The 52,617-nt window shown below is 42.5% G+C and overlaps 3 protein-coding genes across 3 annotated transcripts; 2 read left to right on the forward strand and 1 right to left on the reverse strand.

Annotated features, from left to right (window-relative positions):
* Positions 1-1,574: 1,574 nt before the first annotated feature.
* Positions 1,575-15,315, reverse strand: LOC110494101 (protransforming growth factor alpha-like). Its single transcript, XM_021568822.2, has 6 exons — positions 14,660-15,315; positions 8,987-9,142; positions 5,919-6,033; positions 5,022-5,171; positions 4,634-4,743; positions 1,575-3,206 (listed from the first exon to the last, which is right to left on the reverse strand). Exons 1-6 carry the CDS (start codon positions 14,700-14,702, stop codon positions 3,199-3,201), a joined length of 582 nt encoding a protein of 193 aa, XP_021424497.2. The 5' UTR covers positions 14,703-15,315; the 3' UTR covers positions 1,575-3,198.
* Positions 15,316-18,071: 2,756 nt separating this feature from the next.
* slc2a11a (solute carrier family 2 member 11a) lies at positions 18,072-29,013 on the forward strand. The gene is made up of 12 exons (XM_036950146.1): positions 18,072-18,234; positions 18,684-18,782; positions 19,042-19,202; positions 20,249-20,373; positions 20,651-20,780; positions 20,985-21,133; positions 21,379-21,566; positions 24,630-24,740; positions 25,171-25,272; positions 26,863-26,938; positions 27,286-27,413; positions 28,251-29,013. Exons 1-12 carry the CDS (start codon positions 18,124-18,126, stop codon positions 28,467-28,469), a joined length of 1,599 nt encoding a protein of 532 aa, XP_036806041.1. The 5' UTR covers positions 18,072-18,123; the 3' UTR covers positions 28,470-29,013.
* Positions 29,014-30,412: 1,399 nt separating this feature from the next.
* Positions 30,413-51,373, forward strand: LOC110494103 (solute carrier family 2, facilitated glucose transporter member 11). Its single transcript, XM_021568824.2, has 12 exons — positions 30,413-31,229; positions 43,343-43,441; positions 43,663-43,823; positions 43,919-44,043; positions 44,174-44,303; positions 46,159-46,307; positions 46,522-46,709; positions 48,044-48,154; positions 48,479-48,580; positions 50,171-50,246; positions 50,391-50,518; positions 51,126-51,373. Exons 1-12 carry the CDS (start codon positions 31,206-31,208, stop codon positions 51,318-51,320), a joined length of 1,488 nt encoding a protein of 495 aa, XP_021424499.2. The 5' UTR covers positions 30,413-31,205; the 3' UTR covers positions 51,321-51,373.
* Positions 51,374-52,617: the final 1,244 nt, after the last annotated feature.

Here is a 52,617-nt window from a genome sequence, read left to right on the forward strand (position 1 = left end):
TGAGCAAGGTGAGCCGCACGCGCTCTACCAAAGACAAACTACTTACTAACTCAGGTTTGATTACTAGTTTCTCCTTTCATAGGTGGAGCTGCTTTCCTTTGCTAGTCTGAGCTATATATGAGCTGCTTAATTAGCCATATACAGTGCATTCATAAAGTATTCAAACTCCTTGACTTTTTCCACATTTTGTTACATTCCAGCCCTATTCTAAAATGTGTAAAAAAAAATATATAAAAATGTCTCAGTCTACACACAATATCCCATAATGACAAATCAAATACAGGTTCTTGGAAATAGCCATTTACATAAGTATTCAGACCCTTTTCTATGAGACTCAAAATTGTGCTCAGGTGCATCCTGTTTCCATTGATCATTCTTGAGGTGTTTCTACAACTTGGAGTCCACCTGTGGTAAATTCAATTGATTGGACATGATTTGGAAAGGTACACACCTGTCTATATGAGGTCCCACAGTTGACAGTGCATGTCAGAACAAAAACCAAGCCATGAGGTCGAAGGAATTGTCCTTGGAGCTCCTAGACAGGAGTGTGTCGAGGCACAGATCTGGGGAAGGGTGCCAAAACATTTCTGCAGCATTGAAGATCCCCAAAGAACACAGTGGCCTCCATAATTATTTAATGGAAGAAGCTTGGAACTACCAAGACTCTTCCTAGAGCTGGCTGCCCGGTCAAACTGAGCAATCAGGGGAGAAGGGCCTTGGTGAAGGAGGTGACCAAGAACCTGATGGTCACTCTGACTGAGCTCCAGAGTTCCTCTGTGGAGATGGGAGAATCTTGCAGAAGGACAACCATCTTTGCCTACTCCACCAATCAGGCCTTTATGGTAGAGTGGCCAGACGGAAGCCACTCCTCAGTAAAAAGGCACAACGGCCTGCTTGGAGTTTGCAAAAAGGCACCTAAAAGGACTCTCAGACCATTAGAAACAAGATTCTCTGGTCTGATGAAACCAAGATTGAACTCTTTGGCCTGAATGCCAAGCGTCACGTCTGAAGTAAACCTGGCGCCATCCCTACGGTAAATCATGGTGGTTGCAGCATCATGCTGTGGGGATGTTTTTCATTGGCAGGGACTGGGAGACTAGTCAGGATCAAGGGAAAGATGAACGAAGTATAGAAAGATTCTTGATGAAAACCTGCTGCAGAGAGCTCAGGACCTCAGACTGGGGGGGCGAAGATTCACCTTCCAACAGGAACGACCCTAAGCACACAGCCAAGACAACGCAGGTGTGGCTTCGGGAAAAGTCTCAATGTCCTTGAGTGGCCCAGCCAGAGCCCGGACTTGAACCCGATCTAACATCTCTGGAGAGACCTGAAAATAGCTGTGCAACGACGCTCCCCATCCATCCTGACAGTTCTTGAGAGGATCTGCAGAGAAGAATAGGAGAAACTCCCCAAATAAAGGTGTGCCAAGCTAGTACCCAACAAGACTTGAGGCTGTAATCGCTGCCAAAGGTGCTTCAACAAAGTACTAAGTAAAGGGTCTGAATACTTATGTAAATTTCATATTTCAGTTGTTTATTTGTAATAAATTATTGAACATTTCTTGAAGCCTGTTTTTGCTTTGTCATTATGGGGTATTGTGTGTAGAAAAACAATTTAATGAATTTTAGAATAAGGCTGTAACATAACAGAATTTAGAAAAAGTCAAGGGTTCTGAATACTCTCCGAATGCATTGTAAGCCAAATATCTGTACATATTTCCAATATTTTCATTCAAAATCTTTCTCTCAGGCTGCCAGTTTTGGTTATACACCACATGTCGGCTACACAGACCCATAGAGATGTATAGAGGGCACACTTGTCACTAGACGGAAGAGATCAATGGCAAAGACCAGATGTGCACCCTCTATACATTTCTATGGACAGCAGCTGTCATGATTTCTCGAAACAGACTTTCTCCGCCTGTTCGAGAACTAAATGAAGAAACGAGTCGAGATCGGATCATGGAAACACGCGCCCGATAGAGATGTTGATTCTGAAAGTAACGCACGAGTTTGACAAAATCATAATATTACCCAGTTTGAAAAAGTAACATTACTTAACTCCATTACTCATAAAATAATCGGATTACCTTGCATGTTACTTTTGTAACGCATTACCCCAACACTGCATGCATGTGCATAAAACAAGTTTTAGAACACAACAAAGTCTGTGCATCACTCACTTACAAACCTAAATGTAATGCAGGTTTTGTGCAGGAATGGACAGAAACAACAAACTACATCTGAGGTGCAATGGAATTGCAAGACTCGTGTCAGGAATACTAATTTATGGTGGTATATTACTTGATTTACAAGTTACTAAGGACTATAGGTTGGCAATGCTTTGGATGCGTCACAGTCCTCTTAAAATCTACTCTTTTGCATGTATTTAATCTAAACATAATCTCTCCCATTACTATGTCCAAGTCCCACCATTGGTCCTTAATCCACAGTGGGGTTGAAAAGATATTGCTACTGGGACTCTCCCATTTTTGTCAGGTGAGGCATGTCAATATCCCTTGTCGAAAAACAGAAACTCAAACACTCTTGCTCCACCTTAAAAATCTCTGTGTGCTTTAAATTTGGATAATTATATATTGTGTCTAGCTTGTGTAGATTTTTAAAAGTGAGAAAAAAAGAGAGAATTTTGAGTTCCTCTGATTTCAAGTGAATTAAACAAAGTTATCCCTCAAATCCAAATCTGAAATAAATAGTTGCTCTCCTGCTCCAAAATCCTCAGAGGACTGCAAGTATTTTGTCTAGTTATGTCCAGCATGGGCTGTATGTTCCCGACCATGCCCGTGGCATCATTATTATCATTATGTCACACTGAGGGGATCTCCTCACGTCAGGTTCCAAAGAGATCTTCCGGAGAGTTCCGTGTTTCTGAGAGGTCAGTTTCCCTCTCTTCTCTCCATGCATTTCAACAGTAGTGATATCACAGTATTCCAAGTGTGCTGAGGTTCTGTAAATCCTGGTCTGTAGAGAATATGACATCAAATATGACATTCAACTTCCCTTGGTCTGGTAAGAAAGATACCCCTTTCAGTTTTGTGAGGATGTTATTAGCCAGGGTGTCTGATGCCATCTTGTGTGTAGTCCATAGAAGTCCCAGCAGGCATTAGGGTTGAATGGACAGATGGGAAGAGAAGGCAGCCCATCGTGAAAATCCCTGCCGTTCCAAGCAGCGTTTTCTCTCTCAAACCACTGAGGGGAAATGATAAGATAAAAAAAAGGTTTCAGAAAATAAGGAAATGAAATCAACCCATTTTGTAGAAACTTCCATGATGACAATGTGGTATGGAGACTTGGAAGTCAAGCACAAAGTCACTCTACATTCTACTCAATGCACATAAGGTTTGGGGATGATTCCATGACAATTGTCTGATCCCTCTTTTTAAACGAGAGATCAGTTTCCAGCAATTGTATGTATAACCTCAGATCAGGACTACAAAAAACACACTATCCTACAAAACAGAGCCTATAGTCTAGACCATCTAAAATAGGATCGACAACAAAACACAGCCCCAGTGGTACCTTCTGAATAAGGGACGTGATCTGACAGAGGACAAAGTAGAAACAGAAAATGTCATTCAATTAAAATCAGAAAAGTACCTAATAATCTCAAATGTGTTTCAGAAGAAGTCCAAATTTCTACAAGATACATGAAACTTACACGAGGGGGCAGACGTTAAGGAAATACTGGTCCTGGGTTTGCATAAGCATCGGATAGACCCATAGCATGCAACTGCTGGTTAAGAGAGAACACTGTATTTATTTAGAGTCTTTCAAGCATCTAACCACCGTATCTATCGAGGAAAGTAGTTTATCATTTGATTAACATTGCGGTCTGGGTGTGATCATGTTATTAGTGTGTACTTCACAAAAAGCACGAGCCAAGAGCATTCAAAGTTAATTTAGGGTGAGGTCGAGTACAGTAGTAAGCATATCTTTGAAAATATTCACTGTAACTAATAGATCTATAGAGAATCCTGTTCTGATATGGTCAAGACTGTATTTTGCTCTCTTTATGATCTCAGTGTAGTGTTCTCATAACCCTTTAGAAGAGCTAGAGCGGCTCCCCAAGTGAGATCTACATGTCAACGGATGTTAAGGACAGGAAACATCAATTAGCGACAACAGTGTCAGCAACACCTCAATGGTTCCTATACATTAGGTCTGACAGCATGAGCCTCTAATAACGTCACGTTCAAACCAGATGGGTCCTAAATGCACAGCGAAAAGCTTCAGTATGCTTCAGCAGCTAGGACACAGTAGGCCATTAAACCTACCTTAAGGGCTCATAGCTACCTTCTCCTGTCGATTACAAAAATACCCCTTACCGATCATCATAATTAGAACCCCTGGGGTGTATCCTTTGTACCGTTTCTGTTGCAAAACGTTTTGCGACAGAAACAGTTTACTCCAAACAGAAAAAGTTTTGCAACAAAAATGAGAGTTTCTGTTGGACAAATTCAGGTAGGTCCCTACCATTTGGTTCCACTTGCTTCCTTTTGGTTTCCCTTGCAAGATGTAATGAATACAACCCTGTGGTTTCCAATTTCAAACTTGATGAGAGTTTGGAATGTGAAACATATACAAACTAGGCAAAAGTCAAAAAAGGAAGTCTGTACCACTTTCAGAGTGACAGCAGGGACGTCGGCCCTTCAGCCTACTGTCTTGTTTCTCTGGGGCACAGTGGAGTCTGTGCCTCCGCCCCAAACCGTCACGCCTCCACCAGCAACTGGGAGAGAGGACATGTTTCAATTACAGATGATTTCGGGTGAACACATTCATTAACCTTTATAAATACTATCAGTATAAGTGCAGGGTTTAATCTTACTTTATGAACAAAATCATGGTAGCGTGGGCAGTAGGATTGGGTAATCAACTATGTGATTGACGCTGATGTCTACACAATCAAGTTTGTAGGTTCAGTGAACGGGCAGTGTCATGGTGACATTTCTATTCACTTGTGTTCTTCCAATTGACCAGAATCAAGATATAACATGATGTACTTACTGTAAAAGTGTACAGAGTAGCATCGTCAAGACACAGCCAATCACACACAGCACTAGCGCCGTGGCAACTGTCTGTTGCCTGTGATTGGTGGCCACCACGGCTAGCAGGTCGGCGTGCTCGCATCGCATCCCTACAAAGCCTTGGTGACACCTGTCCAACATGGAGAGGAGAAAGGACATCAAACTTCATACAGCCACGTGGACTTGTTCCTTCAGGGGTGTTTGACAAATTCACAGACTCCATTTGCAATGCAAAAAAATAACAATCTATAAATATATCGTTGAAGTAGAATTAGTACACCTAAGTTTTAGGAATATTAGGTGGTAGTGAAGTTCAGTCTGCAAAACTATTTTGCATCAGATAAACAACCACACAATACCCTTCGTATTATGAACATGCCAAAAAAGGGTCTCGAGGATTCACTACTAAAAAGCTATTTAGTAAAGACCCTAATCCTGGAGGGGGTTCTCTACTCTGCTCAGTCAGATAGAAGTGGACTGCCGCTCTCTAATTCCAATTTGCATCATGCTTAGACCAGTTCTATGAACTGCAGCGAATCCGTGTACAAACAGAGCACTGGCAGAACAGATCCTAAACACATATTGTTCTGAGGAGCGTGAAAGAGCTGTTCAACCGTCAGTCACAGACATTAACACTGGGTGGGTTACCCAACAAATACTCTCGATAACTCAAAATATAATAATTAGGACATATGCTATGTTGTGGCTGCACACCAGCAAGGACAGGTCACAAGTTCATGACTATCAAATAACAATTTCCCATACAGACAGAGTAACACAATGATTCATTGGATATTGAAATAATGACGACTGTGTAACGAGAGCGAGAGAGAGATCCTTGTATTTTCTGCACCACAGGACAGGAAGTTGAACTTACACACATGCAGGGGTCTCCTCCAGAATCAGGAAACGACAGGTGCCATGGAAACAGAAGTGGCTGTGCGAGTCAGGACAGTCATCGAAGTGTGATCGAACAGCTGCTGCCACAAACTCTGAGTCAGAGACAGGAGATACAAATGGACATTTTTCAAGGCCCTGAGGCAGAGGAAACTTATAGTGCTTCAGAAAGTATTCACACCCTTGACTTTTTCCTAATTTTGTTGCCTTACAGCCTGAATTTAAAATGGATTACATTTGTCACTGGCCTACAGACAATACCCCATAATGTCAAAGTAGAATTATGTTATAGACAATAAATATTCAACCCCTTTGTTATGGCAAGCCTAAATAAGTTCAATAATAAGTTGCATGGACTCACTCTGTGTGCAATAATAGTGTTTAACATGATTTTTGAGTACCTCAGCCCTGTACCCCACACATACAATTATCTGTAAAGATTCCTCAGTCAAGCAGTGAATTTCAAACACAGATTCAACCACAAAGACCAGGGAGGTTCTTCCATTGCCTTGCAAAGGGTACCTATTGGTTGATGGGTAAAACTAAAAAGCCAACAATGACTATCCCTCTGAGCATGGTGAAGTTATTAATTATACTTTGGATGGTGTATTAAAACACCCAGTCACTACAAAAATGTAGGCGTCCTTCCTAACTCAGTTGCCGGAGGGGAAGGAAACCTCTCAGGGATTTCACCATGATGCCAATAGTGACTTTAAAACATTTACAGAGTTTAACGGCTGTAATAGAAGAAAACTGAAGATGGATCAAAAATGTTTGTAGTTACTCCACAATGCTAAATTGACAGAGTGAAAAGAAGGAAGTACAGAATAAAAAATATTCCAAAACATGCATCCAGTTTGGAACAAGGCACTAAAGTAATACAAAAATCGTTGACAAAGCAATTAACACTCTTTGTATTCAGGACAAAAAGTAATGTTTGAGGAAAATCCGATACAACACATTACTGAGTACCACTCTCCATATTTTCAAGCATAGTGGTGGCTGCATCATGTTATGGGTATGCTTGTAATTGTTAAAGACTGGGGAGATTTTCATGATAAAAAAATAAACTGAAAAGAGCTAAGGACAGGCAAAATCCTAGAGGAAAACCTGTTTCAGTCTGCTTTCTACCAGACACAGAGATGAATTCACCTTCCAGAGGACAATACCCTAAAACAAAAGGTCAAATCGACACTGGAAGTTGATTACCAAGACACTGAATGTTCCTGAGAGGCCAAGTTACAGTTTTGACTTAAATCTGCTTGAAAATCTATGGGAAGACTTGAAAATTGTTGTCTAGCAATGATCAACCAATTTGACAGAGCTTTAAGAATTTAAAAAAATAATAAATGGGCAAATATTGTACAATCCAGATGTGCAATACTCCTAGAGACTTACCCAGAAAGACTCAACTGTAATGCTGTCAAAGGTGATTCTAACATGTATTGACTCAGGGGTGTGAATACTTATACTTATGTAAATAAGTTATTTTGGTATTTCATTTTCAATAAATTATCAGCACTTTCTAAAAACCTATTTTCACTTTGTCATTATGGGGTAATGTGTGTAGATGGATTAAATAAATGTTTTTCTCACCCATTTTGAATTCAGGCTGTAACACAACAAACTATGGAATAAGTCAAGGGGAATGAATACTTTCTGAAGGCACTGTACTTCTTTTGTTACCTCTGAGTGACTTGGGTTTTGTCATGGCTTATGTTAGGGACAAGGCCCTCCAAGGGACAACCATGCATTAAGATGTGTCGCATGCAAATGGACAAGTTAAACCCCAATCAAATCCCCAGTGCCACGACACAGCAAACAACAAGTCTGTCCATCATCAAACCCATTAGAAGTCTGGAGAAAGCACATCCCTGAAGCCAAGGAGTAAAATCCTCACCCTTTTCTTTCCAGGGCTTTGTCTGAAAAGATACCCGTCAAATCCTTGCTTCCTCCTTTGATTTCTGAATGACTCTCAAAGTGCATTTGAGGAGAAGATCAAAAAGGTCCCTTCTTCAGACCTCTCCTTCATTGAGCTTTGAGAGGACTTCAGGAAATAAGGACAGAGGAGGCAAGGATTTGACAGCTAGTAACCTTTTCAGACACAGCCCCCCATCCCTCTACTGCCTCTTTCCTTCACATCCAATCAAACGTGATTTATTATGGCCAAACGATGCTGGAATAACAGAATGAATCTCCTGAAATAAATGAACATTGGAATGAGCTGAAGGGGTCAAGACTCAGGAGGAACACAGTAACCAAATTACAGAGTCTGGACGAATTTCTTACTCATCAACTGTACAATGAGTTCCAAATTCCAACTGGACTGGCCCAAACAAAAGTTTGAGTATCTTTTCTCAGGCAGCCAAAACAGATGCCACAATGTGGCATTCAGAGAAAGAGGGAGTGAGTAAGAGAGAGAGAGGGAGGATGAACAGAGAGATAGACGGTTGCATTACAGCCGACCGTCACACACTCCATTCCATTGGTAAATGGCCGGTTGGATTCCAGCCTACATGCATTGTCCCTTCTCCTCTCTCTCTTTCAGAGCCTGTAAAAAGCTATCTGTTCTCCCCTTAGGTATCTGCCCCAGCTACTCCTCAGCCCCTCTGGCAGCATCCCAAATGGCCCCCTATGGTCAAAATGCCATTAGGGCATTTCTGGATTTTGTGGTGACTCACAGATGATGACTGAAATGTGATCGGGGGTCACCTGGGAATTAAGCTACAGGATTTTTATTTTAGCGTTGTTTGACGACTGCCACACTGGCTACTTTCTATCCAAACAGAGGACTAGATTCATATAAAACAATTATACTAATTCATTCATGTGCAGCACAGTGTCTGTATGTGTCCACTTTTGTAAGGCATTTTATGTTGCCATCTGACTCTTCACTAGAGAAGCCTTGAATTAACTTTGGCACCAGTCAATGAGTCTGAAGAGGTGAAAGATTCTCTGGAGCACCCTGTAGAGAGGTTTTATAGGGGCATTCATATTTAGACTGTCAGTCACCTGAAAAGACACAAACACACACACACACACACTTACTTTTAACTGGAAGGTTGGTTGTAGTAATGGTGCTGGTAGTGGTAGAAAATAGCATAATGTTTACAGTGGTAGTAGTCATAGGAGGGCTGGTGGTCATAGTAGAATTAGTAGCAATAGTAGAATTATCCTGTCCGGTTCCATAGGTAAAGAGGGACCCTGTTAAAAGAAACAGATGAAATGCTTAGGTATACACATCGGTACTGATTTTAAATTAGGATCAGATAAAGAAACTGTTGGGACATTGAAGAAGATCCCACTAGGCCTGGGGTTCCTAAACATTTCCACTCAGGCACCCCCTTCCAGTATTGTATTGGGGAACATCCCCCCCTTCAATTCTATGAGTTTTGTCAATGTGCAGAGACAATATTGCAGTTTTAAAGCTATTTTCTTTGCGATTCTATACATTTTGCCATGTCTAATGCATAGGAGTTTGGTGGCACCTTAATTAGGGAGGACAAGCTTGTTGTAATGGCTGGAGTGGAATAGTATCAAATACATGGGTTCCATCTAAAACGACGTTGGAGGTGGCTTAGAGTAGAGAAATGAACATAAAATTATCTGGCAACACCTCTGGGGGACATTCCTGCAGTCAGCAAGCCAATTGCACACCCCCTCAAAACATCTGTGGCATTGTGCTGTGTGACAAAACACATTTTAGAGTGGCATTTTACTGTCCCCAGCACAAGGTGCACCTGTGTAATGATCATGCTGCTTAATCAGCTTCTTGATACACCTGTCAGATGAATGGATTATCTTGGCAAAGGAGAAATGCTCACTAAAAGGGATGTAAACCAATTTGTACACAACATATGATAGAAATAAGTTTTTTTGTGCATATGGAAAATGTATGCGAAGTTTTATTTCAGCTCATGAAACATGGGACCAACACTTTACATGTTGCATTTATATTTTTGTTCAGTATAATTATTACATTTTTGGGGGTACCTAACAGCTCTCATCCGAAGTGACTTAGTTGACAGAATCAGAGAAACAAGTCGTCTACAAATAACCTGTTGCTCTTAAAATAGAACTCATCTCCCAACTCACGGATCCCAGCAGAGCAAGGTGACATGAATTATGTCCCCACTGATCAACCAGAGTCCTATTCAGTAGAGAAAAGCTGACAGAAATTAAGGTACTACCTAAGAACACAGATTTTTGTTTTCCGTTGCCAAACCACTACATGTTAACATATCAGACTTACTTAACTTAAACCTCTTGGCCCCTTTGGGAGCATAGGGTGTCCATCTGACTCTTCTGTGTGAGGGCTTTTCACTCTTGCCAGGAGATCTTAACCAAATATTGCACTGAAATGGTGTTATATCTTATTTCTAGTTCTTGACCTTAATGAACCACTTTCCCTTTTTCTGTTGCATTGGTCCCATCGAGGGTTGAATCCTGAGGCATGTACAGTCCTCATAACTCTCACACAACTTTCCCATTTGTCATTATGTTTGGATTTCCTCTTACCAGCTTGTGTTGCGTATTTCAAGAATGACAATGGGATGAAAGGATGGACACACTACAATGGGTCTGTAATGGGACTAAGCTGGGATAGTCTTAATATAGACAGATCCCGGAGAGTGATCACACAATTAGAATTCTGTAAGGCAGCCAATGAGAGACGAGATTCAGTGATGTGTAGATATCAGACAATGAAAGTGCTGAGTATCAAATTAGAGCTTCATTCTCCGGTTCAATTCAAATAATGGTTGAAAACACACTGCTCACATAACACAGGTTAATCCATATCAGTTGGTTATGAAGGAGAGGAGAACCACTGAGCATTTCATCAGTCAGTCAATCGTGACGTCCCTGATGTTGCTAAGGACACTGAGTGTGACAAGGTACAAAGCCCAGAGAGAGAGACGGTGGATGAATGCTGTGTCAAGGCAGGCTGCGTCACAAATGGCACCCTATTCCGTGCATACTGCACTACTTTTGACAAGAGGGTAAAATCAATATGAATCAAATCACTTTTTGACAGCACCCCTTTTGATTTGAATAAAACCTTCCATACATATTTGCCCGTTCTAGAAGTGCTCAGAAAGTGACTTTTTCAACATGAATGCGGAAACATTCAAGGAGATGGGTGCTCAAAGTTTACCCATGTTGCATACCCCACCATACCCTGAGACATCCATGTCTTCATCACTGGAAAATATCAAATGGTTGGGATTGATATAATTTAAAAGCTTGCAAACAGGGTTGTCCATTTTTTTTTAGCATTTCTGTGAAAATGTTCTTTCATTTTAAAAAAAATATGTTTTTATCTAAAAACGCCTAAACTCAGATGTTTTTCATATTCACATATGTTGTAGCTTAGACCCTATTTTTCATAATCTAAGGTTTTTGTGTTGTGCTGGCTTTCGTTTGAGACACAACATGCTCTTGAATACAGGGTCAGTGTCATGTTATGGCTGATAAATGTACTAAAATGGGAATCAGATTGAAATGTCAACTTCCAAAGATATTTGGAGGTTCACCCATCAGAGAATATTGACTTGAATGGGAATATCTGTTGTTTTAAATTCAAACTTTCATGCCTCCATAGAAAACATATTGAAATCATAGAAATATAGATAGAATAGAGAAGACAAATTAAGTTGACATTTGACGGTGGGTGGACCGGCAGCCATCTTTGTGGTAGTAATTAGAAGTTATAATTTCAATTACATTTAAATGAAGTAGCCGCTAAATTGAAGTGATCTTTAGGGAAATACACTTCTTATGATTGAAATGACACCCACCCTGTGTTCAAGAGCATGTTGTGTCTCAACCGATGGCGGGCACAACTCAAAAACCTCAGATGTTGTGAAATAGGGTCTAAGCTGCGACATGTGTGAACTTTTTTTTTCTCAACAAATAATTAAATAGTTTGACAACACTGTTTGTAAGATTTTAAATGTAAGCTTTTGTAAGTTATCAAACTCAACCGTTAATCTTTCCCAGTGATGAAGGCATGGATGTCTCAGGGTATGGTGGGGTAGTCAACTTTGAACACCTTTATCTCTGGAATGTTTTGCCATTCAGGTCCAAAAAGTCACTTTCTGACCACGTCTTCCATGGGCAATCATGTATGGAAGGTTTTGCTTAAATCAAAAAGAATGCTGTCAAACAGTGTCTGAATTCAAATGGATTTACCCCAGAGACCTACGAGCCCTGGTCAAAAGATGTGTACAATGCAGGACAGGGTTTCTCAAACTCGGTCCTGGGTGCCTCCACCCGACAAAAACTACAGTCGAGGCCAAAAGTTTTGAGAATGACACAAATATTAATTTTCACAAAGTCTGCTTCCTCAGTGTCTTTAGATATTTTTGTCAGGTGTTACTATGGAATACTGAAGTATAATTACAAGCATTTCATAAGTGTCAAAGGCTTTTTATTGACAATTACATGAAGTTGATGCAAAGAGTCAATATTTGCAGTTTTGACCCTTCTTTTTCACGATCTCTGCAAACCGCCCTGGCATGCTGTCAATTAACTTCTGGGCCACATCCTGACTGATGGCAGCCCATTCTTGCATAATCAATGCTTGTAGTTTGTCAGAATTTGTGGGTTTTTGTTTGTCCACCCGCCTCTTGAGGATAGACCACAAGTTCTCAATGGGATTAAGGTTTGGGGAGTTTCCTGGCCATGGACCCAAAATATCAATGTTTTGTTCCCTGAGCCACTTAGTTATCACTTTTGCCTTATGGCAAGGTGCTCCATCATGCTGGAAAAGGCATTGTTCGTCACCAAACTGTTCCTGGATGGTTGGGTGCTCAGGATGCTTTACTGTTGGCATGACACAGGACTGATGGTAGCGCTCACCTTGTCTTCTCCGGACAAGCTTTTTCCGGATGCCCCAAACAATCGGAAACCGGATTCATCAGAGAAAATGACTATCCCAGTCCTCAGCAGTTCAATCCCTGTACCATTTGCAGAATATCAGTCTGTCCCTGATGTTTTTCCTTGAGAGAAGTGGTTTCTTTGCTGCCCTTCTTGACACCAGGCCATCCTCCAAAAGTCTTCGCCTCACTGTGCGTGCAGATGCACTCACACCTGCCTGCTGCCATTCCTGAGCAAGCTCTGTACTGGTGGTACCCCGATCCCACAGCTGAATCAACTTTAGGAGACGGTCCTGTCGCTTGCTGGAATTTCTTGGGCACCCTGAAGCCTTCTTCACAACATTTAAACCGCTCTCCTTGAAGTTCTTGATGATCTGATAAATGGTTGATTAGGTGCAATCTTAGTGGCAGCAGTATCCTTGCCTGTGAAGCCCTTTTTGTGCAAAGCAATGATGACGTCATGTGTTTCCTTGCAGGTAACCATGGTTGACACAGGAAGAACAATGATTCCAAGCACCACCCTCCTTTTGAAGCTTCCAGTCTGTTATTCAAACTCAATCAGCATGACAGACTGATCTCCAGCCTTGTCCTCATCAACACTCACACCTGTGTTAACAAGAGAATCACTGACATGATGTCAGCTGGTCCTTTTGTGGCAGGGCTGAAATGCAGTGGAAATGTTTTTTGGGGATTCAGTTAATTTGCATGGAAAAGAGGGACTTTGCAATTAATTGCATTTCATCTGATCACTCTTCATAACATTCTGGAGTATTTGCAAATTGCCAAACTGAGGCAGCAGACTTTGAAAATGTATATTTGTGTCATTCTCAAAACTTTTGGCCACGACTGTACACTTGACCTACACTTCCCGAGTTACGCTTACACACAGGTGTTTGCCGCATGCTAGATAGCACAGGCCTCTTGTCTTCCGTAAACAAACGCTGTGACATGGAGATAGGGTTAGTGTTTCCACACTGCCATATCAAGTTGTGTATCAATTTAACCTTTTTTAAATTATTATTATTTCTCGCTGATATGAAAGAAAAAGGTCCTCATGCTTCCATAATCATACTGTTGTTTTGATTAAGCGTCAGAGCTCTTAGCAAAACTCCCAATACAGAAGACCAATGACTTAGGCATAATGTAATGTAACTGTAAGTCGTGATCAAGGGAATAGGGTACCAGTTGGGACGTAGAAGAGTGACTGACCAGCCAATAACAGTAACAGGGTCAAGTATCCCCTGCTAAAAGGATGAGGCCATTAGAAACCTATGAATAGGTCTGCACTGGCAGCATATGCACGCCACATAAAACATCAATGATGGCTCATTGGTAGGTCTACCATCGTTGTTTCTCATAGAAATGTTGAAATATCACTGAGCCTGACAATGGTTATAATTCACAAACTGGAGTCAGATACAATCAAAACTGTAAACGGGACTTCCTGCTAAGAGTAGGGTAGGCTAGCCTATAGTCCTGGGGTTCTCAACTTTCCCCTTTCTGATGCTCACTAAAATAATGCTCTTCCTTAAAATGTGATAAATTGAGGTTACTGATTATATTTTAGAATTCAATTGTTCGTTTTCCCGCACTTTTTCAGGGAGACCTTACACTCACTGTGGCCCCCGTGGGTCCCCTGGTTGAGGCTTAATTTATAAGGAAAAGTTCACAGACGCAAACCCGTATTAGGAACCAATGACCTTTCCCCTTCTGGTATAGCACATTCCAATTCACTAACCCCCCCATTTAACATTTTACAATCATTCCCACTTTCTGCCACTTCGCTTGTAGTCTTTCAAATATTTTACAAACTGTGTTGTTTTTTCTTCTTCATAGAACTCACCAGTAATGAGAAAGATCACATCCCAGAATGCCCGATTCATCATGAAGGTTGTATGTTTGTCAATGTAATCCTCCGAAATGCTAGTGTTCTTTTCCCAAGTCCATAAACATTTGTATATACTCGCATAGGTCAGTCAGGAGAGAGAAATGTGTTTGTATAAAATTAAGTAAATCCTTCTTCCATTACAAAACCCCTTCCGCGTATCTTAGACTATATGCTACTGACAGTCTTCAGAAATGTCGCAAAAAAAATGCAAGTGCGTCGCTATTCGGCAACTTGATTAATTTCCAGTGCCATGTGCAAGCTGAGTTTCCTTGTCTGATATATCATTAATTTAACGTAACAACAAACAAGTCTTCAAATACTTTGTTTCGATTAATTTCTCTTCAATTTAAACGGATAAGTTTAGTCCAAGCGGTAAACAATTCCACTCTCCTCCACAGTCTAAATAAACGCTCTCACACATAATCCTTTCAATGGTTTCCCCTGAGGAGGGAGCGAGAGAGAAATCAATATTGCTCTCTCTGCCGGGCTCACTTCTAGTTGCCTAAAATAACTTGTTTTTGGGGAATGTTGTAGAAGTACTCTCATCACAAGAATCTCATTATGATAACTCAATCTTCAAGTTACCAGCTTTCATATTTCAATTTGTGGTAGCTTTTGTAGCATTTGTGGTAGCTTTCATATGAGCAGTGCCTGTATAGCCTAGGTCTAGTGCACCCATATGTGCCTTCCTAGGGCAAAAATGGTTTCACAAATCAGCATAAAATATAAAAGGATGATGAGCAATCACTCCCTTTATGTTGATCCAACAACACCCATGGATCTAATTCCAAAATCATGGGCAATTAGATGGAGTTGGTCCCCATTTGCTGCTATAACAGCCTCCTCTCTTCTGGGAAGGCATTCCACTACATGTTGGAAAATTGCTGTGGAAATGTGCTTCCATTCAGCCACAAGAGCATTAGAGTTTGTGCTCTGATGTTGGGCGATTAGGCCTGGCTTGCAGCCAGAGTTCCAATTCATCCCAAAGGTGTTTGATGGGGTTGAGGTCAGGGCTCTGTGCAGGCCAGTCAAGTTCTTCCACACCGATCTTGACAAAACGTTTCTGTATGGACTTTGCTTTGTGCCCGGGGCATTATCATGCTGAAACAGGAAAGGGCCTTCTCCAAACTGTTGCCACAAATTTGGAATCACAGAATCGTCTAGAATACCATTGTATGCTGTAGCATTAAGACTTCCCTTCACTGGAACTAAGTGGCCTAGCCCGTCCCATTATTCCACCAAACTGTACAGTTGGCACTATGCATTGGGGCAGGTAGCATTCTCCTGGCATCCACCAAACCCAGATTTGGACTGCCAGATGGTGAAGTGTGATTCATCACTCCAGAGAACGCGTTTTCACGGCTCCGGAGTACAATGGCGATGAGCTTTTCACCCCTGCAGCAGACGCTTGCATTGCGCATGGTGATCTTAGGCTTGTGTGCGGCTGCTCGCCCATGGAAACCCATTTCATGAATCTCCAGACAAATAATTATTGTGCTGGCGTTGCTTCCAGAGGTGGATTGGAACTTGGTAGTGAGTGTTGCAACCAAGGTCAGACCATTTTTATGCGCTACGTGCTTCAGCACTCGGTGGTCCCGTTCTGGGAGCTTGTGTGGCCTACCACTTCACGAATGAGCCATTGTTGCTCCTAGACATTTCCACTTCACAATAACAGCACTTATAGTTGACCAGGGCAGCTCTAATAGGGCAAAAATGTGATGAACTGACTTGTTGGAAAGGTGGCATCCTATGACAGTGCCACATTGAAAGTCACTGAGCTCTTCAGTAAGGCCATTCTACTTCCAGTGTTTGTCTATGGAGATTGCATGGCTGTGTGTGTAGACTGAAGAAGGCTGTAAAGCCAAAACAGTCTGTGTACACTATCCCTGATGCAGTAAAAAAAAATTATGCATTGAATAATGAAGTACATTTTAGGCAACATATTTTTGACAGCAAACCCATTTACAACTCTTCATTTTTCTAAATGTGTGGCTTTTATGCACGAGCCAAGCTTTTAGGAGAGCGCAATGGTTCTCTTTTGCTCGATTTTATGCACCTGTCAGCAATGGGTGCGGCTGGGGTGTCCACATACTTTTGTATATAAAGTGTACATTAATTTACCACCAGGAAGTTAATGAGAGAACATCTAAAAACCCATTCCGTCCATGATGGACTAATCAATTAAAAGTTGAATGTGTTCAAGGCAGGCAAGAATAAATTGTACACTATAGTGGCCAAGAGTGACAACAAACAATCATAGTGAAAATTAAACTTACAATTAGATTATGGGTTACATCTAACTATGACTAATTTCATACTAGATTTAAAGTTTTGTGCAACATGATCAATAGATAAACCTTGATTTAACACAGTTTAAGTGTTAATTCATGTAAGGGTATGTTGGTGAAACCCACCCTGGTATTTTAGAACTGTGTTGTGCTTTGGAAGTATTGTATTGAAGACTCATCCTATGCAGTAATTTATAGGCTTACAATGCAGCACCATCTGCTGGCTAGACAGCGACATTTGAAGAGGCTGATCATGGTAGCCAATGACGAATGATGATAGTATATGCCTCAATTCCATTTGGTGACGTACAGGCTACACAAACATCAACCATGTCATAAATTGATGTCAATTGGACATTTTCGCAAGGGCGTGCGTTTGAAGTAAAGATGCAGCCCCATAATGAGAGTATAGGCTATAGGTCTGGTTTGAGCATGACTCCAGACATGGTCCAGCATTTGTAAATCGACAGGAAGCATGACTTATCGGACGTTGGCGACTGGACTAGAGCAAGCTGCACGCACCTGTAATGTTCGTTGTCGCGACACCGCCTGAAAGTTGATTTCCAGAAAGACTGGGCAGATATTCTGCACATGCGTTGCATATAATAATAAACTGCTATACAAACATTTGGTAGGCTTATGATTCCGCAATGTTGTGAGAACGATATGAGACAAATTCCACAGTATAGGTAAATGACTCGAGCGAGGTGACCGGTGATTAGCCTAGTGCCATTACATATTTGATCTGAGGCAACAGCCCACTGGGCACACAATGGTTTATTCAACGTTGTTTCCACGTCAGTTGAACCAGCGTGGAGTACACGTTGAATTTACGTCTCTGCCCAGTGGGAGGCGATCCATATTCCATATCTGAGGTATTGTATAGAGAATAACAACGTATTGTATGAGACCTACAGTAGGATAACACCCACGTGAAGGTCAACGTTATATCTGACAGTTCATATAGTGGTTAAACATTGCCTTAACATAACAGGAGTTGGGTGTCACACGAAACGTGACACACACACGTGCAGGGGGAGTGGATACTGTACTTATACAGTATTTCAGAAGGTTGGGGTTGGGGAGTTCGGTGATGTCCACAGTCCTGCGCTCTGCGTCCTGGCAACCTGTATGATTCAAGGATTTTGCAAAGACTTGAATAGGTCTGCTGTTATATTTCTACTTAAAAATACAAAATATAATTTTCGATTCGCTATGTCGCATGTTGGAGTGGATAAAAAGGTACAGTAATTTTGTTTTTATTTCGTGATAGGCTATATATTTTTTTATGGACCGTGTAATGTAGTTTGGTGTCGCGTTAAACTTATTTTAGCAAAATGCACTTTTCCCCCCATGTGAAAATAATGATAGTCACAAAAATACATTAGAAAAATGTAATATGTGATGTGAACGTGTTTTTTGTTGTTGTTTATTGACATTTATCCATTTAGTCAGACTATTCTGACTTTTGGCATGTTCTTCTTTTCGTGCACTGTTCCCATTGCCTATTTTTCGAATAGTACCTGAAAACATAGGACTGGGGGCATAACACAGTGTTTCTCCTAATTATCTTATGTAAATCAATACTCTGTGGCTAAGTACTGTGCACTATTGTAAATCTCCAATATTTATTAAAGTGAACAACCTATCATTGTTGTTTCTTTTTTATTAATACTTGTTTGTACTGACAGGGCAATGATCTAAACTTGATGTTAATGGTGACGTCATGTGCCATTGGAGGCACTCTTCAGTATGGCTACAACCTTGCCATAATGAACGCACCCACCATAGTAAGGTTATTTTGACACACCTGTGTGTGTGTGTGTGTGTGTTTTTGGACCCCAAGAAGGGTACCTGCTGCTTCTTCTAAAGCTAATGGGTATCCAAATAAACAAATACAATCTGTGTGTGTGTGTGTGTAAGTGTGTGTGTGTGTGTGTGTGTGTGTGTATGTGTGTATGTGTATGTATGCGTGTGTGTATGTGTATGTATGTGTGTGTGCACATGCTCACTTGAGTGTATTTGACCACACTTGACCTTTCCTTTCAGTTCATTCAGAACTTTGTTAACGAGACATTTCGGGAGCGCTGGGACGTGCAGCTGAAGAACTACCAGGTCACTCTGGTCTGGACTTGCATTGTGTCCATCTACTCCCTGGGAGGGCTGGCCGGAGCTCTTATAGCTGGACCCATGAGCATAACCTTTGGAAGGTAATAATGTATTATTGTATATCTGGATCCATGATCATAACCTTTGGAAGGTAATGTCATCAATGTCAAGGCAATGTCAAGGCCCTCACTGAAAAGCTCACTTATGTGCTTTAGAATTCAATATTACCCGGGATCTATCAGTGATATAATGTCTCAAAGAGAAATGTTTAGTGACTGATGAGAAGATTTTCATCTGTTTATGGGTCAGATGTAGAAGGGGGTTGCATCAAAGAGAGCATAGACACAGTGTCTCTGAAGACAGCAAGGCAGTGGAGTCAGTTAATGAACAATGTGGTGGTGTTTATGTTTCTCAAGGCTGAAAGAGCACACTGAACCTTGCAGGCTGGCGCCAGGGCATATATGATATCTGGACAGATAGTAGTATTTGCATAAACGTAATTATAACATCATTACTACAGTATAAGTTAATTGATACTCAAGATTTACTTGGATCTACTCGTCTCCACTATATTCTACTCTACTAGTCTCCACTCTACTCTACTGTATTCATCTCCACTTTACTCTATTCTTCTCCACTGTATTCTACTCTACTAGTCTCCACTACTTTATTAATCTCCACTCTATTCTACTATACTCAATTCCACTCAACTCTACATGTCTCCACTCTATTCTATTATACTCTACACTACACTACTAAATTCTACTCTACACTACTCTATTAAATTGTACTATACTCTACACTGCTCTACTATATTCTACTTTACTCTACACTCCACTTCTCTACTAAATTCTACTCTACTCGTCTTCACTCTATTCTACTCGTCTCCACTCTATTCTACTCTACTTGTCTCTACTCTACTTTATTTTACTCTATAATACTCTACTAAATTCTACTCTACTCATCTCTACTCTATTCTACTTGTCTCTACTCTATTCTGCTCTACTGTACTCTACTCTACTAAATTCTACTCTACAATACTCTACTAAATCTACTCGTCTCCACTCTATTCTACTAAATTCGACTCTACTCTACACTACTCCACTATATTCTACTCTACTCTAAACCCCTTGTGTTGCTCCCACAGGAAGAAGACTATGCTGTTGAATAATATCTTCTTGATGCTGAGTTCACTCCTAGCGTTGACCAGCAGAGCTGCCAAGTCTTTTGAGATGATCATCATCTCCAGGGTCCTGGTTGGAATCAATGCTGGTATCTACTGTATATTCAACCAGAGGGTTCTCAAATGGGGGTTCTCATGTCATCAAACCATGCTCATTGTGCAACTGACTGCATTACTTGTACGTTGTGTATAGAGAAAAAAAGTGTAATACTGGTTGTATGTTTGTTGCTGTCTTAGGTCTTTAAATGTCAATGACATGTAAAGTGTAGATATAGATAAGACAAGCAGCTGTACAATTACAGTATTATGTTTGATGCAAGAAACTGAAACCACAGACAGTAGAGAAATGATCCACTCCTTTCACAGGGATCAGTATGAATGTGCAACCCATGTATTTTGGTGAGAGTGCTCCCAAGCACCTGCGAGGGGCTGCTTCCTTGTCGTCAGCCATCTTCACAGCGTTTGGAGTGGTGTTAGGACAGGTCGTGGGCCTCAGGTAGGCAACATACAACACACCGACACATAAGACAAACATCCAAGCAGAGCATTCAGAGGCTACCAAATAAGCCTGCAATTTAGTGTTACTTACACATAAATCTAGCACTACAATGGATTGTGTGATTTGTTTGGGGAAATAATTGCAGTTGTAAACTTTGTTTTAATTAAGTCAGTATTTCATTTGATGGTGTCATGTTTCCAGGGAGATCTTGGGCAGTGAGCCCTGTTGGCAATACCTACTGGCCAGTAATGCCATCCCAGGCCTCATCCAGCTCCTCACTCTCCCCTGGTTCCCAGAAAGCCCTCGATACCTCCTCATAGACCGGGGGGACAAGGAAGCCTGTATCAATGGTAGGTAGGGGGAGAGCCAAATCATGGTCCACGTTGTTCTGTTCCTCTTGTATGTGAGTTAGGGAGATATACAGTAAAAGCATGAGCAGGTTCTGTGGATGTTCATTGTGCCGCCTCTGCGTCAGCAGGGAGGGGTAGTCTTTAAATCTTATATGTGCATCTGTGTACTTTGCAATCATTTGAATTTCCGAAATCCATTTTGCCCGTCCACGTGTATGTGTCTGTGTGTGCCGTGCGTGTGTTAGCTCTGAGGCGTCTGCGTGGCTGTGAGGTCCAGAGATCAGAGCTGGATGAGATCCTCCAGGAGCAGGCTGAGGCTAAAGGCCTGAGGCCCAGCAGACCCTGGGAGCTGTTCGCTGACCGTAATGTGCGCTGGCAGGTGATCTCTATCATCACTCTCAGCAGCGCCATGCAACTCTGTGGCAACGACTCCGTGAGTTACTACAAAAACTTGTGAATTAGAACTAAAACGTAGAATTTTAAATAACTGTGTTTTTCAACAGGGAACTTAATTTCTAGTGGATTAAGTAGGCCACATGTGTCGCATAAAATCACAAATAATATCTGTGGTGAATGATGATGCAATGTCCTTTTATTATTAATTGACCCTCTTACAAATGATGTAACAAGCAGACTCCTGCCAGCAGACTTCTATTGTTATTGTAAGTATGGTTTCTCCCCACAGTTACTGGGTTTCTCAGATGTTTGGTTTTGAGTAAGCAGGGTTTTGGTTCTCTCTGGTCCTGGGGTTTCTGACTGAGAACTCTCTCTCTAGGATCAAAGTTACCTACCTCTAAAGAACACCATTGTTCTGACAGTAGAACATACCCAGCTCAGACACAATTTTGGCCACAGTGTTGCTGACCCCTCCTTCTCACAGCAAACTTGATTAGAAATGTGATATCAGCTATCAATATTTCATACTGTGCGTAGACGGGTTTACATTTCCTTGTTAAAAATGCATGCTGGTGATGATGACATGTGGTTGTACTTTACAGTTGTAATGCTGCGGGAGTTAGGGAGGAGTACATAACTTAAGGTTACTTTAGTAACGCCACGTCTCTGATAATAGAGTGGGGTGTCTCACATTGGGATTCGCTGGGATAAGGGGTGTGCCAGCGCGTCCACCCCTGGTGGTGCGTCTCCTGCCAGCGCAAAGAACAGAGGGCAGTGTGCGTCTTTTGTGCAACGGCAAGAGATCTACACTGGCTCCAACGTATCTCTCACAGATCTGGTTCTCCACTGAGAAGAGGTGTGCGCTGCTCCACATAATAATATTTGAAAAAGGAACCTGTACAGCTGCAGAGAGTGAGGGCCATACTGGCGTTTTGATGTATGCTAGCACAGTGGTATTGTCTGTCCTGACTAGGATGTAACAATTTGGAAAGAGAAGGCAGAAAGTGTTTCGGAGATAGGAACACTGTGTCATCAGTTTCAGGGTAGTTTATGTGAGCAGGGCGGAGCTGTGGGGACCACAACCTGTTTAACCACTCTTATCTTTGTGAACTGCGCCCACCCCCCCCACACCCTGTCCATCTGATAGTGTAGCCCGGAATGAGAGAGAATCCAGTCTGACACCCAGGTATCCTATTATATGTGTGGGCACCCCCCCCCCCCCCCCCCCCCCCAATAAGTACAGGCAGTAGCAGCCGAGTTGGCACTCTGCCGCCGTTATAGCTCTGATTGCCCATTTGCTCTATAGAGAGGAGACGTCCTGCTCTAGTATGCAAGCTGAGTCGCCACTTGCCAGAATTCCATTGAAAGCGAGTGGTTTCGTAGCAAACTGCAGTCTGTACCCCTCTGTAACTGTGGACATGACCCAGGGCTGGAATATGCATGCACGCCAGTTCTCTGCTCTTGTGACGAGTTGATGACTCACTCTCTGGCGGCGCAATGGGGAGTTGCCCTTTTATTGTATTTTTTAACTTACCAAGACGCTTGGATGCAACAGAGACTTTTATTACAAAGGGAAGTGTTGAGACACTGGGTGGGGATTGAAAATGTGTCTTCTTACCTCAGCTACTAGAACCCTAGGTCGGTCGCCCCTTCTTCCCCCCAAGGGAATCAGCGGGCGGGACTTTGTTGGGGCTGTGAGGAGCCCTGGAGAGGGGATGCTCTACATAGTTTTCGTCCTTGGCAACTCCTTACAATGCACGCACACAGGACTCGGGGTTAGTGAGCATGGACATAGGTTTTGCTGGACGAGAGGAGGAAGCTAGCAATTCTACCATTTGGGCAGGTATGAAGACCTAGTAGAGGTGAGCTGGATTTTCAGCGAGCTAACCAAGTAGCTTAGCTTTGCAGCGTGAGCTAACCAAGTCTCAGTAAGGAAAAGGAAAGGGGGATACCTAGTCAGTTGTACAACTGACATGTATCTTCCGCATTTAACCCAACCCCTCTGAATCAGAGAGGTGTGGGGGGCTGCCTTAATCGACATCCATGTCTTTGACACCCGAGGAACAGTGGGGGTGCGGGGGGCTGCCTTAATCGACATCCATGTCTTTGACACCCGGGGAACCTTACCTTGCTCATGGGCAGAAAGACAGATTTTTGCCTTGTCAGCTCGGGGATTTGATCCAGCAACCTTTCGGTTATTGGCCCAACGCTCTAACCAGTAGGCTACCTGCAGTAACTAGGCGTGTGACGCTAGCTACCACCGGATACTTGGAGCAAGTATTCTACTCAAAGCAAAAACTTAACTTTTGGACAGTACTCAAAACTAGAGACGAGAAGCTGAGGTCCTACGTTCGGCAGCGTAAAGCTCACGGTTCATTGGAGAACAGTTAAGCAGGGAGACAGGGATCAAGTCGTGCTGAGGAGAGCTTAGAGGGGGAGAATGACCAGAGGGCGGGTCCGTGGCAACTTATAATGAGTAGGGTCTCTCCTCATTCACTACGTGACCTGTCTCTCTGCGACAAACATCGTGAGATTGGACCTTCTGTAGTGATTTGCTTATCCAGCGAATCCCAATGTGAGACACCAAACGATTATTTGAAAGGGAGCGTGTTGTTTTGTATTTCAGATAGGGTTTAATGAAGCGGTGTAGTCAGTCCAAGGCCATGCCAAGTTAATAGTGCTGCGGCAGTCTCCTAGTTGCCTTCATGCTACATCTCACAGTCCCTAACTGACGACTGTGTAATTACAGTACCTTTCTTTCTTCAGGGGATTATTTAGACCAGGGGGCTGGCAGCTGGAAGCCTTAGGGAGAGAGCTGACTGGGTATTAGAGCAGTAATATGCTAAACGCTTTGCGGCTGAATCAGCTTATCAACAACACAATTTCAATTCGGTCATTCGATGTAATGATTTGAAATGCTCAGTCAGTCTGTCAGTACTCTGTCAGTACATGATCAGGACGGGACTCACTTTATGAAAAACGATAGAAAAAGCATCGTTTTATTCAAAAATCATCATAACTGAAACAGCAGCCACTGTACTCTGTCAGGATGCTTACTGTATGTACAGTGTATGTGATGTTCTCTTTTTCACTCCAACAGATCTACTTCTATGCATACTATGTGTTTAAAGAGTCCGGGATCTCTCCGGATATGATCCAGTATATCACCATATGCACGGGTACATGTGAATTCACAGCCTGTATAATATGTGTGAGTATTCCTGAGTAATAATGTGGCTGTTGTGTAACTATTGGTAACTAACTAACCACCCCAGAGGCAAGTAGGGATTGTTTTACCCCTGTCTCTCTCTCTCTCTCTCTCTCTCTCTCTCTCTTATTCTTGTTCTTGTTAAATCCTTAATCCAGACCTTTGAAAAAGTTGCTCTGTAAGAAAAGTTACATTTTAAAATTGTTCCTGCATTCTGAGAGCTGTTAAAGTGCTTTTCTAGGCATTCTGTTTGGATTATAAATTTTTTTTTAGAATGTATTTTCACACAAGGCAACAAAAAAAAAAATGCTCACCTCAGGGTAACCAGAGACGTAAAAGAAGATGAAACATCTCTCTTTTGCGTCTACTGCTAACCTCAGGGCTGAAAATGACATGATTTTAATATACATTGTAATGTTTGCATCCTCCTCAGAACCTGCTGATTGAGCGACAGGGCAGGAAGATTCTTTTGATGGGAGGCTACGTTTTAATGACGGTCTGGGCCATTGTCTTCACTATAGCTCTGTGTTTTGAGGTATTCTATCTTCTTATGTCATCCTCTTCCCCTGTCAATGTAAGAAGATAAAAGTGCGAGTGGAAATCAAAAGGTGATCTGAAACTAGATGATGGAGATACGTGGCTGAAATGCCATGTCCTAGTCATGTCCTAGTCTCTAATCTCATTGGTTTTATTAACCTTTGGGACTCTATAACTTCTGAAGTGCGAACGTACTCATCCTAATGGAAGGACAGCAGTCTGACATGGTGCATCTGCGTCGCAGTCACGCTTGGGTTGCTGTGTACCAGGCAGAAAAGTAAACATACCCTTTTGAACCCCCTGTTCCTCTTCATGTTGTGACAACACATCACTCTATCCACTAGGAGGGGTGATTCTACGTTGTGCTTTGCATGTGTCGGTGCAGTGGGTGGTTGGATAGGTGTAGTCAGGTACAGTTGTAGGATCTTAATTTGATCACTCTTCTGTTGCTGAGAATTTTTCTGCATGGCAGAAAATGCAAACTTGTAGTGTATTCAAAGGTTTAAAAAGGCTTCGAGAGTTTGTAATTTCCACGTTAAAAGGTCAGGCTTGATTTGCCCTAATGGAAAATGTATCAAATCCCTACAAAAAATGATAATCCACATCATAATTCACATTTCCTCTTGCTGCAGTATTATTTCCCTGCTGTAGCAAACTGGCTCAATTCAGATTCTAAATCTGTAAGGCGACAGGACACTCTTAAAAAGCCCACTCAATCAGTGGTATTATGTGGTGCTCATTTGAATTAATATCGATTTAGCTCAATTATTTTTGGTCCTCAGCCTTTGGTCTGCAAGAAAGTCAGATGTTTTCAATTTTACTGATATTGATTCAGCAAGATAGAACTGAGTTGTCAGGAAAATTACTTTATTTTTTATATATATATTTTAACTTGGCGTTAGCATCGAATAGCCCCCGTGATATGCAACCTTTCAGGGAAGTTAGGAACCAATATACACAGGCAGTTAGGAAAGCTAAGGCTAGCTTTTTCAAGCAGAAATTTGCATCCTGTAGCACAAAATCAAAAAGTTATGGGACACTGTAAAGTTCATGGAGAATCTGACCACCTCCTCCCAGCTGCCCACTGCACTGCTAGGAAACACTGTCACCACCGATAAATCCACTATAATTGAGAATTTCAATAAGTATTTTTCTACAGCTGGCCATGCTTTCCACCTGGCTACCCCTACTCCTATCTTGCTCCTTTGCACCCCAGTATCTCTACTTGCACATTCATCTTCTGCACATCTACCATTCCAGTGTTTAATTGCTATATTGTAATTACTTCACCACTATGGCCTATTTATTGCCTCACCTACCTTATCCCACCTCATTTGCACACACTGCATATATACTTTTTCTACTGTATTATTGACTGTATGTTTGTTTATTCCATGTGTAACTCTGTGTTGTTGTATGTGTCGAACTGCTTTGCTTTAATTTGGCCAGGTCGCAGTTGTAAATGAGAACTTGTTCTCAACTAACCTACCTGGTTAAATAAAGGTGAAATAAAAAATAAAATACAAATAAACTTGTTAAATCATCTATTTTTGACTTGATAACTAAGTTCTTTGTTTTACTGTAACAGCACAAGGTGGAGTGGATGCCCTACTTGAGTATGGCCTGTATCTTCACCTATATACTCAGCTTTGGCATGGGCCCAGGTGAGCCAGTCTCTTCCTTTCAATAGCTTTAATATTAATATTTAGCGTTAATATTATTAGACCAGTCAGTTAGAAATACTAGCTAATATTGAAGGGAATTACATTGGCATTTGAGTATTTTATCCTACACACTACAGAGTATCCAACAGAGCTGCAGCTGACAGTTTGTTGATAGTTTGAGCATCTGTAGATCATATATAAGGGTCTGTGCAAATAAACTGTGATTTCATTTCATTTCAATTATGGCTGTAAGGATGACAAATGTATTTTTCCTTGGGGATGAATAAAGTACACTCATCTCATTATTGATCGGTATTGGTAAGGTCTGTGTTTATCTTTGCCTACAGCTGGAGTGACAGGGGTCCTCCCTACAGAGATCTTTAGCCAGACTGCCCGTCCAGCAGCCTACATGATAGCTGGCTCAATGATGTGGATCAACCTTTTCATTATGGGGATGATCTTTCCGTTCCTGGTGGTGGGTGAAAAACACACACACACAAACGGCTCCCGAGTGGCGCAGCGGTCTAAGGCACTGCATCTCAGTGCTAGAGACGTCACTACAGACCCTGGTTCGATTCCAGGCTGTATCACAACCGGCCGTGATTGGGAGTTCCTTAGGGCGGCACACAATTGGCCCAGCGTCGTCCGGGTTAGGGTTTGGCTGGGGTAGGCCGTCATTGTAAATAAGAATTTGTTTTTAACTGACTTCACTGGTTAAATAAATAAAAACGCTCACACAAACACAGGGTCATTCTACTAAACGAGTGCCTTTTGCGTCACTTTGATAGAAGTAGAAATTGTGCAAAAATATTGCATTTTAAAAGCTTGTTATATCAAATAAGTGCCGTTTCAAATAGACCACATGGAAAAATCTATAAATTAACCCTGTTAACAATAAATACAATAGACAAGACAGAAATGTTTTAACAATAAAAACATTTGGGTGAAGCTTGCATTCAATTGCCCCTCTCTGTTGCACACAACAAGCTTCCATTCCCCCTGTCACAAGGGGATTTATGTATGATTTAAGATGAAGTCGTCAACCCTGTTACGGTCAACCCTGTTACGGTCAACCCTGTTACTTTAGTAGGCACTTACTATAGTCATTTTGTAACTGAATCTCTTGAGATGGGAAAACATGTTTTTATTAAGTTGAAAATTTTAACAAAATCCAATACTCAAAAGGCAAGTAATTGGCAGAACGACCCCCCCCCCCCCCCCCCCCCCCCCCCCGCCCTCCTCACACACACACACACACAAACGCATACAAACACACACACAGACTCATTTTTGTTGTTCTTTCTCTCTGCAGAGTGAGCTGGGTGAGTTCTGCTTCGTCCCATTTGCTGCTGTCTGTTTCCTGTCTGCTCTGTTCGTGGGCCTGGTTCTGCCTGAGACCAAAGGGAAGACCCTCTCAGCCATCGCCAACGAGTTCCACAAGCTCAACTACAGGGGCCAGGACAAGCAGGGTCTACCTGCCCCACAGGCACAGTATCAGCTGGGAGAGGTCTGCCACTCCACTGCCCTGTAGGCCTGCTCTCCTACCTATGACCTACGACTTCTACCATTGACCACAGTACTATTTATGGTTAATGAATTAACCTTAATTAACCGGGAGATCCAATTGAGGTCAGAATACCTTTTTCCCACAGGAAACCAGGTTTTCCGTCGTCTTGGGTTTGGAAAAAGCATGCAAAGATGGTGTATTCCATCAGTGTATATGGGTGAATCCCATATACACTGATCAGTGAAGTTATGTTTTTATTTTATTTTATTTTTTTAGGACCAATATTTACAAATCCCTGTGAGCCTGTTCATGCCGTATCAATCACATATTGCCTTGTGATGAAAATGAAGAAAGTCTATTCAAATCAAATTTGGATGATTTATTTATTTTTGCTGTCCAAGTCAAATGCAAAGTTCAACTGCTGTTACATGTGTCATAGGGTTATCATACAGATATGGTGGATGATATTGTAATAAGGTAAAGCCAAAGATATCTAAGCTACTGTATGTGGTGAGAGTATTATACTGTCTTTATAGATCATTTCATTTCAAATGATATTATCAAATAATCAACTTGTTTTGAACAGTATGTCATATATTTCATTGTTTGGAATAGATTGTGATCATAAACAAATAAGACCATGTATTGTATCTATGTGAAATACAGTGCCTTCGGAAAGTATTCAGACCCCTTGACTTTTTCCACATTTTGTTATGTTACAGCCTTATTCTAAAATGGATTAACAAAACAAATCAGCAATCTACACACAATACCCCCATAATGACATAGCGGGTTTTTCAAAATTTTTGCAAGTATATTAAAAATACTATATTTACGTAAGTATTCAGACCCTTTGCTATGAGACCCGAAATTGAGTTCAGGTGCATCCTGTTTCCATTGATCATCCTTGAGATGTTTCTACAACTTGATTGGAGTCCACCTGTGGTAAATTCAATTGATTGATCATGATTTGTAAAAGCACACACCTGTCTATATAAGGTCCCACAGTTGACAGTGCATGTCAAAGCAAAAACCAAGCCATGAGGTTGAAGGAATTGTCCCTAGAGCTCCGAGACAGGATTGTGTCGAGGCACAGATCTGGGGAAGGGTACCAAATAATTACTGCAGCATTGAAGGTCCCCAAGTACATAGTGGCCTCCATCATTTGTAAATGGAAGAAGTTTGGAACCACCAAGACTCTTCCTAGAGCTGGCAGCCTGGCCAAACTGAACAATCGGGGGAGAAGGGCCGTGGTCAGGGAGGTGGCCAAGAACTCGATGGTCACTCTGAATGAGCTCTAGAGTTCCTCTGTGGAGATGGGAGAAACTAGAAGGACAACCATCTCTGCAGCACTCCACTACTCAGGCCTTTATGGTAGAATGGCCAGACAGAAGCCACTCCTCAGTATAAGGCACATGACAGCCCACTTAGAGTTTGCCAAAAGGCACCTAAAGACTCCTAGACCATGAGCAACAAGATTCTCTGGTCTGATGAAACCAAGATTCAACTCTTTGGCCTGAATGCCAAGCGTCAAGTCTGGAGGAAACCTGGCACCATCCCTACGGTGAAGGATGGTGGTGGCAGCACCAAGCTGTGGGGGTGTTTTTCAGCAGCAGGGACAAGGAGACCCTAAACACACAGCCAAGACAACGCAGAAGTGGCTTCATCAGTTCTCTGAATGTCCTTGAGTGGCCAGCCAGAGCCCAGACCGGATTGAATATCTCTGGAGAGACCTGAAAATAGCTGTGCAGCAACGCTCTCCATCCAGCCTGACAGAGCTTGAGAGGATCTGCAGAGATAAATGGTAGAAACTCCCCAAATGCAAGTGCGCCAAGCTTGTAGCGTCATACCCAAGACGACTTGAGGCTGTAATTTCTGCCAAAGGTGTTTCAACAATGTACTGAGTAAAGGGTCTGAATTCTTATCTAAATGTGATATTTCTGTTTTTTCTTTTTAATAAATTAATAGAAATGTCTAAAAAACATTTTTTTCTATGTCATTATGGGGTATTGTGTGTAGATTGATGAGGGGAAAAACAATGTAATAATTTTTCAAATAAGCTTGTAACCTAACAAAATTAGGAAAAAGTCAAGGGGTCTGAATACTTTCCGAAGGCACTGTACGTTTGGGAAATAAGTATAGAAGGACCAGCAGAGAAACTGAGTTAGATATCAACTAACTTATTACACAATTGAGACCCATGTCTGTTACTTCACAACACTAACAGGAAGTTGCATATCTTTATTTTGGCAGGAAAATATACCATCCGTCAGACCAAGGGCAGATAGTTCCTTAATCACTGACTACGTTGTTGTCCCAAAGGTTTTTGTAAACGAATGTATACCCATGCCAACAAAAATGATATCCTGTGGAGCTATATAAAAACACATACATATACAAGTTGAAAACAGCAAAAAGATTTGTGTGGCCATACTAAACAATTACCAAATGCAATACCTACAAACAGCTCTCAGGTAGAACACCTTTCTGCCTGCCCTCTCACTCCTCTGTCACTCTCTCTATCTTATACTCACTCTCTCACCCTCTATCTCTCTGTCTCTTTCTCTGTCTCTCTCTCATTCCTACCTTCCCTCCAACCTCATTCTCCCATCTTACCTCCTCTCCACTATAAGGCTCAATGATCAACCCAGTTGGCGTAAATAGTAACTATTTCAGGGACAGGGGCGGGTTGGTCGTGGGGATAAATGACCGTCTGCTCTCCTGTTCCAGTCAGCATCCCAGGGAGCCTCAAACAGAGAGATGAGAGAAGCACTCAAAAACCTGGTAGGAGCGCAGAACATCACTCACAAACTAACTGATCATGAGGCACTTGTGACAACTGCTGATGTTAAAAGAGCTTTATGAATACATTTCATTAACTGATGAGGCACACCTTGAAATTACTAATCCTTTTGTTATGTGGCACTTAGCCTATGTCAATGTTACAAACAATGTAGGCATATGCATCCAATTTGACTGTTGACAGTAATATCAAACTTGAATCATGTCTGTGTACTGTATACCCTAATGTTGCCCTTTGTTTGGAGTGAACAGGGATTGACATTAAGGTCTGAAAGGCACTTCTCCATTGGACAAGTCAGCAGTATTTTGTTGGTCACTTCTCTCTTGCACGAAAATTTTATTTTCACACAACATTGTCAGAACCTGTTGGTCACTTAAGTAAACAACAGGGAGGAAGCAGAAACACATGTTTTACTGGCCTGCAGGGCTATGTCGAATGCACAACATTTGCATGAGTTCTGGTTATAAATGTATTTTCAAGATGTCGACACATTCTGCTCGCCCAGACCAAAAGTTATGCTTCCAGTGTTGCAGACTTTTAAAGCCAAAAGGTTCAAATAGTCTCACCACAAAAACAGGCTTTTGCTATTAAACCGTCCAAAACAAGTGTATTGGTGTCAATTACAAGCGATGTGGTCGCCTGTTATTCCTCTACACGAGTTGAAAACTTGTGTAGTGTCACAGGAAAAGTTTGGCTCGTAAATCAGGCCATATTAACGCTTGTTATTATTATTTTCCACTTCATTTTTTAAACTGTCAAATCTATTTTTTTAACTTGATCTTCTCACATGTCCGTTGTGCATTTCTAGGTAACTATATCGCCTGTTTCAATTACTCTTGTTGTAAACGCCTGTTATGTATTTTGATACTTGATCTTTACACCTGTCCATTGAGGATTTACAGGTGAATAGATCGCCTGTCTTCTGTACATGAAGATACATGTCCTTTCCTTTCCTAGCTCTCTTTCCTCCTTTCCTTTCCTAATTTTCTTTCCTAACAAATTATCTTCTTCCTATCATTTCCTGAGCTTTCTTTCCTCATTTTCTAGCTCCCTTTTAGGGATGGGCATGAGTAATCGAGTAAACGGATGTCAAAGATCGATCTTTAACCAGAGATTTTGTTTAATACTGTAAAACTATTTGGTGGAATGTGCTTTGTGACTGCTTGAACGGACAAGTGCAATTTTGTCTTGAAGATAACGTTAATTTGCTTTGACTCTAGGGTTCCATTTATACATGCACATTTGCAGACCCAGCAAAAATGAAACCAAGCCAGTTTAAATGGAAAATAGACGCAAAGCAATTATTCCACATTTGCAGCTCGTGTTGGAACACATATTTTCCTACTTCAATCAACCAGTCCATTTTTTATTTGTGATGAAGCTGTCGTCATTTGGCAAGGAATGTAGCTTGTGTATCCCATTAGTTAGATGGGATACATCTAACTGATGTATTTATAGGCATTTCTGTAGTCCTAACGGGAGCTTGTGTGCACACTCAGCATGCCTGTGTGGAGTGAGCAGTCGGAGCGCAATTGAGTGAATGGGACATGTAGGGAAAAGGGAATTTAGGGAGAAGAACGGTGTGATGCTTGGCTTGAAGCTCCTTTGCGAACTGCTGGTGCCTTTTAGAATGGGTTAGCCTAGGCTATAACCCCCCTAAACGTAAACAGGTTCCACACTGAAAATATGCAAAAACATTAGTTTGATAAAGACAAAGAGTGTGTTTTCATCAGAATCATTAAGCATATGCCTACTCGCCAAACGGATGTCCTGTTCGTAATTCATCTCCATGCAGTGTTCAATGCTGAATTCAAATTAAATATTATAGTTCACATAAACATATTTAGCAGATTATTGCTGGTGTAGTGAAATGCTTCTTCCTAGCTCCAACAGTGCAGTAATATCTAGAAATACACAAGTCTAAAAGTAAAATAATGCAATTCCAAAATATAGAATATATGTAAATATATGGATGGGATGTATAAACATTATGGACAGTATGTGGATAGAATATGTAGTATATCTGAAGAATAAGTGTGACACGAGCCTAGGGTCCTGAGATCCTCAAAAGGTTCTACACCTGCAACATGAGAGCATCCTGACCGGTTGCATCACTGCCTGGTACGGCATTTGCTCGGCCTCCGACCGCAAGGCACTTCGGAGGGTAGTGCGTACAGCCCAGTACATCACTGGGGCAAATCTGCCTGCCATCCAGGACCTCTACACCAGGCGGTGTCAGAGGAAGGCCCTACAAATTGTCAAAGACCCCAACCACCCCAGTCATAGACTGTTCTCTCTACTACCACATGGCAAGCGGTACCGGAGGGCCAAGTCTAGGACAAAAAGGCTTCTCAACAGTTTTTACCCACAAGCCATAAGACACCTGAACAGGTAACCAAATGGTTACCCGGACTATTTGCATTGTGTGCCCCACCTCCCCCCAACCCCTCTTTTACGCTGCTGCTACTCTCTGTTTATCATATATGCATAGTCACTTTAACTATACATTCATGTACATACTACCTCAATTGGCCCGACCAACCAGTGCTCCCGCACGTTGGCTAACCGGGCTATCTGCATTGTGTCCCACCACCCGCCAACCCCTCTTTTTACTCTACTGCTACTCTCTGTTCATCATATACAGTGGGTCAAAAAAGTACTGTATTTAGTCAGCCACCAATTGTGCAAGTTCTCCCACTTAAAAAGATGATAGAGGCCTGTAATTTTCATCATAGGTACACTTCAACTATGACAGACAAAATTAAGAAAAAAAATCCAGAAAATCACATTGTAGGATTTTTAATGAATTTATTTGCATATTATGGTGGAAAATAAGTATTTGGTCACCTACAAACAAGCAAGATTTCTGGCTCTCACAGACCTGTAACTTCTGTCCTTTGACAGGTCTTTGGTCTTGGCCATAGTGGAGTTTGGAGTGTGACTGTTTGAGGTTGTGGACAGGTGTCTTTTATACTGATGACAAGTTCAAACAGGTGCCATTAATACAGGTGACGAGTGGAGGACAGAGGAGCCTCTTAAAGAAGAAGTTACAGGTCTGTGAGAGCCAGAAATCTTGCTTGTTTGTAGGTGACCAAATACTTATTTCCCACCATAATTTGCAAATAAATTCATAAAAAATCCTACAATGTGATTTTCTGGATTTATTTCTTCTCGTTTTGTCTGTCATAGTTGAAGTGTACCTATGATGAAAATTACAGGCCTCTCTCATCTTTTTAAGTTCTAGAACTTGCACAATTGGTGACTGACTAAATACTTTTTTGCCCCACTGTATGCATAGTCACTTTAACCATACCTACATGTGCATACTACCTCAATAAGCCTGTCTAACCGGTGTCTGTCTGTATATCGCCTTGCTACTGTTATTTTCAAATGTATTTTTAGTGTTGTTTTATTTCTTTACTTACCTACATACACACACACACACACACAAACATACCTTTTTTTTTGCACTAGAGCCTGTAAGTAAGCATTTCACTGTTATATTCGGTGCACGTGACAAATAAACTTTGATTTGATTTGAATACGTAGGACAGAATAGTATATATACAGCAAAAGTTGAATAGGATGGACCATAAGTAAACATTATTCCATTTTTATTTTGGAAAAATGTTTGATCCTATTTTAAACTGATATATCATTGGTTTTTTTTTACTATAAATTAGATGTGTCTTGACTGTGACAACGGCTCGGGTAATAAGAGCGTCTTGTCTTCTAAATTAACAAAGCAAGGCTATTACACAGCCACAAGCTTCTACAAGCAAGCGCCACTGCTGAGGTTACTGCCTTTTTTAACATGGTGTTCTGAGATATAATATCGACATTATGGTTTCAATGAATTCATCTTAAACGCCACTTGCTTTTTTATTGACTGAATATATATGGGGCAATTTAGCAATTAGGATTTGTTGTCTGTAATGGTTATGATACATGTTGCATTGTTGCAACCTGTTGGCATATACTGTAGATAAATCCGCAAATATGTTTTTTCCATTTGAGTATTCCAGCACTCTAAAAAAAAAAAATGTGAGTAGTTAGCAGTCAAAAAAATCCCTACTCCCTTTCCTCCTTTCCTTTCCACCTTTCTTATCTCCATTTCCTCCTTTCCTTTCCTAGCTCTTTTGGGTAGTTTTGCTTCCTTGCTCCTTTCCTTCTTTCCTTTTCTTTCTAAGCTTTCTGAGCTTCCTTGACTTGCTCCCTTTTTTTGTCTTCTAGATTCCTTTCCTTCTTTCCTATCCCCTTTCCTCCCCTCCTTTCCTAGCTCTTTTTCATCCTTTCCTTTTGTAGCTTAATTTCCTCCTTTCCTAGCTCACTTTCCTTATTTCCTTTCCTATCTCCTTTTCCTCTTCTCCTTTCCTACCTCAATTTCCTCATTTCCTATTCTTCCTCCTTTCCTTTCCTTCTAACCATTCTATGCTTCCTTTACAAGCCCCATTTCCTCCTTTCCTAGTTTGTTTTCCACATTTCCTAGCTCCCTTTCTTTGATCCTTTCCTCCCCTCCTTTGCTTTGCTAGCTTTGTTTCCTGCTATCCTTTCCTAACTAATTTTCCTTCCCTTGCTTCCTTTCCTTTCCTCCTTTTCCTAGCCCCCTTTCTGTTCCTCCTTACCTAGCTTCATTTCCTTGCTCTTGTTCTTTCCTCCCATCCTATCCTTTTCTAGCTCCCTTTCCTCCTATCCTGTCCTAGCTCCCTTTCCTAATTTTCTTTCCTCATTTCCTAGAATGGATTAAAGTGAGCTAGAAAAGGAGGTAAAGGAAGCTAGGAAAGGATAGGAGGAAGGAAAGGGAACTAGGAAAGGAGGAGAGGAAAGGAAGTAAATGGAAAAGCTAGGGAAGAAAAGGGAGCAAGGAAAGTATAGGAGGAAAGGAAAGTAGCTATGAGAGGAAATTAGATAATGAATAATAATGATAATAATAATGATAGATAATGAAGGAAGCTAGGAAAAGGAAGGAGGAAAGGAAGCTGGGAAAGTAAAGGGAAGAAATTGAGCTAGAAAAAGAAATAAGGAAAGAGAGCTAAAAAAGGAAGGAAAGAAAGAGAGCTAAGAAAGGATGGGTGGAAATGCCGCTAGGAAAGGAAGTTAGGAAAGGAAAGGCAGAAAGATTGATAGGAAAGGACAGGAAATGAATCTCAGCATGGATAGGAGAAAAGGAAAGGAATCCCATACAAGTCATGGTATCGATATTAGCATTTTTTGCATTATGCTCTAATTAACCAATAAAGCACGAGGGAGTGTGGTATATGACCAATATACCACTAAGGCCTGTTCTTTGAGCGACACAACGCGGAGTGCCTGGATGCAGCCCTTAGCCGTGGTATATTGGCTATATACCACAAAGCCCAGAGGTGCCTTATTGCTATTATAAACTGGTTACCAACCTTATTAGAGCAGTAAAAATAAATGCTTTGTCATACCTGTTGTATATGGTCTAATATACCACAACTGTCAGCCAATCAGCATTCAGGGCTCGAACCATCCAGTTTGTAATCATCTATAAGTGACTTTGTCAGCTTTACACTCAATTTTAGAGCTTGGTGCTTCACAATCAATTTTAGATCGTTTTGGATGATTTGGACATCATGCACGAAATATGTCATGTACTGTCATGTTGTGTCTTGTTTCTGTCCTTTCCCTTCACCCTGTCTCCCTCTGCTGGTCGTTATTAGGTTACCTTTTCTCCCCCTCTTTCCCCCAGCTGTTCCTTGTCTCCTCCTAACTACCTCGTCACCCCTTTTCCCACCTGTTCCCTTTTTCCCTCTGATTAGTCCTCTATATCTCTCTCTGTTTTTCCTCCTGTCTTTGTCGGATTCTTGTTTGTGTTATTCATGCCTGAACCAGACTATCGTCATGTTTGCTGCAACCTTGTCCTGTCCTGTCGGAATCTGCCGGTCCATCTGAGCCTACCTATGTTTTGTCATTAAAGAAGCTCTGTTTACGTTAATTCGCTTTTGGGTCCTCATTCACGCACCTTAACAGAAGAATCCGACCAAGAATGAACCCAGCGACTTCGGATCCTCTCCACTCAGCCGTCGAGATCCAGGGAGCGATGCTAGGCAGACACGAGCAGGAATTGTCTGCTGCTCGACATGCCGTTGAGACCCTGGCCACCCAAGTCTCCAACCTCACAGAACAGGTTCACCATCTCCGCCTCGATCCACCGGCCACTTCCAGGGCTTTCGAATCTCCGGAGCCCAGAATCAATAACCCGCCGTGTTACTCTGGGGAGCCCACTGAATGCCGCTCGTTCCTCACCCAGTGTGATATTGTGTTTTCTCTCCAGCCCAACACTTACTCCAGGAGCACTGCTCGTGTCGCCTACGTCATATCTCTCCTTACTGGACGGGCTCGTGAGTGGGGCACGGCAATCTGGGAGGCAAGGGCTGAGTGTACTAACCAGTATCAGGACTTTAAGGAGGAGATGATACGGGTTTTTGATCGATCTGTTTTTGGGGAGGAGGCTTCCAGGGCCCTGTCTTCCCTATGTCAAGGTAATCGATCCATAACAGACTACTCTATTGAGTTTCGCACTCTTGCTGCCTCCAGTGGCTGGAACGAGCCGGCTTTGCTCGCTCGTTTTCTGGAGGGTCTCCGCGCAGAGGTAAAGGATGAGATTCTCTCCCGGGAGGTTCCTTCCAGCGTGGATTCCTTGATTGAACTCGCTATTCGCATTGAGCGACGGGTTGATCTTCGTCACCGAGCTCGTGGAAAGGAGCTCGCGTTCTCCGTTGCCCCCCTCTCCGCATCACTACCATCTTCCTCTGCCGGCTCGGGTGCTGAGCCTATGCAGCTGGGAGGTATCCGCATCTCGACTAAGGAGAGGGAACGGAGAATCACCAACCGCCTCTGTCTCTATTGCGGTTCTGCTGGTCATTTTGTCACTTCATGTCCAGTAAAAGCCAGAGCTCATCAGTAAGCGGAGGGCTACTGGTGAGCGCTACTACTCCTGTCTCTCCTTCAAGATCCTGCACTACCTTGTCGGTCCATCTACGCTGGACCGGTTCGTCAGCTTCCTGCAGTGCCTTAATAGACTCTGGGGCGGAGGGCTGTTTTATGGACGAGACCTGGGCTCGGGAACATGACATTCCTCTCAGACAGTTAAGGGAGTCCACGGCCTTGTTCGCCCTGGATGGTAGTCCTCTCCCCAGGATTCAGCGTGAGACGCTACCTTTAACCCTCACTGTTTCTGGTAATCATAGCGAAACCATTTCTTTTTTAATTTTTCGTTCACCTTTTACACCTGTTGTTTTGGGCCATCCCTGGATAGTTTGTCATAATCCTTCCATTAATTGGTCTAGTAATTCTATCCTCTCCTGGAACGTCTCTTGTCATGTGAAATGTTTAATGTCTGCTATCCCTCCTGTTTCCTCTGTCTCTTCTTCACAGGAGGAGCCTGGTGATTTGACAGGGGTGCCGGAGGAATATCACGATCTGCGCACGGTGTTCAGTCGGTCCAGGGCCACCTCTCTTCCTCCACACCGGTCGTATGATTGTAGTATTGATCTCCTTCCGGGAACCACTCCCCCCCGGGGTAGACTATACTCTCTGTCGGCTCCCGAACGTAAGGCTCTCGAAGATTATTTGTCTGTAGCTCTTGCCGCCGGTACCATAGTCCCCTCCTCCTCTCCCGCCGGAGCGGGGTTTTTTTTTGTTAAGAAGGACGGGTCCCTGCGCCCCTGCATAGATTATCGAGGGCTGAATGACATAACAGTGAAGAATTGTTATCCGCTTCCTCTTATGTCTTCAGCCTTCGAGATCCTGCAGGGAGCCAGGTTTTTCACTAAGTTGGACCTTCGTAACGCTTACCATCTCGTGCGCATCAGGGAGGGGGACGAGTGGAAGACGGCGTTTAACACTCCGTTAGGGCACTTTGAATACCGGGTTCTTCCTTTCGGCCTCGCTAACGCTCCAGCTGTCTTTCAGGCATTAGTCAATGATGTCCTGAGAGACATGCTGAACATCTTTGTTTTCGTTTACCTTGACGATATCCTGATTTTTTCACCGTCACTCCAGATTCATGTTCAGCACGTTCGACGTGTCCTCCAGCGCCTTTTAGAGAATTGTCTTTTTGTGAAGGCTGAGAAGTGCTCTTTTCATGCCTCCTCCGTCACTTTTCTCGGTTCTGTTATTTCCGCTGAAGGCATTAAGATGGATCCCGCTAAGGTCCAAGCTGTCATTGATTGGCCCGTCCCTAAGTCACGCGTCGAGCTGCAGCGCTTTCTCGGCTTCGCAAACTTCTATCGTCGTTTCATCCGTAATTTCGGTCAGGTGGCAGCTCCTCTCACAGCCCTTACTTCTGTCAAGACGTGCTTTAAGTGGTCCGTTTCCGCCCAGGGAGCTTTTGATCTCCTCAAGAATCGTTTTACATCCGCACCTATCCTTGTTACACCTGACGTCACTAGACAGTTCGTTGTCGAGGTTGACGCGTCAGAGGTGGGCGTGGGAGCCATTCTTTCTCAGCGCTCCCTCTCTGACGACAAGGTCCACCCTTGCGCGTATTTTTCTCATCGCCTGTCGCCGTCGGAACGTAACTATGATGTGGGAAACCGCGAACTGCTCGCCATCCGCTTAGCCCTAGGCGAATGGCGACAGTGGTTGGAGGGGGCGACCGTTCCTTTTGTCGTTTGGACTGACCATAGGAACCTTGAGTACATCCGTTCTGCCAAACGACTTAATGCGCGTCAGGCGCGCTGGGCGCTGTTTTTCGCTCGTTTCGAGTTCGTGATTTCTTATCGTCCGGGCTCTAAGAACACCAAGCCTGATGCTTTATCTCGTCTCTTCAGTTCTTCAGTAGCCTCCACTGACCCCGAGGGGATTCTCCCTGAGGGGCGTGTTGTCGGGTTGACTGTCTGGGGAATTGAGAGGCAGGTAAAGCAAGCACTCACTCAAACTCCGTCGCCGCGCGCTTGTCCTAGGAACCTTCTTTTCGTTCCCGTTCCTACTCGTCTGGCCGTTCTTCAGTGGGCTCACTCTGCCAAGTTAGCCGGCCACCCTGGCGTTCGGGGTACGCTTGCTTCCATTCGCCAGCGTTTTTGGTGGCCCACCCGGGAGCATGACACGCGTCGCTTCGTGGCTGCTTGTTCGGTCTGCGCGCAGACTAAGTCCGGTAACTCCCCTCCTGCCGGCCGTCTCAGGCCGCTTCCCATTCCCTCTCGACCGTGGTCTCACATCGCCTTAGATTTTGTCACCGGGCTGCCTTCGTCAGCGGGGAAGACTGTTATTCTTACGGTTGTCGACAGGTTCTCTAAGGCGGCTCATTTTATTCCCCTTGCTAAGCTTCCTTCTGCTAAAGAGACGGCACAAATCATCATCGAGAATGTTTTCAGAATTCATGGCCTTCCGTCAGACGTCGTTTCGGACTGAGGTCCGCAATTCACGTCTCAATTTTGGAGGGAGTTTTGCCGTTTGATTGGGGCTTCCGTCAGTCTCTCTTCCGGCTTTCACCCCCAGTCTAACGGTCAAGCAGAACGGGCCAATCAGACTATTGGTCGCATCTTACGCAGTCTTTCTTTTCGCAACCCTGCGTCTTGGTCAGAACAGCTCCCCTGGGCAGAATACGCCCACAACTCGCTTCCTTCGTCTGCGACCGGGCTATCTCCTTTTCAGAGTAGCCTCGGGTACCAGCCTCCGCTGTTCTCATCTCAGTTCGCCGAGTCCAGCGTCCCCTCCGCTCAGGCTTTTGTCCAACGTTGCGAGCGCACCTGGAAGAGGGTCAGGTCTGCACTTTGCCGTTATAGGGCGCAGACTGTGAGAGCTGCTAATAAGCGTAGAACTAAGAGTCCTAGATATTGTCGCGGTCAGAGAGTTTGGCTCTCCACTCAGAACCTTCCCCTTAAGACCGCTTCTCGCAAGTTGACCCCGCGGTTCATTGGTCCGTTCCGTATTTCTCAGATCATTAATCCTGTCGCAGTTCGACTTCTTCTTCCGCGATATCTTCGTCGCGTCCACCCGGTCTTCCATGTCTCCTGTATCAAGCCCGTTCTTCGCGCCCCCGCTCGTCTCCCCCCCCCCCCCCCATCCTTGTCGAGGGCGCACCCATCTACAGGGTCCGTAGGTTTTTGGACATGCGTCCTCGGGGCCGTGGTCATCAGTACCTAGTAGATTGGGAGGGGTACGGTCCTGAGGAGAGGAGTTGGGCTCCCTCTCGGGACGTGCTGGACCGTGCGCTGATCGAGGATTTCCTCCGTTGCCGCCAGGTTTCCTCCTCGAGTGCGCCAGGAGGCGCTCGGTGAGTGGGGGGGTACTGTCATGTATTGTCATGTTGTGTCTTGTTTCTGTCCTTTCCCTTCACCCTGTCTCCCTCTGCTGGTCGTTATTAGGTTACCTTTTCTCCCCCTCTTTCCCCCAGCTGTTCCTTGTCTCCTCCTAACTACCTCGTCACCCCTTTTCCCACCTGTTCCCTTTTTCCCTCTGATTAGTCCTCTATATCTCTCTCTGTTTTTGCTCCTGTCTTTGTCGGATTCTTGTTTGTGTTATTCATGCCTGAACCAGACTATCGTCATGTTTGCTGCAACCTTGTCCTGTCCTGTCGGAATCTGCCGGTCCATCTGAGCCTACCTATGTTTTGTCATTAAAGAAGCTCTGTTTACGTTAATTCGCTTTTGGGTCCTCATTCACGCACCTTAACAAAATATGCTAATATCTACACCACTTAAATGGGATTTGTGAAAACAGTGCCAGGGAAACTAAACCAAAGCATGGATTGCTGTCATACCTTGTCCATAGATTGCTTACAAGGTAAAGAAACCAATGTGTAATTTTATAATTCCGGTGGACTATTCCTTTAATGTTAAATACAATACCTGAAACATGCACTATGCAGAAATAGCTCCTGCATTTTCTGGTTGCTACAATTCTAATAGTTCACCTAATTTCAGTTTATTTTAAAAAAAATAGGCAAGTATAGTGTAGAGAGTCATTGTACCATCTAAATGCTGTGAAATATGTGTTTTCAGCTGTTTGAGACTGGTGTACAAAACTGAAAGTAAAAGACACAAAAAGAAACTTAAGAATAAGAAGCATAAAAATAGTGCACGTAGAACCGATCTACCGCTTCTTAGACTTGCTTCCAATGACAATGGCAGATCTATACCTCATATTTCTATGTGAATTTGGTCAGTTTTCTCAAAAGGTTGCATATTGCAGCTTTAAATGTACACTAAGTGTACATTTAAAGCTGTGTGAACGCTATGTGAACGCTATGATCCCTTATTGATGTCACTTGTTAAATCCACTTCAATCAGTGTAGATGAAGGGTAGGAGGCAGGTTAAAGAAGGGTTGAAATGTTTGTTATGACAACTAAGACATGGATTGTGAATGTGTGGCATTCATAGGGTGAATGGGCAAGACAAAAGACTTAAGTGCCTTTGAAAGGGGTATGGTAGTAGATGCCAGGCGCACTGGTTTGTGTCAAGAACTGCAATGTTGTTGGGTTTTTTCATGCTCAACAGTGTGTACCAAGAAAGGTCCACCACCCAAAGCACATCCAGCCAACTTCACACGGTGGGAAGCATTGTGGGAAGCATTGGAGCATCCCTGTGGAAACACTTTCGACACCTTGTAGAGTCCATGCCCCAACGAATTGAGGCTGTTCTGAGGGCAAGGGGGCGGGGGACATTTAAACAGGGGAATATTTGTTTGAAAAGTTGTTTGATGTACAGAAGACAGGTGGTCTATTCACCTGTAAATGCACACTGGACATTCACAACACGTGTGTAGTTTAATACCAGGCGACAACACCGCTTGTAATAGATACCAATCCAATGCGTTTTCAAGGTGAGACGATTTCAACCTATTGGCTTTCCATACCCAGTGTAGCCCCAATGTTAGGCTACTGGAATTCAGTTGTGAAAAATCACCTGCCAAATTGGGAAACCACAGAACAGGCTCAACTTGCCCGCCTGCCATAAATGCCATAAATTGTCCGTCTTTTACTTCAACAATGGGGATTTTAGGCTTACTGGAATTCTTTGCAGTTTTGTTGTTTTCAGAAAAAGAAAACAGCCCAGTTCACTTGCCCCAGGTAAAATGGCAACCATTAAGGTCAATCCCTGGTGTAGACATCATTTTGTATTCTAGGTGCGGTACTGGAGGCTTTACCTGTTGACGTTGGTATTGGGAATTGGGGGATCATTTCAATTGGGGATGCAAGTTTCCATCATGGCTTCTCCAGCTGAGGTAAGAAAGAATACTGACGGCCAGCTCTGAGCTCTGTAGTGTTCAGTATTTGCTGTGAGGAGCTAAGGGATCAAAGTTAATGTACACAATGCATAATATGAGTAATAACATATGGATCACAACATCTGGCCGTGCCATTGCCATCAGGAATAAACATATTATTCTTTGAGCCAAATCTCATTGGAGTAAACCAGTGTCTCTCCCTCTCTGTGTGTCTGTAGCACATCCAGAGCTTTGTGAACCAGACCTGGCTGAGGAGGTATGAGGTTCCAGTAAGCGATTCAACCAACATGCTCATCTGGTCTTTCATAGTGTCTGTGTTCAGCCTGGGAGGATGGGTCGGGGCTATACACAGTGGCAGCCTCCCTGTCACCTACGGCAGGTCAGACACTGTACACGATACACACACCCAGGAAGTGTTGTTTTCATACTAACTAATGAAGATACCCCTAATGTCTCTTCTGTCTGGATTTGCAGGAAGAAAGTCCTGCTGTTCAACAACATAGTGGCCCTCGTAGCCGCTGTACTGATGGTCTTCAGTCCCATGGCCAAGTCCTTTGAGATGATCCTGCTGGGCAGATTCCTCTATGGATATAATGCTGGTATGTGTCTGTTTTGTCTCATGTGTGTGTACTTTATTGTGAGAATGTCGGGGCAGCCCGTGGTACTAGTGTTTGTAACATCTCTTGCACCTTTCTACCTGGCCTCTCCCTCTCTTGCTTTCTTACTCAGGCCTGGGGTGGAACGTGCAACTGATGTATCTGGGCGAGAGTTCACCCAAGAAGCTGAGAGGATTCCTGACCATCACCATCACCATCTTCAGTAGCCTGGGGAAAGTCACGGGTCAGATTGTTGGAATCAAGTCAGTATCATCAATGTTATTATTTTTTATTTTTTTTATTTAACTAGGCAAGAACAAATTCTTATTTACAATGACGGACAGTGGGTTAACTGCCTTGTTCAGGGGCAGAACGACAGATGCTTACCTTGTCAGCTCGGGGATTCGATCGGTTCGATTCGATTTCGGTTACTGGCCCAATACTCTAACCACTAGGCTACCTGCCGCCCTGAGTACCTACCGTCCTGAGTCTTCTCCACTTTAGATTGAATCTACTCACTCTCACATGTCCCTGTCCTGGCCATTGGCATGTATTCATGATGCCAGGGGAAGCCAGGCTTCACCAAAAAATTGAACAAGAAAAAAACATATAAAATGATGGTCAAAAAGAGTATGATACTGTTGCCACGTAGCATTGAATGCAAGGGAAGCCTGCGAGCATTTGGCCTCCCTTGATATTTTTTTTAATACAATAATAGCGTTCAGCTAAAATGAGTGAGCTCATCTGTGAATGGTCCTGGAGCACAAAAAAAAGTATGAAGGGAAGCCAGTTTGGATTTGGCTTCACACCAATCACATCACATCAAGTCCAACGTTATTGACAGAAAAAAAAACAGTTGTTGCTTGTTGTGTTGTTATCCTCCAGTGCCTAGCTAGCCAGCTAAAATTGGCCCTTTCCTAAATTAGCCATGGATGGAGATAGGGATTTGGACTTGTCATTTTACTTAATTCTAAGTACTGGCCAATGATTATAACGGCAATTCTGATCCAACCACAAATTCATACATTGTGTCTCTGGCCTGAGAGGATGGAAGTTTAATATGTAGCTAAATTAAGTAGGCTAATGTTAAATAGCTGGCTAAGCGTTTGCCAATGAAAGGAAGTTAGGCTAGCGAGCAAGCATTTTAACCAGGTAGCCTAGGACAACAAAAACTAAAATAGTATACTGTATGACAGTTTCGTCAACATCAAAGAGAGGAGGATGGCATTGGCGTTTCTCTACAAGTAGGGTGAGTCTATATGTCTTTTCTAGTTACACACACACACACACACACACACACACACAGTCATCCGCACCATGGACTGCCACATGATATTTAGCTTATGTTGATTGGACTAAATAGTTTTGGGAATCTTTTAGTTGTCACTGTACTAGACTAAGCATAGGTGATTTGATGATGCTGAAATGGTGCTGGAATAGTGAAGGCAGCTCCTGTTTTCTTTGCGACTCTCCACTCTGTGGTTCTAAATCAATAGTTGTTTATTAGTCAGAAAATGTCGGAAACATTAACTTGCTTGTAACGGTTTGTTACATGCAATATGCTTTGTGGACTTCACCGGACAGAGGTTGCTCTCCGGTTTTGTGATGAAACAAAGGTGTGGTTTAATTTATTCTGCCACTGTGTCTTCTTATTGTCTCGACCTTAAGCCTATACTGTATATAACTGTGGCAAGGCGTGTAGGTTATAGAGCAAACAATGCAATTATCACAACACATAGGTTGTATTATGGCTTTTTTCTTCTGGTTTACCTTTCCCAGTGATTCTACCCACGCACCATTACTGGTCCTTGCCAAACTGAAATACAAGATTCTGATTATTCAAAATGTCATCATTTTGTGAGCACGACGTGCAAATTGTGTGAGACAATTGTGTGAAACACCAATAATATATTCGAATTTAGTTGCAGAACTTTGGCTAGAAAGTTCAATAATCAAAAGATGTAAATATCGGAATCAAACTGTAGGAGGAAAACACTCAGTATATTGGAATGGGTCAAGTCTCCCACTCACACGCGTGCACACACGCGCACGCACCCACACACACACACTATCTCACCCTCTCTCTGTCTCACTCTCTCTTTCTCTCTCTCTCTGCAGGGAGCTGATGGGTACCGAAGCCATGTGGCCCTGGCTCATGGCCCTTGGTGGCCTCCCTGCCATCCTCCAATTTGTGACCTTGTTGTTCTTCCCTGAGGCTCCCCGCTACCTATACATCGACAAGGGAGACACTGAGGGCTGCAGAAAAGGTATAGGTCCAGTCCAGGCATGGTCTATAACATTACATTACAGTCAAACACATCACAGGGAGGGGGGAGGGCTTGTCATGTTCTTGTTGTATTTATCATTTAATTACTTGATTTTAGATAATAAAGTATTTTAAGGCAATCAGAGAGAGTAAGTTTTCTATTGCTTTGATTGATCAGCAAATTATGAATCTTTGTGTGTGTGTGTGTTCAATAGCCCTGCACTGGCTGTGGCAGGAGCATGACCTGCAGATGGAGATGGATGAAATGGGGAAGGAGAGAGCGAGCATGCAGGGCCAGAATGTTAAGACCATTTGGGATGTGCTGACTTCTCGCTGTGTCAGGTGGCAGCTGCTGGTTCTGGTCATCCCCTGTGCCGGCGTTCAGTTCTGTGGGTTTAACGCGGTGTGGCCAATACCATTTTCAAACTATTATGCAGACTGAAATCATTATGTGCTTGCTCAGATATTTTCTTTTCACATTGTCCTCTCCAGCACGGTTCCAGCAACAACGTGGTGGTGTAACCAGGCCAGCGCGGTACAATTCAGCTCGGTCCAAAAGGGCAAAATATTGATCTACGTTCATGGCAATTATACGCTACCGTTCAAACATTTGGGGTCACTTAGAAAACTCCATGTTTTTGAAAGAAAAGCACATTTTTTGTCCATTAAAATAACATCAAATTGATCAGAAATACAGTGTAGACATTGTTAATGTTGTAAATGACTATTGTAGGTGGAAACGGCAGATTTTTTTATGGAATATCTACATAGGTGTACAGAGGCCCATTATCAGCAACCATCACTCCTGTGTTCCAATGGCACGCTGTGTTAGCTAATCCAAGTTTATCATTTTAAAAGGCTAATTGATCATTAGAAAACCCTTTTGCAATTATGTTAACACAGCTGAAAACTGTTGTGCTGACTAAGAAGCAATAAAACTGGCCTTCTTTAGACTAGTTGAGTATCTGGAGCATCAGCATTTGTGTGTTCGATTACAGGATCAAAATGGCCAGAAACAAATAACTTTCTTCTGAAACTCATCAGTCTGTTCTTGTTCTGAGAAATTAAGGCTATTCCATGTGAGAAATTGCCAAGAAACTGAAGCTCTGGTACAGCGCTGTGTACTACTCCCTTCACTGAACAGCGCAAATTGTTTCTAACCAGAATAGGAAATGGAGTGGGAGGCCCCGGTGCACAACTGAGCAAGAGGACAAGTACATTAGAGTGTCTAGTTTGAGAAACAAGACGCCTCACATGTCCTCAACTGGCAGCTTCATTAAATATAAACACCAGTCTCAAGGTCAACAGTTAAGAGGCGATTCTGGGATGCTGGCCTTCTAGGCAGAGTTGCAAAGAAAAAGCGTGCCATTGGAACACAGGAGTGATGGTTTCTATGTAGATATTCCATTAAAAATCTGCTGTTTCCAGCTACAATAGTAATTTACAACATTAATGATGTCTACACTATATTTCTGATCAATTTGATGTTATTTTAACAGACAAAAAAATAGATTTTCTTTCAAAAACAAGGACATTTCTAAATGAGCCCAAACTTTTGAACGGTAGTGTACATTTAATGTAAATGCATTATAATTAACTGATAATGTCATTCTGTATTCTTAATCAAACTTAAGAACTGTTCCAATTTTCCAGCTAAGCCCCCTTCTTGCTCTACATTTTCTCGTCGTTCTCCTTTCATCTCATCGTCTCCACAATTACCCAAAATGTGTTCTATAGATTTATTTCTACGCTTTTGACATCTTCGGTGAAGCTGGAGTAGCAGAGGACAAGATGCATTACCTGTCCATTGGTATCGGAACAACAGATCTCATCACCATCACTCTCTGTGTAAGTACCATACCATAGGTCGTATAGCAGAGAATAACATTACTGTCTGTAACTGAGCCGAGTCCTAAAAAATGTTTCAAATTGAGAATCTTGTTTGAATATGCTTTTTAGTCCAGGTCTAGGCTTAATCTGTGTCCGGATGACTTCCTTTCCCTTGACCTTTTCCCTTGACCAAGCCTTGTTGTCCCACAATCAGTATTTTTGTGTCCATAGATATACTCACAAATGTTAATAATATAAATGATATTGTTTTGTTTATGTAATTTATATTGTTTTGTTTCTATAATGTGTTTACAATACATTACGGGTTGTGTCGTGGGCCAGTCTCTGTTGATCGACCGTGCGGGCAGGAAGATGCTGATGGGCTATGGCTACCTGTTGATGGGAGTCATCATGTCCATCCTGATTGTTATGCTGTCTATCAAGGTAACTAACAGGTCAAATCCTCAGGGCTTTTCTGGGTAGTTCTTTCAAATTATAATAATATATGCCACCTAGCTGACATTTACTCACCAAGCTAAAAAACCCAAATCAACTTACAGTGGCAAGAAAAAGTATGTGAATTTCTGCATAAATTGGTCATAACATAATATCTTCATCTACAGTATGTCACAACAATAGACAAACACAGTCTGCTTAAACTAATAACACTCATAAAATTATACATTTTCATTTCTTTATTGAACACTGTGTAAACATTCATATTGCAGGGTGGGAAAAGTATGTGAACCCTTGAATTTAGTAACTGTTTGACCCTCCTTTGGCAGCAATAACCTCAACCAAACATGTTCTGTAGTTGCGGATCAGACCTGCACAGCGGTCAGGAGGAATTTTGGACCATTCCTCTTTACAAAACTGTTTCAGTTCATCAATATTCTTGGAATGTCTGGTGTGAACTGCTCTCTTGAGGTCATGCCACAGCATCTCAATCTGTTTGAGGTAAGGACTCTGACTGGGCCAGTCCAGAAGGTGTATTTTCTTCTGTTGAAGCATTTCTGTTGTTGATTTACTTCTGTGTTTTGGGTCATTGTCCCGTTGCTTCACCCAACTTCTGTTGAGCTTCAATTGGCGGACAGATAGCCTATCATTCTCCTATAAAATGGCATGATAAACTTGGGAATTCGTTTTTCTGTCGATGATAGCAAGCTGTCCAGGCCCTGAGGCAGCAAAGCAGCCCCAAACCATGATGCTCCCTCCACCATACTTTACAGTTGGGATGAGATTTTGATTTTGGTGTGACTCTTCAACAGAGATGTTAGCATGTTCCAGAGATTTCTGTAAGTCTTTAGCTGACACTAGGATTCTTCTTAACCCCATTGAGCATTCTGCGCTGTGCTCTTGCAATCATCTTTGCAGGACGGCCACTCATAGGGAGAGTAGCAACAGTGCTAAACTTTCTCCATTTATAAACAATTTGTCTTAGCGTGGACTGATGAACATCAAGGCTTTTAGAGATACTTTTGTAACCCTTTCCAGCTTTATGCAAGTCAACAATTCTTAATCTCAGGTCTTCTGAGATCTCTTTAGTTCGAGGCATGGTTCACATAAGGCAATGCTTCTTGTGAATAGCAAACGCACATTTTGCGAGTGTTTTTTATAGGGCAAGGCAGCTCTAACCAACATCTCCAATCTCGTCTCATTGATTGAACTCCAGGTTAGCTGACTCCTGACTCCAATTAGCCTTGGGGTTCACATACGTTTTCCAACCTACACTGTGAATGTTTAAATGATGTATTCAATATAGACAAGAAAAATACAATAATGTGTGTTATTAGTTTCGGCACACTGTGTTTGTCTATTGTTGTGACTTATACGAAGATCAGATCAAATTTGATGACCAATTTCTGCAGAAATCCAGGTAATTTCAAAGGGTTCACATACTTTTTCTTGCCACTGTATACATGTACATGATGTGATTTCTGATGAAATTGAACCCACATCTTTGATGTTGCTGGTGCCATGCCATAGAAGAAGGGCCAAGCATGAGATCCAATACAGTTCTTTGTCTCTCAACAGGACCTGTACTCATGGGTCCCGTATGCTAACATCGCCCTCATCTTCTCTGTCATCTGCGTTTATGGACTAGGACCTTGTGAGTTCTCAAAAAATGATAGTCCCCTCATGAGTCATATTTCACAAGTCTACACCTGTGGTCTGAGTGGTTTGTGGTTGTGGCTAGATAAGTGAGCAAACCCCAGACGGAGTTATTTGTCATGGTACTAAATTCTCTTCCTAGCTGGAATAGCCAGCATCCTCCCTGCAGATATCTTCCTGCAGGCCTGGAGACCGTCCGCTTACGTCATTAGCGGCTCCATCAACTGGTTAAGCCTGTTCTTGATTGGAATGTTCTTCCCCTTCCTAGTGGTGAGATACTTACTGGTCTAAGTCTTCATGCACACACTTGATGATTGGAACATACCCTTTTTTCACAATGGAAACAAATCGAGCCGAGCCAAGTCAAACTGTACTGGGCTGGCCTGGTTACATATCCACCATAATTGCTCGGACTGTGCTGGAAAGGGCAGTGTAAAAAGAAAACCTTCAAACGAGCATAGTATGGTTCAGGTCACCCCCTATAGTGTGAGTCAAGCATTAGAACACACTTGACATACTGTAGCAAGCAATAAGCCTGCATTTTACTGAAAAGAAAATAAATAAGATAAATGCTCATGGATTGTGGTAGACGGTTTCTGAAAGTCTTTCTTTTTTCTGTCATATGCAGGCTAATGGGCTACACGTGTCCCCTGACAGAGGGTCAGTGAGTTACTGTAGATCCTGGTCCCGGGGACCCGAAGGGGTGCACATTTTAGCTCTTGCCCTAGCACTACACCCCTGATTCCACTTGTCAACTCATCATCAAACTGTTGATTAGTTGAATCGAGTGTGCTTGGGCTCATCAGCGGCTCCATCAAGAAACACTGCTGTAGATCTATGGATCTGTTTAACATTGGTATTTGTGTGCCCCATGTAGGATGGACTGGGCCAGTTCTGCTTCCTGATCTTTGTAGCATACTGCCTCTTCAGCGCAGTGTTTGTACTCTACTTCATCCCAGAGACCAAAGGCAAGGGCATGGTGGAGATCATGGATGACTTTAACAAACTCAACTACAAGAACAGGGGAACAGAGACCGAAAAGGCTGACTTTGTTATGGCAACGAAATTTTAAAGAAATGTATTGAGTGGCTTGAGCGATATTGGTACACTCTTAGAAAAAAAGGGTTCCAAAAGGGTTCTTCGGCTATCCCCATAGGAGCACCCTTTTTGGTTCCAGGTAGAACCCTCTGTGGAAAGGGTTATGTTTGGATAGAAGTGTTAAGAGATGTACTTTGTTTAGTTGTTATTTTGAATGTGGCTTTACAGCAAAAAATCTGTCATAACGCTGTTCTTACATTCTAGTCAGGGGTCCTATATAGGGCTGTGGTGGTCATGAAATTTTGTCAGCAGATGATTGTCAAGCAAATAACTACCGGTCTCAGGGTAATTGACCGTTAATGAACATAAATACATTTAGCATCTCCTGGCTTCCACTCATAGCCTACAAGCCTAATGCAAACCTTTGGAACATCTACATTTAATAAAGTCTAATAAATCCATGAAATATTGCCCACACCATCACAATAAATCCATTATTTATTTTAGACAGGTCTAAAGAAACATGATATCAAGAAAATATAGTCTATTTCAGAAGAACAGAATAGCATACTCTGAGTTGTCCTTTTGTTAGGTCCTGATCTGGCTATGCCATTATTGCTGTGGGCTACACTAGTTCATTTAGCAGACAAGATTTGCTTAGAATTCCGTGGCATTATTCTATATTATTTCATAGTATGAAGAATAAAATTGAACATAGCTGAATAAAATAGAAATTATATTTTCTCCAAAGGATTTGAGGGAGTGTGCACATGTGGCTATTCTGTGTTGAGTGCTTAAGGAAACAGCTACTCCTATATGCTTACTTTAGAGTTATTTATGTTGAACTATTCTGTGCGAGTTATAAATATTCCAAACATAGTCTGAGACAGTTGTGGGATACGATAGATCCCAAATGAATACAACCACTATCATTAAAAAAAACTGTTTTAACCTATGAGCCTGACGCAACAGATGAGAACGTTAAGTTTAAAGGGTTGATAAACGATTGGGTTATTTCTTCACATTATAAGCGCAGCAATGCGCACACTATACAACGGATTTTGTAAAGCTGTATCAATTACATATTACCTTGCAATGAACATTTAAAAAAGTATATTCATATCAAATCAAATTTGGAATGTGAAATGTTTTTGCTATCCAGGTTAAAGGGAAAGTTTGACTGCTGCTACGTGTGTCATAGGGTTATCATACATATATGGTGGATGATATTGTAAAAAAAAATAATAATAATAACTCTCTATAGCTACTGTATGTTGAGAGAGTATTCTACTGTATTTCTAGATCATTTCATAAAGCTATATTGGCAAATG

This window comes from Oncorhynchus mykiss, chromosome 17 (assembly GCF_013265735.2).
Source record: "Oncorhynchus mykiss isolate Arlee chromosome 17, USDA_OmykA_1.1, whole genome shotgun sequence".
NCBI classification, from domain to species: Eukaryota; Metazoa; Chordata; class Actinopteri; order Salmoniformes; family Salmonidae; genus Oncorhynchus; species Oncorhynchus mykiss.

Bases quoted from the DNA above. Each gene is read 5' to 3' on its own strand.
- LOC110494101 (XM_021568822.2), bottom strand. From the start codon at position 14,702: ATGATGAATCGGGCATTCTGGGATGTGATCTTTCTCATTACTG. The intron at 9,143-14,659 runs GTGAGTTCTATG...TTCTTTTAACAG, and splicing joins TGTGATCTTTCTCATTACTG to GGTCCCTCTTTACCTATGGA. The intron at 5,172-5,918 runs GTAAGTTCAACT...CATGTTGGACAG, and splicing joins GAGGAGACCCCTGCATGTGT to GTGTCACCAAGGCTTTGTAG.
- slc2a11a (XM_036950146.1), top strand. From the start codon at position 18,124: ATGATTCAAGGATTTTGCAAAGACTTGAATAGGTCTGCTGTTATATTT. The intron at 18,783-19,041 runs GTAAGGTTATTT...CTTTCCTTTCAG, and splicing joins TAATGAACGCACCCACCATA to TTCATTCAGAACTTTGTTAA. The intron at 20,374-20,650 runs GTATCTACTGTA...CTCCTTTCACAG, and splicing joins CCTGGTTGGAATCAATGCTG to GGATCAGTATGAATGTGCAA.
- LOC110494103 (XM_021568824.2), top strand. From the start codon at position 31,206: ATGAGAGAAGCACTCAAAAACCTG. The intron at 43,824-43,918 runs GTCAGACACTGT...CTGGATTTGCAG, and splicing joins CTCCCTGTCACCTACGGCAG to GAAGAAAGTCCTGCTGTTCA. The intron at 48,581-50,170 runs GTAACTAACAGG...GTCTCTCAACAG, and splicing joins TTGTTATGCTGTCTATCAAG to GACCTGTACTCATGGGTCCC.